The following is a 72,089-nucleotide window of genomic DNA, read 5'->3' as shown; positions in this document are numbered from 1 at the left end:
CGTGTACCACTAGTAAAGAGGTGATTCAATTATTAGATTTAGAATTGTATATTGACAATGGAACTATAGAGACAAGATCTTTCAGAAAAATAACATCAGGGAATTCCATCTTACACGCGAGCAGCTTTCATCCAAGCAAACTCATTGATAGCATCCCTTACGGAGAATGCTTGAGAATGAAACGAAATTGTAGCTCAGTTACTAGCTTTAATCAAGCAAAGAAAGGACTCTTTAATAGACTCAGTAACAGAGGGTACAATATACAGATCTTACAAAAGGCAGAGAGTAAATGTGCCAAAATTCAGAGAGCAGAGCTACTAAAACCAGATAGAAAAACATCAACTTTGACACAAGATTCTCAAATAAACACACCACCCAGACTCATCACCGGCTATAACCTCTACCACAACAACTTAAGAAAAATACTAATCAGGCATTGGCCGTTAGTGCGCAGTGATCCGGTAATAGGGGAGATATGCAAGAAACCCCCGCAAATTACATTCAGACGTGCTAAATCCATGCGTCAGGAACTTGTATGTAACTCCCCTCGATCAAATGCAAAAACAGAATGGCTGAAACCGCTAAATGGATTTTTTAAATGTGCTAAATGTAAGGCATGCAAGTATGGTACCAACACCCGCAGCCTTACTTTACCATTTAGAGATACCCCTTTTGAAATCCGCAGTAATTTTTCATGCAAAACAGATTTTGCGGTCTATGTCTTAAGGTGTACCTGCAATAAATTTTATGTAGGTAGTACCTTCCACCAGGTACACGTAAGAATTTTGCAGCACCTTCGTGCCATCAGCAACGATGATCCAGCATACCCCGTGGCACGACATATAAACACCGCACATAGTGGTAGAAGTGAAGATCTTTCATTTTTCGTAATAGACAGTGTCCCAAAGAATATCAGGGGAGGAAACAGACAACTGTCTCTACGAAAACTTGAATCCAGATACATAATGTTACTAGACAGTAAAATCCCAAAAGGATTAAATGCTGATGAAGCCCTAAGTGTGCATCTGCAATGAATATTGTATATTTAATATTGTATTCTTCATATTTCACAGGTTTTCCACTTTAGTTTTTAGCCCACTCCATAAACACAGGTAGAGCCACCAGGTATGCACAACAAAGTTTGGTTTTGTTTCTCCCAATCTGTAAGAATGGTTCTAACAATTTATTAGTCACATGCAATCACAACCCACTAGGGTATAGATTTATATCTAAATGCTGTTCTCTATTCAGTTAACGGCGAGTTAATTCATGACAACATTGATGTTTGAATTTCAAGTTTAAATATGTGAGGAAACATTAATAGTATTTGATTTTGTTTTTTCCTATTCTTTCATGTGTAAATATGACCCTTTCTATCTCCATGAAAAAATGATTGGGTAGTCATGACAACGTTGTATTTAAACATGGCAATGGCTTCTTACCTGTGTTCAGTGACCAAGGCGGCAAGACCGTCGAAACGCGTTTGGCCTTTAAGTTGTGAATAAAGATTTTTCTTTGACGGAATCTCCCACGGCGTCAGCGCCTCTTCAATCATTGTTTGAACTGGATTGTCGAATTTACAGAGAATGGCCGGAATCTCCCACGCTGACCCTCCTTGTTCAGGAGCTCTTCGTTACCGGTGAAACAAGTGGTGTTTCTTTGAAGACAAGGAAGTCGTAGAGCCCCCGACGAGCCAACAACACAGGAACCAAGCGGATTCGGAACACTTTCACGGAATCAGGCAAGCCGAGCCCCGAGGTCGCTGGAGGGCAATCTGGGATCTCAGGTAAGCCTGTGAGTGATTGGTGTATTCGTAACGCGATCCTTAATTAGTGGCTTGTGGGAAAGGTAGTTCGCAAACTTTCATTGCGAGCAGTGGGCGTCAAGGACAAACGTACAATTCACAACCATGGCAGAGGAGTGGGTAAAAAAATGCGAAGAAGAAGCCCTGAATATTTTCAGCGATGCAGATACTGGCGGAACTTCAGCTACTGCCAGCAATTTAATGAAAGACACACAACCTGTCAGTGATGTTAAAAGGCGTACATATGAACTAGAGAAATTAAGGAAGTTCGAAGTCTCGAAGTGGTGGGAGTGCAAATCCTTGCAGAGGTATTTAGTCGTCGGGCGCATTCCTAGGGGCTTGAGAATTTTAATCGCTCCAACGTATGAGAACCCGGATCCAGCCACGTTACAAATGTGGGCGGAAAATAGTGCGCAGTCATCAAGAAATATGCTGCAAATTCTGATCAAGTTTGCGACAAGTGACCGTGTAAAAATCATGGATAAAATAAATCAAATCCCTAAACAATTGCAAGAATTGGACAATCAGGATGAAGTCACCAAACACCTAACGGAAATTGAAAATAAAGTATCAAAACATGAACAGATCATTAAAGAAAGGAAAGCTATGAAGTTTCAAAGAGACAGAAACGACTACCTCCAAGGCAGAATTTATACATTTTCAAAGAAAATTGATAATATTAGGAGACAACAATTATCATCATCAGCTGACAACATCCCCAGAGTCAGTGATCCGAGCGAGTCAGAACTAAGCTCAGAACTGGAATCAGATCCTGAAGGCGCAATTCCAAGGGAATCAATTTGCAGTGCCCCCACACCCATCCAGGAGTGTGGTTTTTTACGTTTAGAAAGGATAATGAGTCTCAGACCGCGAACGTCAAGACCAGACCCAAAGCAAATAAACCAACAAAAAGAAGGTGTAGGAAAAACAGGAGGTGGGGCAAACGCACAGCAAAAGACCGGCAAACCAACATACAGAAAGAACAAGCGCAAATGAACATAAGTGACGAAGTAGATAACACAGTGATTAATCTAACAAAAATGGAGATAACAGATAATGAAAAAAAGATTTTATCATTGGGACTCTCTTTTTGTACGGTCACCAATTTCGACTACACTCAGACCAGGATAGATCTATTCCATTACATCCGGAAGTTAAAATTGTGTAAACACTTCTACAATGTCAACAAAAAGCAGACACTAATGCCATTAACTGACAGTACAAATACTACTACAAGCACTCTAAAAGTAGCAGATATGTCTCTCCTACAGAATTTAGAAGAATTGAATCAAAAAGTAAGCCAAATGTCTCCCATAGACGCAGCCATCAGTTCGGAGATAAACATATTTCAAAAAACACAAAGCCCTTTCAAACCCAAATCCATCTTACTACCAGTGATGCCGAGAGATGGCATAGCTACATTTTCAGAAAATGTTATCAAAGATCTCAAGGAATTAGCCATCACAAGCAGTAAGCATTTCATCACAAGTCAAAATAACAGAATCTTTGAATACAATAATTTAATGAGAAAAATCAAATCAAGGAATGACTTTGTGGTCAGATGGTCTGATAAGGGGGGCAACATTGTCCTGTGGCCGACGGACAAGTATCATAAAGAAGCAATGGCACAACTCCAGGACATTAATTGTTATTGCCGTATCAGCTCCACACACTCTATAGGAGTGAAAGAACGATTTCATACAGCTTTGTATGAATGGAAAAGAACTGGACTATTATCCAAAGAAGAGATGGAATTTTTGAAGAATGATTATCCCGTCACACCACAATTATACCTCATTCCAAAAATTCATAAAAATCCTCTATGCCCCCCCGGAAGACCAATCATCTCAGCAATTGGGGGTCTCTTCGAGAACACCAGCAGGTACATTGATTTTTTTCTTCAACCCTTTGTTCGGAGTTTGCCATCATACATCGGAGACACTGGAGACTTTTTGAGAAAAATTCAAAACCATGAATGGAACGACAACCATGTTTTTTTGACACTTGATGTACAGAGTCTATACACAAGTATCAAACACAAAGACGGTTTGAATGCCATGACTTTTTTCCTAAGTAAGAGAGCATTGGAATTTTACCAACATACAGCCATGCTATTGGACATGGCAAAATGGTGTTTGAATAACAATTTCTTTCTGTTTGACAGGCTGTACTACCAACAAATCCAAGGAACAGCCATGGGTACTTGCTTCGCCCCCAGCTATGCTAATTTGCATATGGGCTGGTGGGAGGAGCAGGTACTCATGGCCGAATATCCATTACAAATGTCAGAAAACATTAAACTATACACAAGATATATTGACGATATCTTTATCCTGTGGCAAGGCACAGAGGAAACTGCCATTAAATTTGCTCATGATCTAAACAATAATGATCTAAATTTAAAATTCATGTGTACCACTAGTAAAGAGGTGATTCAATTCTTAGATTTAGAATTGTATATTGACAATGGAACTATAGAGACAAGATCTTTCAGAAAAATAACATCAGGGAATTCCATCTTACACGCAAGCAGCTTTCATCCAAGCAAACTCATTGATAGCATCCCTTACGGAGAATGCTTGAGAATGAAACGAAATTGTAGCTCAGTTACTAGCTTTAATCAAGCAAAGAAAGGACTCTTTAATAGACTCAGTAACAGAGGGTACAATATACAGATCTTACAAAAGTCAGAGAGTAAATGTGCCAAAATCCAGAGAGCAGAGCTACTAAAACCAGATAGAAAAACATCAACTTTGACACAAGATTCTCAAATAAACACACCACCCAGACTCATCACCGGCTATAACCTCTACCACAACAACTTAAGAAAAATACTAATCAGGCATTGGCCGTTAGTGCGCAGTGATCCGGTAATAGGGGAGATATGCAAGAAACCCCCTCAAATTACATTCAGACATGCTAAATCCACGCGTCAGGAACTTGTATGTAACTCCCCTCGATCAAATGCAAAAACAGAATGGCTGAAACCGCGAAATGGATTTTTTAAATGTGCTAAATGTAAGGCATGCAAGTATGGTACCAACACCCGCAGCCTTACTTTACCATTTAGAGATACCCCTTTTGAAATCTGCAGTAATTTTTCATGCAAAACAGATTTTGCGGTCTATGTCTTAAGGGGTACCTGCAATAAATTTTATGTAGGTAGTACCATCCACCAGGTACACGTAAGAATTTGGCAGCACCTTCGTGCCATCAGCAACGATGATCCAGCATACCCCGTGGCACGACATATAAACACCGCACATAGTGGTAGAAGTGAGGATCTTTCATTTTTCGTAATAGACAGTGTCCCAAAGAATATCAGGGGAGGAAACAGACAACTGTCTCTATGAAAACTTGAATCCAGATACATAATGTTACTAGACAGTAAAATCCCAAAAGGATTAAATGCTGATGAAGCCCTAAGTGTGCATCTGCAATGAATATTGTATATTTAATATTGTATTCTTCATATTTCACAGGTTTTCCACTTTAGTTTTTAGCCCACTCCATAAACACAGGTAGAGCCACCAGGTATGCACAACAAAGTTTGGTTTTGTTTCTCCCAATCTGTAAGAATGGTTCTAACAATTTATTAGTCACATGCAATCACAACCCACTAGGGTATAGATTTATATCTAAATGCTGTTCTCTATTCAGTTAACGGTGAGTTAATTCATGACAACATTGATGTTTGAATTTCAAGTTTAAATATGTGAGGAAACATTAATAGTATTTGATTTTGTTTTTTCCTATTCTTTCATGTGTAAATGTGACCCTTTCTATCTCCATGAAAAAATGATTGGGTAGTCATGACAACGTTGTATTTAAACATGGCAATGGCTTCTTACCTGTGTTCAGTGACCAAGGCGGCAAGACCGTCGAAACGCGTTTGGCCTTTAAGTTGTGAATAAAGATTTTTCTTTGACGGAATCTCCCACGGCGTCAGCGCCTCTTCAATCATTGTTTGAACTGGATTGTCGAATATATATATATGTATATAGAACCTTTGGTCTGAACATTCTACTGTGTCAGTTGGAGAGGGTATATGATGGCAGTGGTATGAGGTGCCACTTGATGCTTTATCCTGAATAAAAGACATCCCACCTGAAGTTTCATCTTCATTATGACACTAATAAGAATCATCCACATCTTGAAAGCATCAAGGTAATGCCAGAGATTATGTCTGTTGGTGACTCTGCTTTGTCTCTTCAAACTGTCCACTGGAATCCCCCCATATAGTCCAGTAGAGACTCCTTTGTCCTGCGACCCATTCGTATCCCCAGGTATGACCTGAAGAAGGTTGCTAAGCCCCACTTTGCCTGTATGACAGCCTATATTGCTCATTCATTTTTTAGCCGAAAAAGAACTTTAGGTCTCCTGCTTTCACTATTGACCCCTGGTTTGGGACTTGGGTTGTGTACCACTGGAATTATCCACCTATGACGTACAGTTGCCGAGTTAAAGTGGTTAAAGATCTGGTAGCACACTAGGCCTGTGCTAGGGTGCTGCTTGTTCTCAGTAGATGTTAACCAGCCATCATCTGTCCCCACCTAATGAGAATAATGGCCACAAACAGCCTTTCTCGTGATATTGGCCCATACATTTTTAATATCCTCAAGTGCCAATCACAAAGCCCCACCCCATTTTCCAAACCCCCTTGCCACCCTGAACCCTGTTATAATTCATTGGAGCCAAAACTGATCCCATGATCTGTTATAAGTTACCTACTGTGACAGCGTCAAAGTCTTAAGACCTGGGCATACTTGACACCCTAAAGACTAGAGATCTAGAGAGACTCTGTATTACCCAGTAATGCCTTTCCAGCTTAGTTTGAAACCAAGCTCCTTTTCCAGTAGTGGGTTTTGTCGTGTTTGGCGCAATCACAAAAGTAATGGCTCAGGCCCTATGAAGCTGGGCTCTGCAGGGCAGACTGGTCACTGCCCTGTTGGATTCTGGCTCTTATACTCAATAGACTGACACAGTGGTAACCACTGCATAAAAAATCTGATCAGACATAGGTGATGCCAGCATTGCTGAGTCTTCCCAACCCCTTTCCATAATCTGACATTTTTAACACACCATTCCCCATGTTAAATTAATCCTAGCACCTAGATATGTAAGTGCTAGTGCAATAGAGACCAACCAGAGTGCTCAAAATAACAATTTTTTCATGCGAGAGACCAAGACTATAATGTATGATGATATGGTGCATTGTTAGATATTGGTTGATACCTGTGTTATTGTATTATGTTTTCAACCCAGAATGTGCATGTGGTGATGGGGACTAATGATTTTATCGGATATATCCTACAGATGAAATGTGTATGTCTAATGTCGCTCAGATATTCTGTTCTGCTATTATAAAAGTCAATAAACTTTGTTCCCAAAAAAACACATTTATTTTTGGTGAAGCTGTGACCCTTTACGTGACCATTTACATAGCAAACAAACGATTAACCCTCATTCCTACATGCAGTGAGCAAGCACAAATGAAACAAGTATTGGTAAAAGCATTAGGTGCACCTATGTGATTAAGAATAAGCAGTTTTTTGTTGTAAGGTGTAGCTTGCTCAGTAGTTAACCAATATATGTTACAGAAAGTCTGTTAAAGTGTTATGACTTGTTTATGTACAAAAAGGCAATATATTGTGCTGTTACTAGTGGTATAGTGCGGGACAGTAATGGCAAAAGTCTGAAAAATGTAATGAAAGAGAGAAATAATAGAATGAATTGATGTAATATCAATATTATGTGTTTAGAGGAGTTCTGACAACTTTTGGGCACATTGCCACTGCACCTGCTGCACCATTCAAATCATGCCCCTAGTGCCTGCAAGATAACTGCATTTGTGACTGCCTGTTTAGTAGTAAAATATTGCAATATTTGGTGTTCAGAGGGGTTCCTAGAGATTTGGGCCCTGGAGTCACTGCACCTGCTGCACTATTGAAATCATGACCCTAGTGCCTGCAAGGTAACTGCACTTGTGATTGCTTATAATGTTTTTTAGATATAGCAATATTTGGTGTTTAGTGGGGTTCCTAGAGCTTCTGGCACTAGTGTCACTGCACCTGCTGCACCATTTAAACCAAGCCCCTTTTAACTACAAGATAACTGCAATTTTGACTGTCTGTTTAGTAGTCAAATATAGCATTATTATCTGTATAGAGGAGTTCTGACATCTTTTTTGCCTGGATAACTGCACTTGCGAATGCCTGTTTAGTGCTAAAATGTAGCAATTTAAGGTGTTTAGTGGTTGCCTAGAGCTTTTGGTCATAGTGTCACTGAACCTGCTGCACCTTGAAATCATGACCCTGTTGTCTGCAAGGTAATTGCATTTGTGATTGCCAGTATAGTTTTAAATTTTAGCAATAATCTGGGTTTAGTGGAGTCCCTAGAGCTTTTGGCCCCCAGTGCCACTGCACCTGCTGCACCATTCAAATCAAGTCCCTTTTAACTGCAAGGTAAGTGCAATTGTGATTGCCTGTTTAGTAGTAAAATATAGCACAGCTCTAGTATATTATCTTTATTTTTAACGTGCAATGCTTATTACAACATTTAGAAAAAATCAATCCCATAATGCCTGCAAAGTGCAAAGAAAGATACTAAGGCATGAATAGGAAATGCCACAAATGCTTTACACAACTAAGTAAGAAAAAAGCAAGCATTCCAGCCTACTGTTAGAAGCTGTCTGCCTTTTCCATAGGAAGATATCTTATCTTGACAGTGAATGGGGCGTAAACAGTGTGAACAGCTTTAGCAGAAGTATTGTAAATCCGTGCAGCCAGGGACAGTTAACAAAACAAAGTTTCACACAAAAGTGAATGAACACAGTAATTCAGTTCTGGGACTGATAAGAGCCTACTTTAATATATATTAAATTCAAGATATTTCACAAGCACAGCGCAGGCGCTGTGCAGGCGAAATCTAAAAATGAAGAGGCTGTTTTAAGAATCTATGAACTTATGTTGTTACTCCAGGAGCACATTAAAACATGTATGACATCATGTATGAGTTTTATACCTATGTTGTACGTTCACTGGTGCTCTGAAGCAGCATCCTGAGTGCTTGAGTGCCATATCAGTGGTGGGCTGGCCTTTTGGGCATTCTGGCGCTGACAGATGGGACAGCTAAAAGGACCAGTGTGCATGGACTGGGCTTTTTTGTCCCAATTTGTGAACCTCTGATTGCTTGTGCACTTGTATATACTGGTATATTCCAGTTTTCAAACTTATATCTTGTGTCAGGTGCTGTGGAGGTATATCCTCTGACCCTGGGGATCCATCCAAGTGATATAGAACCACGTCCCCACTCTGGGATTGTGCTTCCTCCTATTGCACTGCTATTCAGGCACCAGTGGTCTCCTTAGGGTAAACAGATAATCATCGCAAACATAATTTCTCCTAGTCATAAATCATCTTCTTTACTGATCAGATTAGATAGTTCTTTATTATTATTTAAAGTGATCTTTGACCATGAATCCCATGTATTGATAAATGCAAATTTATTCCCAAATGCATTTTGGGCCAACCCAACCCTTTGTTAAGAGATGGTCCAGTGGTGGAGGAGCCGCCACTGGATAGTCCCTGCTTCCATGTTAGAACAGTGCTCATATGCCTCTACTTCATGTCCATGGGTGTTCTCGTATGTGTCTACTTTGTGTTCATGGGTGTCCTCGTATGTGTCTACTTTGTGGTCATGGGTGTCCTCGTATGTGTCTACTTCATGGTCATGGGTGTCCTCGTATATGTGTACTTTGTGCTCATGGGTGTACTCATATGTGTCTACATCATGTCCATGGGTGTCCTCGTATGTGTCTACTTCATGGGTGTACTCGTATATGTCTACTTTGTGTTCATGGGTGTTATGTACACCCATGGACACATAGTAGACGCACACCAGCACCATGCCTGCCAACTTACAAATTAAAGCCACCGTGTGAGGAGGGGGCGGGTCTAATGCCAAGAGCTACCTCAGAGGCACTCTGCCCCTCACCAAGCTCCGCCCCCGCATCTCCCAGTAAAATATAAACAAGCATTTACAATGCAATCGGTCTCTCAATTGTGAAAGTTAGAGCTATTGGCGTTGTTAATGACAATTCTTTTTACTTATGTTGTCCGATGTTACCATTCTTTCTCAGATTAACACATTTAATAATTCAAACAGTGCAGTAATGGCCAAATTTTCCTTTTAAATTGAGATTTTGCTAAATAAATTGGGCAAAGTATTATTGGTTTTTAGGCACATGTGAAACGACAGGGAAAGCTTCAATGTTAACGTCACATAAACTCACTGCCCAACACACTGCGTATGTAAACCATGTAACATGGACCTGTGTCTGGAAGAGGTCCGCTCTCTATGGTACATCGCATGCATCTCATATTGACAATAGCTACTACTTAGCTGCATTTATTTAGCCCATTTGATCTTTAAATTATTTCCCGAAAACTTTCTTGGTTTTATTTGGCAGGATTTTTATGTATATTACCATGCTTTTAAATGAATTGCTGTATTATATTCCAAATGCTACAACTATTGCGCGAAGGATATTTACATATGACTTTCAGAAAGGTGCATCTGCTTAAGGGCAGGAATAATATTGTTTACATGCTCGCATTGCATTATGAATTGGAGGGTAGCTGATTTCTGGGCCAGGTGAGCAAATAAAGGATGGAAAAGTCAACCACGCAAGCTTGTCTGTAGCAGAAATATTGACCATGTGCACGCTTGTTTCTTTGTGTGTGAGAATGTGTGTGGTGGGTTGCGGAAGCCCAGCTTCTCCTCCCTAACAAAATAATGTATGTGGAAACTGAGTGGGACTGGATTTAGGTTTGCAGTAAAGGATGCATTTTTTGTTGCGAGACATTGGGTAGATTGTTTTGCTGTGGCAGACGTGTATGCATGAGTGCGACCATGTGGTGGTGCGCCCGTGTTGAGTCTGTGTGTGCCACGCGGGTTCTCTCTTCACGATTTATCTGTTTTTTAGCTTTTGAGTGTAGCCATGTTTTGAAGAAGCCCGTCATACGGAACAAATTGCAGTTTTTCAGTTTAGTGAGACCAGCTTTGCTGCTGGGTGCTGGATACAGCAGGGGCGGCTCTAGGCTCATGGTGGCCCTGTGCAGGGAGCGCAGGTAGGGGGCCCTGGAAGAGGGGGTCCGGGCGGGGCAGGGCGGAGCTCAGGAAGGTGTTTTAATAAAACGTCCAGAAAAGTAACATGGTAACAGAAAAACGACGTTTACTTTTTGAGTGCTCATCACTTGGATACTTTGTTTTAGAATCTGGGTCTCTGGAGGGACCCCTTTCAACAAGAAAAACACGTTGCGCGTCCGTAAGAGAGTTCGGCCACAAAGTAGGATCCCTCCAATCACATCAATCATATTCAGAACACGGGTCTGTAACATGGCCTTGCTCTTTGGCTTCCTTTTCAATACCAGCATCATCCGTCTGTAAACTCTGAACCTCCTTCAGAATGCCAGATGTTGATGGACCGATGAATGATGTTTGAGTTTCTCTGTCTGAGGGTCTTTTGTAATAATCCTCATCCTGAGTTGGTAATTGCTGCATGTTTGTATTAATTTCAGAGTCACCTTGTTCCTTTTCATTGGTCTGCTCATGAGTATCATTCTGCTCATGGATATCATCATTTTTTTGTTCTTCTTTATGGTCGTCAGCGCCTGTTTTACCTAGTGCATCAGCAGTACTCTGGCCAGAGCATTCTCCATCTTTAGGTTTCCCTTGGGTGATAAAGTTCAGGATTGCTCCTTCCTGTGACACTACGAAAGCCTGCTGAGCCACCTTTCTCTTTCGTTTCGAATAACCAGATTTGTGTATTCGAATTCTCTTCATTTTGCTTGCAATGCAGCGGGCGAGGCTAGCAGTGGGTAGGGAAAAAAAGAAGACAATCAGCAGTGGCGGCTGCTGAAAGATTTTGATATGTCATTTTTATTTTCTTGCAAAAACAACAGTTGATGGACAGAATGTAGAACAATGTCATACATTCACCCCAGTACAGAGATCTGGGCCTAAATCCATCGTTTTTTTGCTCACCACACCACCCCAGTTCAGACATGGCCATATGCAAATCAGCCTTGACCCTGTGCCTCATGGGAACAGTCCAGCCCGAACTGCCAAGCCATGTCTTCCCTGGACTACACAATGAAGGACCAGCATACCTTAATGAACGAATGAATTTCCACCAACCTACCAGGAAAATATGTTCCAGAACCATCTCCCTAGCAGCCACCCAATGCAGCCACTGATAAAACAGTGGAGGCCGCTACTTCTCCCACCTGGCAGTGAAGACCTGAAATCCCTCCCCCTGTACCTCAGAGCCTCACCATCGCTCCAGCAGTTCAGGAAGGACCACAAGACCTCGCTGTTCAACCAACAAGCAGCATGATCCAGCAGCATGAATCCCACACCGCCTCGAGACCCTTATGTGTGAAGCAGCTGAGCTTTACAAACCCTGACTGATTGATAGTAATTACCCTTCCCACTACATGTATGACACATTATGAGGACTAGCCACATATGGAAGGTTTATTTGAAGAGTGTTATAAAACTATAGGGTAGATCATGTGACTTGGCATACAAGGTCTGTTTTCTCAGTCCACTGAGAACAGTAGAGCCTGGAGAATAGTTCATGATCTATTTGGGAAGTGACCTTAGCAGGAAGAGAGTAAGCTACCTTGAAATCATGGCACACAGAGACCTGTCTCAGTACGTCACTAACTGATCCTGAAGACAGCCTACAGGTAACCAAAGACGCGTCCACTTTACCACATTGTCAAAAGACAAAATACAATATATTTAATTAAGGTTTCTTATATAGTGCCATATTCCAGCAACCAGTTCTGCTCGCTTTCAGAGCACCTATTAAACAAGGATTAATTACAGTGAGTCCTAAAGCTATGAAAAGGCACTAGAGGTTCACTGAAGCAAAATTAATGTGCAAGGAACATCCAGTCAGGAGACTACTTTCAAGCAGACGTACGAATCACTAGCGCAGCGTACCAACGACCCCATGGGCCGTGGCATAAGCAAGGAAAATGGCCCCTTTGGCTGCTGCTCAGGAAGTAAAATATAGCAATTATCAGGGTTCAATGGGCCCCTGAGAGTTTTGGGTCTCAGTACCACTGTACTTGCTGAACCAATGGTAACTATGCCCCTAGTATGGACAGAGAAGGCTGCTTCACCAATTGAAAACTGAGGACTAGTTAAACTAGTTTTCTCTGCTAGTCACATGACAAGCACTGGAATGTAATTAAAGGAATGATCAAGAAGCCAGTCTCCTACCAAGGTCTCTGCAAAAGGGCATTAGACTGAGTTAACATTCTATTCCAGGCGTCCATCCATAGGTGCTTGCATTTCATGTCTGCTTCAACACCATATAAACAGACATAACCAAATGCCAAGTACATTCAAACACTCGATGTTTTAAAAGATTTGTGCAGGCAGATCCACTCATTAGATCACAAGTATCAGCTTCATACTCTGTTTTCATCATTGTTGATAAGTAATTGTAATCATTTTAATGAATCCTTAACATTACGTCTAACACCTCGTACCCTGCTCTCCTCTTCCCCCCAATACGACCGTGCCTCCCAAGTTACACCTCCAAAAGTCACCATGCCTCCCTTCAGCCACAAGTAAACACCGCCCCTGCACTCCTGACTCACTCTTCCCTCAACATACAGCGCCGATCTGTACCACTCCCTACCCCTGGCGCACGGTGACCACCTCTCCGACCCGCGCCCTCTCAGAGATGAATCGTGAGAGAGAGTCTCTCTCTCAAGATTCATCATGCCCTCCCTTCCCATGACCACCAGAATACCTCCAGCTCGCCACCTCACATGGCTTACCTCCACCCAGACCCAAAGCACACACCATCTACGATAACATCCTCACCCAACCTTCCCCACACCCCGGGCTCCTCACCCCCACGGGCTGGGATACATTCCTACGCCTGATTTGCCCTCCTCCCCAGGGCTCCCCACACCCTCGTCCAATGGCTCACCTTCCCTCGGGTTCACTCTGCAGTGGCACACACTGACCTCCTCACTCCCCCTCCACATGCACTGACCCTCGGGCTGCTCACCTCGCAGCTGGCACCAAAGGTTGCACACTGGCATGCTATCCTCTGCAAGGCGGCCTATCTTGCCCAGGGTCTCTAGGCGCGCCGGTGCATGGCCTCGGCCGGTCTCGGTGCTGCTCGCTGCACGCCGGGCACGGGTGCTGCCACCCCTCCTGCCGCCAGTGATGCGTGGTGCTTCTGTAACCCCTTTGCTGCAGGACTCGCGGGCACTGCGCATGCGCGCGCATGCGAGCCTCCGGAGGTGCCAGATCTGGACTATTAAAACAAGCTCGATTCTCCTGGAAAAAAGTTCTAAACAAGCACAAGACCTACCAGAAGAGCCCGAAACAAGGCCGACCCCACACAAAGACGAGACTGGGTTAGAAAGGAAAAGAGTATAAGAACAACCATTCAGCGTGCATCACATTGGATTTAGCACGCCTCAGTCGTTCATGCGCCAAATCCCTGCCAGGGGCCGCCACGAATATGTATTGTATCCGATTCCTCGTGGTGGCCCCTGGGGTTTGGTGGCCCTGTGCAGGTGCACAGCTTGCACATGCCTAAGGCCGCCCCTGGATACAGGTGCTTGGGGGGCCTAGGAGGCCAGTGACAGGTTTAACTCCATAGACTGTGAGCACCTTCCTGCACAGTCTGCTCCCTGGGATAATGGGATCAGCGTCGCCCGGATGGACTGCTGCTTTGTGCACAGAAGAAATGTTCAATGCATAATGGGGAGCAAACCCCACAGCATTTGTGCGTACACTTGAGAGATGCAGTACCTAAAGAGCCTAGACGACAGTGCAGCATCTAGATCACCAGCCGTAGTGTGCAGAGCAGAGGGGGGCAATACACAGAAGGTTGCAGGACCTAGGGAGTCGCAGTGCACTGTAGGGTGCATCGAAAGCCTGGATGGGTAGCCACTGTGTGTACGGCAGTAGGATGCAGAGCCGAGATGTTCATTTGCGTGTGTAGAAGGGCAGAGTCCGTGCCCACAGGGGTAGGTGCTCTGTTTTACAGTACCCAGATGGACAGCCTGTATGTGTGCAAAAGAGGGGTGTAGTGCCCAAGCGGATAATAGAGGTGTGCAGTGCCCAAGCGGACATCTGATGTGTGTATTACAGCTGGGTCAAAGACAACCACTTGAGCAGACGCTCTGCGTAAAAAAGATTAGGGTTTGATTTGTGTACACGAGCGGGCTTTGTGACTGAGCAAGGGGTCACCTGTGCACATGAAAAGTGAAAAACAGAGAGTGCCATATCAGATCCGCCGAGCCGGTCTCTCACCGCACCGGCTCGTTATGTAATTCGTGGCGGGCGCCAGGATCCCAGCTGTACTTGAAGGCAGATGCGGCCGTTCTCTCCCCCGTTCTTAATTATCCTATTTGTCCTGTTACCTTTAGCTCCTCCCTCCCAATGCTGTCTGCTTCCCTCACCCCCCGTTTCATGGAATCTACGGAATGACACCTGTGGTTGCAACTATACTCTAAACAAAATTGCATATGCCATATCTGCCCTAACACCAGATCCTTATATTTTACTGGGTACAATCTCCTGTGTTGCGATATACATTTCTTTGTGTTAGGCTTGCATTCAGTGAACCTTAAGCCACGCCCCTATTCATGAGCTGGCTGTTGAACCAGAGGTGTGTGACAGGCATGCTGCAGGAAAACAAGCATGGCAGCACTAGGCAGCAAGAGGTGAGAAAGTGCAGGCACGAGCTGATGAGTGACGCGAGGTCCATGAGGAAACATGCAGGAGGAGAAAGCTACATAGTTATATCAATATGGCTAGACGCAGGGCTTTAAGTGGGATGAAAAAACTGAGGGGTCTCTCAAAGGGGCGTGGCCAATGTAATTAAGGGCATGGCTTAAAAACACATAAACTAAAAATCTGTGCTTAGCATAGTGTGCCGCCTGACTTGAATTTGGTGTTTCTGTCATTACATCCAGATCTATGATACAAGTAACATCACACCTACAACAGGTCACGACTATTGGCTTTATCAATGGTTGTTAGTTGCATAGGATAAATAGGCAGCAACTATGGCTTGTATATAATATTGAAAAAGCTTCCACTTACAGCCCTGGTGACACCACGACAATGTTGCTGCTCTTGGGTCTCAAAAAGGAAAGGGAAATCCAGAGAGAAAATGAATGACTCTCTCTAAAGGATTTCCCTTCCCCTAACGCTCACCTAGCATGTAACTTCTCCACAACTGAGTAGTGAGCAGTGTGAGCACACGCACATCGATGTGCCTGCTGTCACTGCAGTCCGGAAACCAGGGCAAACATGAAGGTGAATTTTTCTTTTTTAAGTAACATGCCTGTTCGCTGTTTTCACCTTCATCATTTAACAGAGGCAAAACATTAGTGCAGTTCGGGAGGAAAAACTTTGAAGAAAGCGTTGTGCTTATGAAAGAGAAGGTGCTCTACTGCTGCCATGCCCTCAGAGAATGGTCCCAACATGCACTGGTGCAAAATCTGCAAACATGGTGCAAATTAATTCACGCCGTTTTTGCACCAGTGCACATCATGTTATATAATCTGCCCTAGGTTGCCACTTGCATTCAGTAATCTGCTACATTTGTTCTGTCATCTGCCCGGGCAGCCTCCCCTGCTGTAATCTGCCCCGGACTGCCCTGTCCGCCCCTAGACACCTGTGTGAAGCGTGTCCGAATGAAGAGCAGATAATGTCTGCCCTGGGATCGCACCATTTTTCTTCATGAAAAGGGGGGTTTGTGGTTGTGTCGGCAGCGTAAGGTTATACATTCGAATTATTTTTTCGCGGACTGGTCTCTTCGTTTTTTTTTCCAACCATGAACTGAGGTCTTTTTAACCCATGTCATGGAAAGTACTCAAGTTCCATTTTCCTGTTTCGAGCGAGCATTTCCCTTCTGGGTTAGAGAAACCACTTCCTGCCCTGCACCGGTGGAACATTGTACCCTCGAGTAGTATTTCTGCAAGTATTGCATTTAAGTGTCCGTGCATACCCGCGTGATGTAATATTTATTTTTATCTAGCTCTTGTATAATTATGGGCTCCATAAAGTGGATACCATTAGTTATGTTTACACATGCAGTCCTGGTGGCAAGAGAGACACAGCGAGACGACGTGCGCGTGCACATGTCCTGTCCAGGCGCGCACATGTCCTGTCCTCCTTCGGCCAAGAAACCGACAACAATAGATCTCGCCAAGACGAGCTGCACGCATGCGCTGCGTCGCTAAGCGAGACTTTAAAAACAGAGCAATACAAGGATGGACTTTTGGACAGTCCCTTTATTGGTGGGCCTCTTTACATTTGACTGGCCAGCAGGTGTGTCATTCTATCCCACAGAGTTTTCTTATCTGCCTCGGCACTGCATTAATCAACAGGAGAGAGGGACCTCACTAGCTCAGATGTTTCTGAGGCCCAATCAAACGGAGTTCTACCTTTCGGGGTGCAGACACTATGCATTGGACATGAGTGTCAACAACAGCATAAATTATGTATTTTAAATGAGTGCTTCCATCCGCAGGAGTAACATTTACGCACTTGGGTAAGCAATGTGGCACACTTGTGCAATTGTTGGGTAAGCAATGTGGTACACTTGTGCAATTATTGGGTAAGCAATGTGGAACACTTGTGCACTTCCTTCTGAGTGACTGTTTAAAACTCTGGAATGATAAACCACACTAAACATTAGTGATGCAAAAATTAACCTTCTTACATAGTTTAAATAAATACTGCATTTAATAGTGATGCAGCCGCTCTCAACACTAAACATTCCTACTGACTAAAATGAGAGGATCTGTAAAATAACTACAGCATCTATAGTTATAATTAGGGCCACTGGAATTATGTGTCAGGAGAGGGCCAAAGTATGCGGCATAGATGAGTAAATTATGTGGCATGAAAAGGCACATTATGCAGCATAGCGTGGCATATTTTGTAACAGTATTACTTCATTATTTCGTCATTTTTAAACTTGGTAACTCAGTCTGGGCATTAGTTGCACCACATTAGTGCCAGTTTATCACCCAAATGTAGCAATAAGCAACATAAAGTTCACCAGTCCAGCTTTGCAATTGACCTTCCACTGAGCAGCAACACGTGTCGCTGCATTTCTAGTAACTTTTGAACTTTTTGAGGTAGAAACAATTGTTTTTTTGTTAAAATCTGCAGATTATGTGGCAAGTGGGGCAAATCTATAATATCTGAAAATCATCGGTCCGCACAATCGCATAATTCCTGTGGCCCAGGTTATAATAAATACACTAGCTTAATATCTACAATGCGTAAATAAATAAATAACAGATTACTGCACTTATTTACAATTTAAAACAACCTTCAAGTGTATTTAGCTTGAGAACAGAATACATGTATTGTTTGTGAAAACAAGTGTCAGGTAAGGACTGCGTGCTATTTCTTCCAAATTGAGTTAAAGTGAAATTATGAATGCTGTTCCAATGCAACTTTAAAATAGAGAAGAATCATTAGGTTTTTTGTTGGTGTGCACATTACACTTTCTCTTTATTTTCTTTCATAAAGCAAGAAAGCATTCAATCAGTCATAACCTGCTTCTCAGAATAACACGCTGCCTTACAGCACCATTACTCCTTCAGGAATCACATCTGAATGAGTATACACCTGACCTCCTTCCATCCCTTCTAGCAGAGTTTCAGCTTTTCCTTTTAGAACAACATTTTTTTTAAAAATACGAATTTATCCCGGGAGGGTCTGTTGACAGAAACAATCTTGTAAACTTTTAATCAGCTTTCACAATAAACCTTCATTTTCTTATTGTGAAAGTCACCCGCCTTCCGTTGCCTGGAACGTGAGTCCAATATCTGTGAAGTGTGCCTCTGGATTCTTCATTTTCATTTGTTAGGACTTTTATGGAGAGATCTTCGTAATCCATGTCAGCAGCTACCACCCGCTCCTTCAGCTGTCCATCCTTTCTACAACCGTCTCCTTGACAACCAGCGCCTCCCCCCCATACCCACACAGGGCCTGCGTCATCAGACATCCATTTCAGAGCAGGCCACACAGTAAGGCTTAGGTGTTCTAATTAAGGCTGTTCGGCCTTCTCATATGAATGTATAGGAACGCACTGTCCTAATGTTACAAATATAAAAACGTATCTCATCCCAGAAGAGAAGGAACCAAAAAGGGAAGAAGAAGAAAAAAAAGTGAAAAAAGAAGGAAGAGGAAAATTAAAAAAACAAAAGAGCCATATTTATTCCTGCTGAACTTTCCAAAATGGAGTTCATGACCTTTTGGACAGTTTAACACTATCCGCGGTGGATAGAATGGGGTCTCCATCACCTGCATCATTCTCCAGTACATGTGATCTAATCACTAAGTCATTGTCATCGCTTGTTCTGGAACCATGCGGGAGCGACATTGGCAACTCAAGATCTGCGTAAAAAGAATGATCATTATCTGCAACATCATTCTCCTGTTCGGGGTCCACATTTATTTAGACATTGCATCCCTTCTGATGCTCCAACACCTGAAATCCTGAGTTATTACACTTCCCTTGTTGAGTTTTACTACCCTTATGGGCTTGGAAAATGTAGATGTTCCTTTTTCCCCTCTCACAGGTAATTTGATGCATACCACATCACCCACAGAAATACCACGTGATTTGACTTTGTGGGAAGCATCGTACTTTGCTTGGCCAATGCCTGCCTGCTTCCCACACTGACTCCGACTCAACAACTTTTAAGCAATGACCAGGGACATACATGGAGCAAAAGGCAGTCTCCCTCTTAGTAGCTGGCAAGTACTCATTCCAGTAGTGTAGGATAATGCAGTAAATCCATAATCTTTCCCTGATGAGATTTTGAACATATGTCTTGTTCTGCAAGGCCACGTGTGTGCTATCCATAAGTTAACGGTTAAATCTCTCGACCAGTTCATTTGTTTGAGGGTCATACACCGCACTCAATGTGTGTTTGATATCATGCAACTCAAGGAAAGTTGTCATTTCTCGCGATAACAATGGTTTCAGGGAATCTCTCCCTACTAAATATCTCCTTTATGAAATTTATGACTGTTTCTGCTTAGGTGCAGGCCAATCTGAGTAAGTGTATTCCTTAGCCTTGCCTAAAGTATTGTCTTTTGCATCTTCATAGAACCACATCTCCTCCGTTAATGGCGCATTTTGTAAGGCACAGATTTGACTTAAAATCGCAACCACATCACATTCACCCTCCTCATTCTCACCATCACTAGATAAGGGGACCGTGATGAGAATTATACCCATTTCTTGCTTTTGCTGAGCATATGTAACACAGTAAAGCAATATTCATGTACCTTTGAACTTAATCTGGCAATATGTTGTAGAATTGAGCTCACCCCTTGGGGATAATATGTGAACGAGGGGTATGTGGTCTATCAGCAACTTGAATTTACTGCCCCAAAAGAAATGTCTGAAATGGCTCACAGCCCAAACACAGACTAGGCTTAATGTCATTGTCAACCCCAGGCACATGCCGGACCTTGAAAGCGATCTGATGCAGGCAACCCAGCACAAAAACACGCAACAACTTCAGCACCTGCGCATCTCTTGCTGACTGTCTGGTCACCACCTGTGTGACAGCCATCATGCCATGCCCGGAACAGCACCCTCCGGTGTGCCAAATCTTCTCCCCGCAAGGGAATCGCGACCACTAATGGGAATAGTTCCAGGAACGCAATGCTTCTCCCTCCTGCCTTCCACTGTGCTAGCCACTCCTCCGCACACCAGTGATCCTGCCAAAACAATACAAAGCCCAAGCATTTGGCTGCATCTGACAACATCTGCATTTCCCAACCAAGTTCGTCCTTACGGGCCAATGGAAATCCATTGAAAGAATTCAAGAAGAACCCCCACATCCGAAAATCATCTTTGACTCCAGTTGATCTGCGTAAGTGATGATGCAGCAGTGTTCACATTGCAAGAACCAGGCCTAGCCTCCTACAGAATGTTCTCCCTGCCCTGATGACCCTACATGCAAAACTGAGGGGCCCAACAGGACCTGCACTTCCCTCACCTTCACTTTTTCTCTGGCCAGCATTTTTGCCAACAACGTCTACATAGCTTCCTGTTTGTTGTGTAGCAGCCTCACATCCATTTTTTCTGCAGCTAGTTCAATCCCCAAGAAGGACTACCGTACTGGGGCCCACTGTCTTTTCAGGGGCCAGAGGAAGGCCCAGGTCACCCATAAGATCCTGGCATCCAGCCAACATTTTCTGTAAGTTCAGTGAGCTTGGTGCCCCCATGTAAAAGAAGTCAGCAATTTAATGAGTCACCAGCCTATGGCCCTTATGCCACGTGAATAGCCACTGCAAAAAGGAACTGAAACACTCGAAAAGCACACATATGAGATAGAACATCCCATCAGCAAAAATCTACATTAAATTTTCCATCGAAGTGTATGCCTAACAGTTGAAAGTCCTCCAGGTGAACCGGAAGCAGCCAAAAAGCTGACTTCACATCGCATTTTGCCAACTGAGCCCCTTCCCTGTTGACACCACCAGTGACATGGCCAGGTTCACTGAAGGGTAGGACACCAAGACCGTTTCTTCAGAAATTAAATCATTTACTTACCCTCCTTCAGGCCATGACATATGCTGAATCGGGTGCAATTGGCCCTATTCCTTAGGCGACACAATGAGGTCCGCCACTGGCCACTCCTCAAATGGGGCTGCCATTCTCCCCTCCCCAACTTCTTTCCCGAGTTTTTCTTGTACTGCACTTCTGTGTTCTTTTGCAGAGTGCAGATTATCTGCCCACCTCCGCATTCGGGGGCCCTCATAGCCCAATCGAAAACCCTTTCTGAAACCCTCCTTCAAGATTCCTGCATCCACTGGCCGTTCATAGAACCCGAGCCAGTATTCCAGCCTGTCCAATTTAACCGTAATACGAGACTTTCGCCCCAGTTCCCTGTGCCTGTCTTCCCCCTCTGTTGCTGAATTGTTGTTGTTGCTGGTATGGCCCTTGCCTGCCTGCAGAAGGCTTCCACTGTCCTGTACTCTGTCACTGGTACCCCCTAGACCTGGGCTGAACTCGTGGAATTCTGTGGAGTTACGGGAAAACTCTGTCAGATTCTACGGGGTTCCAGGAGCGAGCAGAGTATGATATGTAGTATATACCTCATGAATCAGTACCTGCATTAACACACCTGGTAATCCTGGTGTTACTGCAAATGTAGTTTGAAGAGTCGGTAAACATGGCAAAACAGTATTTCTCTATGTGTAAAACTGCAGTGGCGTAGCTAGACCTGCGGCTGGCCATGGCGGCCCCTGAGCTTGCCGCCCTGCAGCGGCCATCTGTAGAGCGGAGGGGGGTAGATGCTGGTGATTTCGCCGGCGGTCGCCCCCGCAAGGCCGCAAGTAAGAGCGGGGGTGGCTTTGGCCGCCGCCCTCAAAACTCATGGCACCAGCGTTTGGAAGATGCAGAAAGCCATGATGATGTTATTAATAATAATATTACCTGTTCAATAATGCACTAATAAGTGAAAGGAAAATTTTGTATGATTGCTAATCCGCAAATAATTTAGGGCCAGATGTATCAAGATTGCATTTCGCAATTACCTAATTGCGAATCACAAGGATTCGCAATTAGGGAATTGCAAAATGCTATGTATGAAGGCGTATAGTACACCTTTTGTGATTCCTAGGGGGTCGCAAATGACCTACCTCATGAATATTAATGAGGTAGGTTGCAATGTGCGACCCCTTAGGAATCGCAAAAATCACAGGGATGGTGGCCTGCTGAGATCAGCAGACCACCATGTCTTTGATTGCTTTTCAATGAAGCAGTCTGTTTATTTGTAAAGCAGCCCGTTTTCATTAAAGGCAAATGAGATGCTTTACAAAACGAAAAATTGAAAGATTTCTTCACATTTTTTTTAACCCTGGGCGTAGTACACGAAGTAGCGCTACGCGTAGCTACGCAAAGTGCACTTCGCACTACGTGAGCTACGCGTAGTACTTCGCGAACTGCGTAGTACCCTGTTCGCACTGTGCAAGATGCCGTTTTCAATGATTGCACAGTGCGGACAAGCGTCCGGCACTGTGCAATCATTGAAAACGGCATCTTGCACAGTGCGAGCTGTAGTTTTCTGCCGCTTGAGTAGATTTTTACTTGAACGGCAGCTTTCTCAACGCGGACTGGTAGTTTCTCATCGCGAGCGGTCGCGAGCATACGCGACCACTCGCAATGAGAAACCTGACGGGAGGTTTATTTTCCACGCTCGCGATTGGCAACTTGATGTTGCTGATCATGAACGAGGAAAAAGTCTCGCCGGGATGTCATTTTGCTTGCTCGCGGTCGCCCACTTGACGTTGAGGACCACGAACAAGCAAAAAATGGACCGCTGCGCTACACTACGCTACGCTACGCTAAGCTACGCGTGTTTGCACTGTGCTACGTGCAATTTGCGTAGTGCGAAGTAGCGCAAACTCCGCAAACTACGCGAGCGTAGCATAGTGCTTTGCCCAGGGTTAATTTTTTTAAAGCAGGCAGTGGTCCGTGGGACCATTGCCTTCTCTTAAAAATAGTTTTACAAACTTTCACAAAGGGGAAGGGGTCCCTTGGGGACCCCTTCCCATTTGCAAATGGGTTACCACCTACTTGAAGTAGGTGGTAAAATGCAAATGTTTTACGACCGCAATTGTGGTCCCAAAACATTCATACATAACAATGCGATTTGGTATTAGGAAGAGACGCCCTAAACACGCCCCTTCCTAATACCGAATCGCAAACCCATTTTGCGATTTGGTAATAGGTTACCGAATTGTCAAATTAGGTTTGCTGCATTGGAAAAGCAATTTTGCCATTCTTAAACTGCGAATCTGCCCGTTTGCGAACGCAAAAATGCTTGATGCATCTGCCCCTTAATGTTTTGAATGCAGGCCTTCCCTTCATATTATCCAAGGGACTGGTTCTGAGTTTAGCACAGAAAATGTTGCCACTGTGGAGCTAAAAAGCACTTTTGCACCGAGGGGAGCCAGTAACGGCAAAGGATTTATCTGAATACAGAATAACCAGATTGGAACCCCAGCAGATAAAATGCATTGTCTCATGCTATGCTGCACAAATGCACTATTTTAAATAAGCTTGGCAAAGCCCATGGTTTGGAAGTTTGGTTTTTATTTTAAAGTGCTTGTTCGCATTGATAACATAACTGCTTTTGGTCCTCGTCCATCAATTTACAGCCATTTAGAAGAAGCAAAAGCTTTTAGAATTTTGTCTTTCTTAGGGAAAGCTTTTAAAACTGTGCCTTTCTGTAAGGAAAACTGTCAAATGTCACAGGCAGGCGTGTATCAAGAGGCACTTCAGAGTGAGATCCAGAGGCACTTCAGAGTGAGATCCAGAGGCACTTCAGAGTGAGAGGCAAAGCCAGGGGGAAAGAGATGCTACAGGACATGTCGGCTTAGTGCTCTCGATATCAAAGGAAGTGTGAAAAAAGAACGGAGATGAATTTGCAGTCATCTTAAAAATCCATGAAAACAGGGCGAATTGGAAAATGGATCTATTAGTTAACTGAAATCTGAGTGTAAACGCCTGGAGCGGCTTTGGCGAAACGGCTATCTCTCCATTAACAAAGAGAGGTATAGATCTCGCCTCCTAGATTACAAAAATCAGCTGCTGTCGGAAAAAAAGGCCTACTTTTCTAAAAAAATCAATGAAGCCAAATCCTCTGTAAAGGAACTTTTTAAAACCGTCACTACTCTTATCTCCCCCCCTAAATCCATCATACACAGCAGTGACGAACTCTGCAACACTTTAGCGCAATTCTTCCTATCTAAAGTGGATGGTATTTTTTCATCCTTTAACAAACCCACTAGACCTCTTTTGGAGTATCAGTTGTCCTCCAATTGCACATCCATCCTTGATAAGTTTACGCCACTTTCCACTCAGATGGTGGCTAATCTGGTGCGGGGTTGCAGATCCGGCTCTCCGAAAGATCCCTGCCCTGCTTCAATAATTAATCTATCCCTTGACATCATTGCAAATACCCTTACTCCCTTACTCAATCAGATATTGGGCTCAGGACACTACCCTCTGGCCTGGAAAACAGCTTCAATCCTTCCTCTCCTAAAAAAACCCAATCTTGATCCCAAGGACCCCACTAATTACAGGCCTATCTCCCGTCTTCCTTTTCCTGCTAAGATTCTGGAGAAGGCGATGAATACCCAACTCAGCCTGTTTCTTAACACTTACAACTTGTTGGACCACTCACAATATGGGTTTCGAGCTGGGCACAGTACCGAGTCGGCCCTGCTGAAAGCAACAGAAGAGATTAGGGAAACCGTCGATCAGGGTGGCTCAGCCATCCTGATTCTATTAGACTTATCGGCGGCCTTTGATACTGTGCACCATGAGATACTATTGGAACGCCTATCCCAGATCGGGATTCAGGGCTCTGCCCTAACCCTCCTGAGGTCCTTTTTAACCCACAGAACTCAAAATGTGGAAATGGGGACTTTTTCTTCTAAGTCTTTCGTTTTGCCTTGTGGAGTCCCGCAGGGGTCATCGTTGAGCCCTACGCTCTTTAATGTTTATGTGAAGCCCCTTGCCCCTCTGATACGATCTTTTGGCCTTAGGCTAACATCCTACGCCGACGACACCCAGATCGTGATATCCCTAAACAAAGGGACGGAAGCAATTAAAGCGTCCATCTGCCAGAATTGTATGATTGCCATCACTAGCTGGATGGCCAATATTTGTTTGAAACTGAACGCTGGCAAAACGGAGGTTATCCTGTTTGGAAATAAACCCTGTTTTTGGTCTCCCGCCTGGTGGCCTAGTGATCTGGACCCCCCTCCCCCTCCTACTACCAAAGTAAAGGCCCTGGGGGTTATTATTGACAATAGGCTTTCTTTTGAGAATCAGGTAAACAGAGTGACCTCTACCTGCTTCCTAACCATCAGGACGCTGAGAAAAATCAAACCCTATCTATCTACTGATAGTTTTAGATCTGTGGTGTCTGCTCTAGCTCTGTCCCACCTGGACTATTGTAATGGTCTCTACCTTACTGTCCATAACAAACATCTTAGTAGACTCCAGATGGCCCAGAATGCGGCAGCTAGATTGTTGACTAATACACCCAAGTTTGTATCCGTTAGTAAAGGTCTTCAAGACCTCCACTGGCTTCCCATGAAACATCGGGTGCTCTTCAAGGCCCTCTGTATAGCACATAAATCGCTACACGGAGTGGGACCATACGATCTTAGGAAACGTTTCCAGTGGTATCACCCGCAGAGAGCTCTTCGCTCCAGTGAGGCAAAACTGGCAGTCATCACCAGGATAAAAAAGGCCAACTGTGGAGGTAAAAGCTTTGTGCGGAAGGCATCCTATGCTTGGAACGAACTGCCTCCTTCTCTTAGAGCCACTTCTGACCTACTCTCTTTTAGAAGAGGCTTGAAGACCTGGCTGTTCTCTACCAGGCCTTGACATCGCCCCTGGTATTGAGTCTTGTTCATTTCTCCTTCAGACACTCTGCTACAGCGCCAGGACACCTTCGGGTATTAGCGCGCTCTACAAGCTTACATAACATAACATAACATAACATAACTCTGAAAAGATGTTTGATCGGGGGAAGGTTCAATAAGAGGCATGCATTATTAAATGAAAATGTGATGCGTGTGTAGGAGGAACACGGGGATCCAAGACCGCATCTTCAAAGGACACTTTGCCATTCTGGAAGCGCCTGTTCTGAATTTGATGATCGATCAACAATACCTGACCAAGGCCAGGGGTCTTCATGAATTTCGGGGCCACTGCCATAATCCATTTCTTAATAAGCCAACAAAGGAAATGCGCAAAGGTTTAGTGGTAGATGTGCAGGTGGTGGAACCATGAGACGAGAAATCTGTTCTCGGCTACTTAACAAGAATAAAACGAGCGCTCCTGGGCACAACAGTAGATATCCAAGATCTTCAAGTGCATTATTCTGCCAAACTTAGTGATTCAATAGAATTTAAGGGCAGCTCTGTACTCAAACCGATACGCTTGCGCGGGGGAGGTTTGCAGAAAGTTCTGTGGCGCTCTACAGAAGTACACTTGAAAGTTGTCATGAACTTATTTATGTGTGGTGCTTTAAGTTGGAGAGCTCACCCACTCCCCAGTTGGCGACCAAAATCACACTGTTTGTACAAAAAAATTGTTTCCCCAGCACACGCTAATGTCAACATGTATTACATAAATAACAGATATCAACAATTCTTGTCTTTCTTTGTATTTGTTGGGTTTATTCTAATATGTTCCTATTTAGTTCTTTTTTTAGCCTCTTTTTAGCCAACACTTGTTTCGTCGCCCATGACAGGTGGCTGTGACTTCCTCAGGGCTGTTTCATTAATATGGATAGTGTTATCTTTTAACCGGTTGTAACTCCGTCCCTGTTTCCCCAAATAGTTCCTTGTCTTCATTAGTTTTTCTCTCCCAATCGTGTCAGTATTTATCCCTTAATATTTGTTGTTATCCGTTTTACCGCCTTCCGAGTGTTTGCTCGTGCGGCCTTCCGTCATTCCAGCGAGTACGCTTTGACTAAATTACAACCGGTTATTTACCGAATTACATCCGGTTAAAATATAACACTAACAATACGGATGAAACAGCCCTGAAGAAGTTACGGGCACCTACGAAGGGCGATAAAAAACCTGTTAGCTAAAAAGAGGCTAAAAAAAGAGGTAAACAAGACCATATGAGAATAAACCTCTCAAATACAAAGAAAGACAAGAATTGTTGATATCTGTTATTTATGTAATCCATGTTGACATTAGCGTGTGCTGGGGAAACCAATTTTCTGTACTCAAACCGCAAAACTGAGAGTACATACTTCAGGAGCTCCACGCAGAAGAGGCCGCGCCCTTCAGCTTCACCTGGGCTGGCGAACCCTGTAGAACACCAGCATTGATAGCTGCCGCTCTGGGAACATATGTCACTACCCTTCTAGGAGATGTGCACACTGGATTCTGGTGACATCACCTTTCACATCAACATCATTAGGGGCCGGCAAACCCTGCATAATACCAGGCATGGACACAAGGCCCTCTGTGTGCACGTCAGTGTCTGGTGAGCCCTGCACAACACCAGGCACTGACAGCATCCACGCCTTGTACACGTCAGTGCCCTGGGGGAAGATGCAGACAGCTCTCCGTCGGGTGAGTGGGACAACTCAAGACTAGAGTCCGTACACTTTCTGACCCAGAAATAAATGTTGGCGATTGCTCCTCGTGAGTGACGAGGAACTCGGACAGCTCCAGCCTTCCAGACACACCTTGTGGCACCTGTTTTGCAGCTATGGGGTCCAAAGAAGTCATTGCGCCAATGGCAGAGTTTGTTACAGGAGGGGCTATAGTAGTGTGCTGCGCACCTCACCTGCATCTTCTTTACAGCGTATTCATCTGAACTCCTGCATGGTTATATTTGGGGTGCTGCTGCACCCTCCGGATGCCTTCCTCCAGCGCCTATGCCCACCGTACCCCAATTCGTACTCCTCATAGTCCTCTCATGTGCATCAGTTCTTCTCTCAGGATTCCATGATCGGTCAATATTGATTTTCACTCCCTTGCACTACTCCCTTCTCATTCCTATTCTCCCTTCCTTCTACAACATTGTCTTGGCCTCGTCTAGAGCGCATTCCTTTAAGCTATCATTCCATGTCACTCCATCTGTTTTCCTTTCTCATTTCCTTTATTTGTTAGTCTGCTTTTCTCACTCCTGCTCTATTCCTCCTCTTCTGTGTTTTGTGTTTCCCCTTTTCATTTATCGCGTCTACCTCTTGCATTAACAGTTCACCTCCCTGATTCTTTCTCCTTCCTCCCACTAGCCATTGCTGTTCCTATCTGAACTCTTACCTGCCAGAGTAGTTGCCAGGGCAGGTTGAGAGATAAAATGAGTGGGCTCTACACATCACAGGCACAGGCATCTGCACCTTCAATACGTTAGAGCCTCTTTATGGGGAACGTGCGGAAAGGTAAATGCACCTCCCACAGTGCCTCCCCTGTTCCTGTTCTCGGCTTAATCTATGTCCGTATTCCTGTTCTCTGCGTCACAAGCCACGCCCTAGTTGTAAGTCTGTAAAGTGCACCCTTTGCAGATTCACTCATTGCACCAGCATGGCCACAGCTATCATTAAAGAAGACAAGAGGAAAGGAGGGTGCATTTCAACAGGCAGCGCATGCTTCTGAACTAGTCACGGTCCCAATGTGAAGAGTCTAGGTGGATATGAAGCAGTCTGTGCTCACCAGAAAAGGAGTTAGTGCGTATTGTTCCACCTGGTGGTATGATCACAAGTTGCTACGAGCTGTTTAACCAAAGCGTTTCCCACTCAGATAGGGGTGAGCGTGTATCGGTAAACTCCGCTCTGCCGGCGGTTGGCAGAGTTTTACCGAACTCTGTGTTCAAAGCAAAGCGCAGAGTGGTAAAAACTCCGTAAACTCCGCTGGTGGAGTGGAGTTCATCGCTCACCCCTAATACCTACCAGCGTTCCCAAAACACTGGATAATTGTGTCCTGCATGCACCCTTGGAGCACTCATGCTGAAATGTACAGAACACACAAGTACACATGCTCTTTCCTGATCCTCCCTGACTTTAGGTGACTGTCCCACCCCTCCCTGGGTGGGGCACCCCTGAAGGAGCTTGTAAACTATAAGCACGCCACTGGAAGTGAAAATGCTCCTCCCGAACTTAGCGGACCCATAGTATGTTGCCACAGATCTGTATCCAGTTCCCCCAATTTGCCTCAGGATCCGAAGCCAACGCGCCCTGCATTCCTCATCATATTGAGCCCAGGCATACCCCCCTGAAAGTCAGATGGGCCTTGCGTATTACATCAGTGTATTTGAACAGGGCAAAGCAACGTTTGGGAAACTTTTCACAGTAGACACTGGCGCAGATTGAAAACTCTGCGGTTCAATTCTCTATTATCAGGGGAACTCTTGGCCACTTGCCCAGTTCATACTCTTCATCCTTTGACCCCTCTTTGGAGCGCAGCTCCCTGTGAAGGTGCTTAAACATCTTTACATGTTCCCCTTTCCGGATTTTTTCTTTTGTTGTCTATATGAGGTGTACCCCCAAAGTCTTCATCATGCCCATGTATGGAAGTTGATTGACTTTCAGCTGGTTGCTGTCTGGACGGTCCTTCTTGCTGCCCGCGTCCCCCGTGCTTGTGGCACTTGCAACCCTGGCACTCTTATGAGGCTGCCCACACAGGCACGGAGCGACCTCTGGCTCTAGTCCTTACCTGTACTTACTAGTCCCTTCCATGCACGCAGTGTGTGGAAGCCCTGGTTCTCTTTACTAGGCCCTTCCATGCACGCACTATGTGAGACCACTGGCTGTCCTTACTAGGGCCTTCCATGCATGCATTGTTTGGAACCAGGCTCTCCTTACTAGGCCCTTACACACATGCACTGTGTGGAACCACTGGCTGTCCTTACTAGGCCCTTCCATGCATGCACTGTGTGGAACCACTGGCTGTCCTTACTAGGCCCTTCCATGCATGTACTGTGTGGAAGACCTGGTTCTCCTTACTAAGCCCTTCCATGCACGCACTATGCGAGACCACTAGCTGTCCTTACTAGGCCCTTCCATGCATGCACCATGTGAAACCACTGGCTGTCCTTACTAGGCCCTTTCATGCACGCACTGTGTGGAATCCCTGTCTGTCCTTACTAGGTCATTCCATGCATGCACTGTGTCGAACCACTGACTGTCCTTACTAGACACTTCCATACATGCACTATGTGAGACCACTGGCTGTCCTTACTAGGCCCTTCCACGTATGCACTGTGTGGAACCCCTGGCTGTCCTTACTCGACCCTTCCATGCATACACTGTGTGGAACCACTGGCTCTCCTTACTAGGCCCTTCCATGCATGCACTGTGTGGAACCACTGGCTCTCCTTACCAGGTCCTTCCATGCACGCACTGTGTGAGACCACTGGCTGTCCTTACTAGACCCTTCCATGCACTCACTTTGTGGGGACACTGACATCCATTGCCAGTCCCATTGCTTTGATGCTCCTTGACGTCTGCCACCCCACTCAAAGGCCTGGGTTTTTCAGAGTTAAAAGGCCTACCCTGTACATGCCCTGGTTTTATTACGAGAACGCCTCTTACAAAGAGAACGTTCACCTGCTCTAACTGCATGCTGGGTTTTTGAAGCCTCTGCTTATAAGGTTACAGCTGGAACTAAAAGTCCCAGAATGCATTGGGCAGTGTGCTAAAAGACCAAGATTGTCTACCATGTTTTCCACTGTATTCAGAAAGAGAACAGGGGCATTCCACATGACCATTAAGAGAAAAGACTGATTTTGTCAAATGATAAAATGCTGTTTTTTGTCCACCCCCTCGCCCCCCTGAATAGGCTTGGAGAAGATACCCTTGTCATCCTTGGTGGACAGACATTCCTGCCTGCTTTGTCTTTTCTTAGGGGCCATACAGGGGCATCAGTCCAGAAACTTGGCATCATCTTTTACCGGCAGGTTGTATTTACATTAATTGGGGATTCATGAGGCTTTTACCTTTCCACACTGCGGTGTAAACCGTCTTAGAAAACATCCTGTGTAGCTATGTGTTCATGTAACTCTGATCCCCGAGCAACTGAGCCCTATTCACCAAGAAAGTCATAAATCTCTGGATACTTGATTTGTGTCTAAACTTTGCAGTTTTACAACGTGTGCACTGGTTCACAAAAGCAACATACACCTTTACAAGCAGGTCTCATGATTTTTAATAGAATTGTGCTTTAAGTTTGTGTGATTCACATGCATTTATAGTACATCTGTTTTTCCTAACTCTTCTGTGTTTGTTATTCCACATTCCTCTGGCCCTGTTCTGTAACTTCCATATCAGTTTCCTTTTCCCAATGTCATAGCGCCAGGATACCCGAAGGGTTACAGTGCGCTCTATAAATGTTAAAAATACATAAATAAATAAATTATGGATTATACACGAATAGGGTTAGGAAAATATTGAAATACTAAAAATATTTTTTTATTTCTTTTGAATAGAAAATTTGTTTCCATGAAAAGTGCTTTTCCCCCCACACATGCCCTGTGAAAATAAGCAGCTAATGGACTTCTTCGCTCTTTCTGCACCAATAACATACACCTGGATCAATCAGAGGCATGTTTGGTAGAGAGGTTAAGTGTGTGTAAAGCATAACAAATGTTGATGAAAACCCACAACGTTACAACTGTGTGAATTACCGAACTTTTGTTTGATTTGCCAGTTAAGAAGAGGTTTAGGTTAACACTGACCGAAATAATAAAAAACTGTGGGGCATATTAACAAGGGCCACATAGCGTTAGAAATATTATTGCCGGCTATCGCTGAAAATTATCGCCATGATAACGCTATATTAACAATACATAGCGCTATGGCAATAATATTTCAGCGATAGCGGTGTTTACCATGGAACATCGCTGGTTTTCCAGCGATGTTCCATGGAAAACAGCAATAACATTGCTGATACGACCCTGTGGTCGTATCAGCATAATCCACCTAGCATTATTAGTATGCCTCAGTCGGGAATTTAACAGACGTTAAATTCCAGCGTTAAGGCAGAGGTAGCGCGATTTTTTTTATTGCTGCACCTCCTTGTTAACCCGTTCCGTGCTCATGACGGAACCACTCCGTCATGAGCCACGGGCGCCGTGTGCTCATGAGGGAGTGGTTCCGTCATGCTGCGGCCGTTGGCGGCCGCTCCGCCCACGCGGCGCTAATTCCCCGCCTGTGCGGGCGATTAGCGCAGTGGGCGGAGTCGTGACGGAACCACTCCGTCATGACCACAGCTCGCCCGTGACTCATGACGGAGTGGTTCCGTCACGAGCACGGCGGCGCCGCACTGCCCCCAAACCCCCCCAGCGCCACGGCGGATTTCGTGCCACGGCGAAGGGGTTAATATCGAGAAGCTGCCTTCGCGATATTTTCATGTGTTGTTTTCACAGCCACCCCTTCTTTGCATCTCATTAGCGATGCGATGCGAGGCGAGGCTGTGAAAAAACGGGCTCTACATCAAAGAAACACACGCTAGCGTGTCCTTGATGATATTGCAATATAATTATCGCCGATAATCGGCCGAAAACGGACGCTAAAGCATCAATAATTATATTGCCAGCCTTTGCTAATATGCCTGTGTGTTCCTGTATCATTAGCTCTTCAGGAGCTGACCTAAACATTAAGAAGTTCAAAATGATGTGACTAGTTGGAGCCTGTTGACTCTACACTATCTCTTTTGTTGTAGTTAAGTTACTAGATCAAGTTTTCCTTCTTAAACATATGTTGTTTTTTATCTTGATATGCCACTGTGATTCATGGTTAGGACACCCACTTGCATGAGTATTCCTGATTACTTTGTAATTTTAGAGCCAATCCAAGGCATCTGTTATATTTTTACGTTCTCATTATTAAAATACATAAATGGGAACGTGGTTCCATCCTTCATGAGTTCAAGTGTTTCTGATAGTTGAGACGTGTTTCGCTCCTGGTCTGTAAGTCCTTGAGCTTTTTCAAGGCATACAGATCTGCTCGTAGCTGTGACAAAAAACAACTTCAAAGAAAGTCACTTACAGTCTACCGATACAGTCACAGAGAGTCATCAAAAACTTCCATCTGCCACTACTCACCTATTTTATGAAATGTTCCTGACCACTCTGACGTGCTCCTGAGAACACGTGATTGCAAGAAATAAAGAACTCTAGTGCAACATCTGCATAAGTAGATGGAATCTCTATGTGTACACCTCGATGTTTTCTGTCTTTGTAAATAAAGTCCTGGTATTGTATGCAGAAGTTATGATTTGTTTGTATTCTCAAGCATGACAAGAGTTCTTTGAGTCGGGTCCAATGTCTAAACTAATAGGTGCTGCATGTCATGGTGGTCAAGAGACCCCGTGTCATAACAGCGCCTTCCAGTATGTCTTAGTAAGAAGGCATGCTGAGGCTCTCAGGCCCATATCCACAATAGGAAAAGTAACAAGTACCACTCCCAGCATGGGTACCTGTTGACTAAATGTGGTGGAATGAATGAATCACCCCCATGATGTGATGCTGGTTGTGGGAGCCGGCCTCGTGGCGTGGTCCTGTTTCCCCGCGCTAAGCCGCACGAGGTCCCATGCACCTCGGGGCTCCTCCATTTTGGATTATACGTCACTCCACGTGACCACCTGCGTGACCCCGCTTCACCTGGCCTCTGTCCCAGCGAGGCCTGACATCGAGGCGCCAACCCCTGGCCCGGGGGATACCACGTGAACCCTTCCCACACCCGGCGGAGGGCAGTATCGATGGGACCCCCAACCGTCCTTCCACACCTAGGTGCGATCGCCCCACAGCTCTCTGGGGCCTGGCGCCTCTCCTGCTGGGCGTCTGGCCGCTCCCTACCCGGCCTCTCCGCCCCCTCCGGGCGCAAGGGTCCGGACATCAAAGGGCTCCAGTCCTATATCTGGGGCGACCCGACAACAGGACAGTAGTTGTATCCCGGAGTGAAGAGCCCTGCTGATCGGATCGTGGCTGACCCTACGGAAGAAGACTCATCCTGAACCCACACTCTGAGCCCTGCTGACGACGTCGCGGCTCCACCGTGCTTAAAGACCTTCACGAACCTTTGGGGCCCTGCTGACGCTGTCGCGGCCCGACCTTGTTGAACCTTACCATCAGAGCCCAGCTGACCTCGTCGCGGCTCGACCGAAGCGGACCTACCACCGGAGCCCTGCTGACTGTGTCGCGGCTCGACCCAAGCGGAACTACCACCCGAGCCCTGCAGACGCCGTCGCGGCTCCCCACGTCCGAACCGCTCTGAGACCAGCGCTCAAGGTCTGGCGCAGAGCCCTCCCGTACCTGGTTGGTACTCAGACTGTCCCGCTACCCTATTCCTCGAACAGACATTGAGACTCTTACTGGATCCCTCGATCCCACTGTAAATATTGAACGTACTACTTCTGATAAAGAACCAAGTCAAGCAACTGATATTGAGTCCTGTGTGGTGGTGTTACTGGGCCTAGTACGATCATAGGAGAAGGACCTCCCCGAGGGGGCTTCTCAGCGGCGCTCGGCTATACTTTTGCGGTAGGAAGGTACCCCGGAATAGTCTCCCCGACTCCCCGGTGGTCCTCCCTCCAACACTGGTTATTAACTGAGTGTTAGAACTTTGTAAACTGCAGCGCGAGGGTGCAGGGCCACTCAACCGGACATCGCAGAGGAGTTAGAGGGGCCAGACGCTCTCATCCCTGTGCAGGGACGGCTGCAGCTTGTGTCTCCGGCCGCCGCTGCCATTGTTTGTTTGCCGCTACACGTTGGGGAGCACAGGACTACGGCTCCCAGGATCCCTGAAGACTCCGCCCCCACCCGCAGGCACTTCCGCGCCCGGAGGCGCTAAATTCGAACGGCTCCCTCGGGGGAGCGGGAGAACTTTGTAAACTGCAGCGCGAGGGTGCAGGCCACTCACCTGGACATCGCAGAGGAGTTAGAGGGGCCAGACGCTCTCATCCCTGTGCAGGGACGGCTGCAGCTTGTGTCTCCGGCCGCCGCTGCCATTGTTTGTTTGCCGCTACACGTTGGGGAGCACAGGACTACGGCTCCCAGGATCCCTGAAGACTCCGCCCCCACCCGCAGGCACTTCCGCGCCCGGAGGCGCTAAATTCGAACGGCTCACTCCGCGTCGCGGGACGCGCGCGGGTGGCGCCGGGCTAAGCCCGGGAAAAGGGCGGGACCGTCTGTGGCCGTCCGGGGCCGGAGGAGGCCGGGCTGGGCCACCCCCCTTGATCATTGACACCGGTTGCTGTTTGCGGTGGAAGCGGACTGCGACTCAGGGGGCACAGGTAGAACATTGTACTGGTACCAAATCGACTATTACTGTTCCCCAATAGATCATTAAGGGCAGGGTTATTGGGCGCCAGATATATGGCAGGTAAAACGGGGACACGATCAAAAAGGGCAAAGTTGACATCGCCATTTGCCCCCCAGGCACAAAATGCACTTCCCTGCTCACCACTCCCGGTCATTTTGCAGCCCACAGCAATTGATCTTATGCTCAAAAGGGCTCTGGGGGTGGTATCGAGTGAAATCGAGCGCACAGAAAGGCGCCTCTCCACACACCTAGCTCCTGACCAAACCAGAGGCTCCTTTGATGTTGGAAATGAGGTTGTGTTACTTGCCTCCCCCGCACCACTAGAGTCAAGCGAGCAGGATATCCCTTGCGCCCAACTACCCGTCAGTACAACCAGGGAGAATAGAGGCACAGCCAAAAGCGTCACCATACAAAGGAAAAAGAAGGGTGGCCCCAGGAAGCAGAGGCCCAAAAAATCACAGATAGCCCCTCTCACTCTCTGATTCACGCTATGACTAGTAGGAATGCCGGGGTTGATCGAGCAGCACAGACATCCTTTCCCTCAGAGCCCCCAACATGGCTGTCGCAAATTACGCTGGATTTACAATCCCAATTAGAAACCTTTATTGTTAACCAATTAAAACCACTGACAAGCCGTTTGGATAGGATCATGAGTGAACTAAAAAACAGAGAGAAAAATGCCGATATAAGAGGGGACCTAAGGACACTGCCTATCACTCCCACCATGGCTGCTACCAACGTATCCCCATATAGGGAGACAAATAATGGCACTAAAGGGGCTGTTCATACAACAACCGCACAGGTACATAAAGCCCCGGTTTCGCACTTGCAAGGGCAGAAGGCTATAGAACACAGTGAGGGAGGCTCAGATATTACTACCATAATGCAACCAGAACAACACAAAGAAAGGCTTGCAATATCTAACCCCAATGCCGCATTGCCTATAATAAATTTGCCACCAGAGTCATGTCCACTCGTAGTGGTGTTCGCCGGGACTCCGGAATTAAAGCCAGGTCAGAGCGAAACACACCAGGAGCTAAAGAATGGATGGGGAAATTCTATTGGTTAGGAGAGTGAACTGGATAGGACATACACACAAAAACATAGAAGGCAATTGTATCATTGCAAATTTTAAGGACACAGGGGTGGTTGAACACATTACCAGATATGGCCCATCTGATCGCCCGAGCGTCATAAAGCCGCTGCCCCTTAGCTATTTTTACCCAAGACAGCAGGAAACCTCTGAAGGGCATAATGCAATATGGAGAAGAGGGGAGGGCTTATACCACCTCCCAAACAGAGCACCACAGGGTCCCCATGGACTGGCAGGAACCAGAGAAAGATTACAGTTAGGTCGGGCAAATAGATTTAACCCATTAAGATCGGTAGATGAGAACGACTGACTAATGTCCCAGTATACATCATTAAAACAGGACACCACTATCACAGAAACTGATAGGTAGTCCTTGGCTGGCGGAGGTTCAGATAACAGAGGGGGGACATTGACTACTCCCCCTCTGGTGAAAGAGATTAACCAGGTATCCCCAGAGGTGGGCAGGTGTAGGAGTCCAACGCGCACGTCCGAAGCCCCCCATTACATGTTGAGCGGATGCCCACACACACCCACAGGATTACGAGCACCAGCCCCAGATCGAATACAGCAGGGCAAGAACTTGCAGAAGTTACCTTATAGCTCCAAAACTGGGTCACCTACCAATCCTCAAAGGGAGTCTGGGATAGGGCCTACCAAAAGAGTGGAAGAGGGATTGAGAATAATCTCATGGAACATAGCTGGCCTGGCAGGCAAATTTGATAATGTGGATTGGCAGCAATATATCACTCATTTCCACATAATTTGCCTGCAAGAAACCTGGACCACAGATAACTCCCAATTTCACCTGGCAGGATATAAATGTTTCTTCATACCTGCACAAAAAACCCCCTCAGGTCGTGCCAAAGGAGGCCTGTCAATATACGTCGATTTGACTATTGAAGGCGCCTGGTCCAGCGTAGATTGGTTTGATTGGAACATTCAAGCTTTAAGGCTTAGGAATAAAGGGGCAAGGCTAGTGTTGTTTAATGTGTACAACACTGGCTCTTTAGGAAGTAGCAGTACCACTTTGGGCGAACTAGACCATAGATTAAGTCAAGAATTGGCACCTGTTAATGGCGCTGCGACCCCACTAACAATAGTAGTGGGTGATATGAATTGCCATTTATGCCCCTTATTGTTCCCCATTAACGCTAATTGGTCAAATTGCCCAGTGGAAAGAGGCCCCCATTTTAGTCACTCACCGAATGGCGTAGAATTAGGAAAGCTTATTTCCTCTCACGATCTGGAGCATACGATTGATTTAATCTCACTGGGGCAGGATGGCACTTTACCACCCACCTTTAAAGGCAGAGGGTGCTCTTCCTTTATTGATTATATTTTTGTCCCCAGAGGCCTAAAGCACCGTATTACCTCAGTGGGAATTGAATGGAGCCCCTTTAGCGACCATAACCCTTTGGTTATGGAGTTTTTCTATTTGCCTAAACGAAAGTGGATCCCAGTTGAGGGCATCGCCGAGAAAGTAACAGACCAAGGAAGAAGATTAAGGTGGGCGAAATTGGACGGCGAAAGATTTTACAGATCCTTAATGGACAAAGGTCAATCATGTATTGAGAAATGTTTAGATTTGTCAGTTGAGGGGGTTAGTTTAACTCACGCTTTTGGCCAATTAACTAAACTGGTGGATGGATTGTTGCGCACTAAGGCCCCAGCAAAGACTACCCCAAATTTCCCGAGATGGTTTGATGGGGGTTGTACACGAGCCCTGAGGGAATTAAAAAAAACTATCAGCAGTAAACCCAGGGACCCATCAAAAGTCCACTTGTGTAGACTCATTTATAAGAAGGAACTTAAAAGAAGGAAAGCTGCGCTGCAGGGGGAAGCGTGGGCGGCTTTGAGGGAGGCCTCTGAAAATAGGGACATAACGGAATTTTGGAAAATAATAAATACTCCTTGTTTTCAGGACAAAGCATCTCCCTCAGCTGCCACAAATATCCTCCCGGAACAGTGGACAGCGTACTTCGAGGGTTTATATAACCACGGGGAGGGGGACAGTATAGAGGAGAGGTGGGTGGTTATGCAGGGAGAGTCTCTAGAGTTTACCCTCGAAGAAATAGTTTTGGGCATAGAGGGATTAACTAAAAACAAAGCCCCGGGCCCTGATGGGACCCCCCCGGACCTGTTCTTGAGCAACGTGGAATTATGGGCCCCCATTTTAACCAGAGTAATAAATGCTGCTATCAGGGTGGGCTTGCCTAGGTCCTGGTCGTCAGCCATTATAGTACCCATTTTTAAGAAGGGCAACAGAGATAACCCCCAATGCTATCGGCCAATCTCCCTGATAGACATCCCGGCTAAAATTCTAGGAAGAGTCATACTGAACCGACTGATCGATTGGGCTGAGAATAATAATGTTATCTCGGATGTCCAGTATGGCTTTCGGTCAGGTAGGTCCACTACCGATCAATGCTTGAACCTTTATATGTTGGTCGCCAAATACACAAAGGCCAGTAAAGAACCCATTTACTTGGGATTTATGGATTTGGCTGCGGCATTTGACCACGTAAATAGGAACAAGCTCTGGTTAATGCTGAGTCATCTAGGGGTTGACCCGGGTATCATTTGCACCCTGAGGGAATTGCATAGAGAGACCTCTGCCAGAGTGCGCTAAAATATGGATGGGGGGTTGACCGATCCCTTTAAATGTACTAGTGGCGTCAGGCAGGGTTGCATACTGGCCCCTTTTTTATTTTCTATATATATAAATAGTCTGGAACAGTTCTTAATTAATTTAAAAACAGACTGTCCAAGGGTAGGAACACGCAACATCCCGGTGCTATTGTATGCCGACGATGCGGTCCTTTTGGCACGCACCCCCAAAAGTCTACAGAATTTAATTGACGGGTTTGTTGAATTCATGAGTGCGCTAGACCTGTCCGTCAATCTAAAAAAATCCTATGTGATGACAGCAGGTCATAAACCACGGACCAGCTTTGCCTACAAAATTGGGAATCACACGCTAGATAGGGCGCAATCTTTTTCATATCTAGGTGTGCTGTTTGATGAGTCCCTGAAATTTGCCCCACTGGTACAGGAAAGATGCGGCAAATTGGCGGCATCAAGCGGGGCAATAGCAGGATATGGGAGGAGAGTTGGCCGATGGTCCCCGGAACAATCAATGAACCTGTATGGCTCGATGTGTTGCTCCAGAGTCACGTATGGCTCAGAAGTATGGGGTTCCATAAATCTTGACCCGCTGCAGAGGGAAGAAAACAACATTTTTCGCTCTATTTTAAAAGTGCCCAACTGTACACCTGCCTATATAGCACACAGAGAATTGGGAAGACCCTATCTAGAGGATCTGATTAAACTCAGACCAATCCTGGCGTGGTTAAAAATATGGTGTAATCCGGAAGCTGCACTAAGCAGACAGATCTTAACAGATTGCCTAGGGAGGGACAAAAGCCTAAACATCCCATGGCTGAATTATGTGAAATCTAGTCTGAATAGTATGGGTCTAAACGATATGTACCTAAACCCGTTAAGGATTACTCCACAGGACAAGACGACCCTAAAGAGAAATTTCTGGGACCAAAGAGCTCGCGCCAGATCCATTGTGGAAGGGGCTAAACCCTCAGTGATTATTTACAGCAGACTTGAAACCAATGATGGGATTGAACCTTACCTTTGTGTTGTGCACAATGCCCAAGACAGGTTTTTAATGTCACGTTTTAGGCTCAATTTTTTACCATTTCTACTAGCTGAACCAGCTGGTTTTAGTCATTCAATTGAGCAGAAGGGTGCCTGCGGCTGCGACAATAAGTCTCCGCAGGACACCCTTCATTTTGTACTTTTATGTCCCTGGTACGCAACCCCTAGACGCAGATTTTTAAAGGAGATTTAAAAAAAGTCTAGGTTCACCCATGCTAAAGATGCACTGATCTTTCTACAAAGGGCCAGTGACCCGCTAACTTTATGCTCTGTTATTAGTTTCTTGAAATTTGCACTAAGACTTAGGACAACTAGAGGATAGCTCTATTAAAGATTCTCACAGGATTCCTCACTCATCAACTGTGATTAGGTTTTATGATGTTTGTACAGTGATAATGAATTTTATGTTTATAGTTTCATTCAATGTTCTTGTATATTGATTTAATGCCTTTTTAAAAAAAATTGTATAATGTACTCTTTTATGATGGTTTTTAACCACCGAATAAAGAACTATTGAATTGAATTGAGTGTTAGAAAATGTCTTAGAGACCCTAACACAGCTCTGCCCAGCTACAGAAACATGAGCCTCTAATAGTATAAGGAGCCAGGGTTCTAGGACATCAAGGCCCCATAAGATTTCCTGTGACATCTTATTCCGCAGTGTGGATTACTTCATAAAGCCATCTCAGAGTTTAATTAAACTTGAGCGATGAAGATACACTTTTCATAGGATGTGACATTTTCAGTAAAAGCAAACATCACAATTTTCTATGCAGGTGTTTTGAGGCTGAGTAAAACTACCAGTGCCAACATGCTTTTGATTAAAAAGGATCACACTTGAATTGGGCCATGTGGCCGCCGTGATGTACACTATATTGTTGTATGTGGATAAGGTTTTGAGCAAAAATAATGCATGTTACAAGGAAGATAGGCCCCACTCCCCTCACCTCATATAAACATGACTGCATTTAATGCTAATGAGTCAGTGAAATAGGCACACACCCTAGGAGATCAGGCCAGTCATTTGAATGGTGCCTGACTGCCATATTTTCTGTTTAAAAACATAATGTTTTGATACTTTTCAAACTAACAGGACAGAGAAGGAAAACATTCCACTTTTTAGGTTCATATGTTTTCGCTGTGGCTACACGGGAAATAAGCTCGTGGAAATGCACCATAGACCTTGATGTTGAGTCTGTCGGAATGAAGATGACATTAATCAGACATGGTCAGTGGCATAGCTAGGCCTTTGGCCAGCCGTGGCTGTCCTAGCGTTCGCCGGCGGCCATAAGAGCCGGGGGTTTGTTGGCGATTCCTGCATTTGCTGCGACGGCCGCAGGTAAGAGTGGGGGGAGGCCACCGCCCCCAAAACTCATGACCGCCCCCCCCCCCTCCAGGGTACGTTATTTACTGGGTTCGATAAATAGCACCTATTATGAGTTTTTGGGGAACAGCATATAGATCTTTGAGCTTGTCGCATCAAAATCTGCATGGTATGGTTTGACCTGTCAAAATGTAACTTAGGGTGAAATATTTAATGCATCAAGTAGTTACCGCCCAATGCAGATTTACAACTATCCTGCCCAAGCAGGGTTTACACAGGGGCCACAAAATTCCAAACAACTTATAAACAGGGCCTTAGAATGAAGAAGAGAAAAGTATCTGCAAAGAGGCATTGTTTGTGCATTTTTGTAGCAAAGCAGGAGCTCAGCACGAGTCACCCCTCGTTGCGCTATAAGATACCAATAGCAATAAAGTTATATAAGGTACCGGAGCGGGCGGGGTTAGACACATGGACTGGCTGCATCGGGGAGATGCGGAAGGGCTGATTTCCGACTGCCGACCCGATGACAGCATAAGATATACGTGGAAACCTTACATGGCTTGGCATAATAAAGCTTAGTGAACTATTACAGCCATTTAGATTAAAGGTTTGAAACCATTATGGATAGATTGTGAGAGAAATAGGTTAATAGGATATGAGAGTGTGAAATTTGTAACCCTAATTTGCATATTATCTGTTAAATTTATAATAATCAGGATTATTCTGATGAACTGTTTAGGTGGACTGCATAATAAATACCATGTTTTTAAGAAACACCAGTCATGGTGAGTATTGATACGGGGTACACGGGCGGGTATAATCCTCTGCAGATAAGAGACTCTCTGACAGGCCTGTCTGAATCATGAACATCTCCATCTAGCAGAGTGAGAGGCACCTGCTAGTCCCCTTGGCTCCACAAAGGGTATGCTTGCTTTTGGGGCTAGGGGAATCTACTGGGTGTGACCCCAATGATATTGAGGTGAACACAACATTAACTGATGCAGTCTGATAAATGTGTATGTAGAAAGAAAGTCTTACATCAAACGAGTAAGCCATTGCCAGTCAAAAATAGTTTATTTCAGTTAAAATCAACCACAAAAACACATTACATCATTGTGACAAGCATATGAACAGATAACAATGCATAATAAAATTATTAAAATAACACATTTGTCATAACTAATCGCCAGTAATAGATCCTAGCTTTACACCTGTGTTTAGATACTGCTCCATCATACAAGAGATCAGAGACGAAGACAACATCTGGAAAATTGAGAAAGGCCTCCCTGCAATTGCAATTGAATGAGTATCCACTGGTTAAGAAGGGCATCGAACTTCTAACTAATAGATCTTGTAAAATCACAACTAAGGAGAATAGAGGATTTTATTATGTTGTCCTAGCACAGATCTCAGTTGAATCTTACCTTCTGGCAGGTCTGCTTTTACAAACTCCCACAGAATTGCTGTTTTAATTAATGTTTTTTATTCCTATTTATTCTACTAGAAACAACAAATACAATGTAACTTAAAAAATACAATTTTGATGTAATGTCAGCATCAGATTCCATTACTACATAAACTGCATAACACTATGGAAGGGTCACAAAGAGGAAAGAATGTATTGGACGCTTTTAATCTCCAACTTCACCTTCAGTGAATGGCTCAGTTTAAGATATAATATTTCCTTCCATGAATTGCTTCCCTGAGTTCTTCTGAACAGTTATTAGAATGTAGCAGAAGTGTATAGGGTCCTGAAACAGGGTCTAAGCATGCCAGAAGCATATTCGACTCATTATAACTTCCTGGGGGGAGAAAGGACGTGGAACAGGGACATTTAGAGTCAACACGCTGAGAAGCAAGCTCTCCCATGTAGATGCACGAGTACTACAGATGGACTTTCCAATAAAAACAAATTTTCCGTCCATACATCATGCCCGCAGGCCCTCACTGTGTGTCTGACTACAAATAGTAAAACCTGAGCAGAAGGGGTTAAATACATGCAGGGAGATCAAATCTCATGTAGGCATGTTCAATGTATAAATTAATAAATAAATACATTTTTGACTTTCCAGTAACCATGGCCATGCAACAAGGAGCTGGATCAGCAAGGAGATAGGTCGACATAAGTCAGCTAAGATTTCTTATCTTAGAAACTGTACCCACAAAAGAAGGTAGAAACAACTAAAAATACTTTATCCAAAGAGAGGTGCATTGGATTAAACAACTTGATTCCGTCAATCCGAAAGGTCTTAATGATCGTTTGGATTTTAGTTGTTACTTATAAACATGCATATGTGCTTATTATCTCTGCTGCAACTCGTGACATATGAGTTATAGCTATGAATTTATTTTTAGTCTGTATTCATTATTCTACTCTTTTATTATTTGGAGCCTGGCCTTAGTTTGATATTTGTAGATTTATATTTCTATAAATTCTTTTAGTTCTCTTAGGATCATAGAATGGGTTTACTCTTGTTATACTACTTTTCATTCATCGCGTCTGTCTACACTTCTGGTGGAAGTTTCTCAGGAAAGTCTCTTTCTATCTCTTTTCTTCTCTTAATGTTACGAACTGGCTACACTATTCAGCTGCGTGGAACTGGCGTCTCTTATGGCGTACACCGCTCCGATGAAAACCTTTCCGATCATTTAGTTCGGTACGTGATTTTTAAATCTTGACTATTATAATTCTGTGTTATTCTGAGTCACCCTTCTTAACTAGTACGGTTTTTGATCATGGGCTTAGTCTTTCTATATGATCTATAACTGTCCCTTTTACACTTAAATATTCTTGAGGCGATTCTGTCTCAAAAAACCCTGACTAGCTTCGAGCTATTCCGAGGTTTTTCTCCAAGCACGGTATTCAGGGTATGGATTCAGTCTTTTCTTATTATCACGATCGGTAACTGTCACTTTCTTCACATGAGATGAATATCTATCCTTTATCACGGATCCTGTCACTGCTACTGTTATTTTTATGACCGCATGACTTATCCTTTTATTTGTATTTTTATGACACCGGAGGTATTCGTCGTTTCAGCTTATGTAAAATGACAGGCACTGATTTCATTTACTGAGTGATTTCCTTTACTATTCACTGCACATCTTTTGACTTCTTTTTGCCACCTTTCTTGACTATAATATGGATTGCCTATGTGATTGTACCAAGATGCATTTGATTTATTGCAGTCAAAAAGTACTTTATTCGGTAAATTAAAACCATAAAAGCATTCTATACACAGAATTTAAATTGATATACCATTTGTTAGCAGCAAAGATATTACACTAATTATAAACATAGAATAATCAAAAACAAACAATCTAAAATATGACATTAAAAAACCCAGATTTGTTCAAATGAATTAATGTAAACTAGGTCATGGAAATCACTCTCACTTTTTTCCTCCTTATTCTAAATGCTGCAATAAGGAAACTCGCTATGCTAAAAATCTCCTAGACCTTGGACAGCATCTGTAAATACATAAGTGCTGGTTTTACTTGTAGAAATCCTTTGTCCTTTAGAATTGGGAGGATAAAACGCTTCCGAATGTGCAAAAAATGCTCGCAAAAGAAAACAAAGTGCAATGTGTCCTGGGTGGAGAAGTTATCACATGAACATACTCCCAAATCCTTCACCCTTCTCCATCCCGGAGGATCGTCAAGGAGAAAATGTAGCTGGTTCAACCTGAATCTTACCAGAAGAAAGCAATGGTTAGAATTGGTTACCACATTCAAATAAGGTTCAATTGCACAAGACGTTTTTAGCAATTGGTGAGCACGTACCATTGGTTTTGCCAACTCCCTTTCTTCTCTTTCCATAAAAGCCATTTATAGATAAGATTTCTTCACCCACTGCATATCACCCTTTACTAATTTGTCTGGGGAATTAAATAATTTTGGCCGTCCCAGGTTCACTGCCAGCCTTTTGACATGACACAACCAGGGGATACTACTCGCTCGATCTAGAGCCGAACAATCTCTCATGACTTCACAATTCAATTCTAGTTCGGGGTTTAACCAGGTTGAAATCAATTTTAAGAGAGGTGCTATTACAATTAAATCCTCCACAAAGCCTTTCCCAGTCTCTTGATAATTGATTTATTGCATTCTAGGAACCTCCCCCTGAAGAAGGGCTTGTCCCGAAATGCACTGGGCTGTATTGACATGGTTATCTGATGAATAACTATTTAAATAGTGTGGCATATTAAAACTATATGTATTGATGAGATTCATTGACAATCAATGAAGATTGGATGTACCGTTTTATGAAATTGTACTCATTACTAAAGAATCTACATTCATAAATTCTCAGCGGAGTGACTTGTGGGGATGTTTCTCCTACTTAGGTAGGCGCACCTTTTCATGATTTTTACGCCTGTTGATCAGAGGGCGATACTCACTTGCACCCTTCAAAGTTTTACAAGGATTACAATCATTGAGAACTCAGGAGTGCGATTGTCTCTCACCTTTTGTTCCAGAGGGATGTAGGAGACAGGCCTTCAGGATACTGCTGCTCACACATGAATAGCAGCCACAGATTCGTACATTTTAAATTCCTGCACCTACTCTACACCCCAGTGGCTTTTGGCGCCATGGACTTGGAGGTGGACACGAGATGGCCCTGCTGCACTGAGGATCAAGCTCAGCTGACCATGTTCACCTTTCTGACTCTGTCTCCGGTGGCGAAATATTGAAACCAAGTTTTTCAAGTACTTACGACAAATGTGAAGATGTAAATGGTCGGATCACGTCTGATGACCCTGCTACACTATGTCAGGGAAGTGTTCCAAGCAGTCAGAAGGTGCACGGCAATGGCATACTTGTTAACTAAACACATGGCGGAGATGTCCTGGCGGAAAGACCCTGCGCCCAAGACCGAGGACTGGTTAGCGGATTTTACAGTGGTGTATCGTGGGTGGAGGGGCCACAGAGGTTGCCCAGGACGCAAAATTCTCAGGGGCTCAAAATTGGGGGTGCAAATTGCGCTGCACCATACTTGCCCCGGGCACTGGCGACCCACACTACCCCACTGGGATTTGATATACTACAATGAGACATTAGACATATTGTGCTTATACACTTCCCATGAGTTTGAGACCCAAAAAACATCTGTGAGCCATTCAAAACTATCTCAGACGGGATGAAGCCCCAGACACTTCACAATACTGCGGGAGGGTCAGTGCCGGGGTGTTCTCAAGTGTGTAATGGAGGACCCAGCAGCCCCCGTGGTGCAGGGCCAACAGCGTTTTTTGTTTTGGAGGGATGGCGCTGTTCAGGAGTTCCCCATTGAGCTTAAGACTAATGAATATCTATGTGATCTGGGAGGCACTAGGGTCCCTCAAAACATTCTGCAGGGGAGCCCCATTGTTTGTGTTCTCCTTCTTTTAGGTACATGAGGGGGAGTCGGCAGGTGTGATCTCATGCGTGACATCTGACATCATGTGAATATTGAAGCAAACTGTGTTTTTAAACCCAGGGAATCGAAAACTTTCTGCACTTCTTGTTGGACTGACAGAATAAAAACAAAGCTGTGGGGATCTCATTTTAAAATGAACAGCCACCCAATACTTGAATCTGCTATACTATATTTATTTTATTTGTTACTGTGATTTATGCTGAAAATTAAAAAAAAATTTAAAGACAGGTGGGTTCCCCGCAGTGACTGAAAGAGATGGCAGCTTCAAGGGGCCCCCAGAAACCGTGTTGGCCTGTGTTTCTCCTCTGAGATGATGAGCAATGTGGGCCCTCTATGGAGCTGCAAGTGGCCCCTTTATCTAAAAAAAACAGATGCACAGGTCGGGCCACAATAAGGAGAAGACCCAGACAGCCCACTGGAAGAAGAGGAGTGCAGCAGAGACCCGTTTAGAAAGAAGACCAAGGGTTTCAAACAAGGGAAGGGTGTAGATCTGCGACAAGAGATGGTCAGCAGGAGAAGGCCACAGGCACCGGCCCATGAGGAGCAGGCATAGAGCGTGAATCGCAGATGGTGAATATTGCTGAGCTGCCAGCGATCAGCGGCGGACCCTCTATTAGGGCAGAGGGGCATCACCCCCTTGCTGTTAGCACCAAAAAAGGTGAAAAAAATTGTAATGAAATGAATTTATTACCATTTTATTTTTCCCTTTCCCCAGCCAGTGCTTGGGGGTGGGGCCACTACTGACTGGCAGCAGGAGAGGGGTGCTCACGCCACCAGTTTATACTGTGCAGCTCACTTTGGCCAGCCTTCTTGCAATCACCAGCCTGACATGTGCAGTGTAAACCTCTCCACACAGCTGTCTAAGACAGCCAGGTGGAGGGCAAGCAGAGGCCTTCAGTGCCTCAGTGGGCGTGGAGCCAGTCCGCTCCAGCGAATCCTGGTGCTTCTGTCATGCTACATGTGCAGCATGAGAGCAGTGCCTTGATTGGAAGAGGGGAGTTGGAGCCACTGACGAGGAGATGGAGGAGCTGTGAGCACTGAGGGCAGAGGCAAGTGAATATTTTATTTGTTTTAAGCAAGCCTCATACGTTAACGCCTGCCAGTGATGCGTATTGAGAGTTCGTATGTAGTGGACGGCAGGGCACTGCAGACCGGCCAGGGGGGTACGCTACAAGAGGCGAACCGGACAACGGCTGGAGATGGGAGAGCGAGCATGATGAGGGAGGTTGACGACATAGTGGAACTGGAGGTTTCATCTCCGGAGGAGGGGAGAGGGTATGAGGAGGACACAGCATCAGGGGTAGGGAGAGGCAGGCATCGTGGTGAGATGATGGTGGTATGTGTATTGGTAGTGCCAAGTTACTGGCAGCAGGATGCTGATGACTTATCAGGTAGAGGAACAGGAGCGGAAGACAGACATCGAGCGATAGCCTATAGAGGCCAGTGATGGACCAGGTTCGTAAGAAGAGGCAGCAGTCACAAGGCAGGGGGGCAGGGTGGCAGAGAGGTGGTAGGACAGTGAAGAAAAATCAAGGTGGGCCAGATGTTTAAACACAACAGAATGCAAGTATGAAAAAGATTGGTGGGATTTGTGGGTGAAGGTCGAGGAAAGGTTGGGTAATAGTGATAAGGCGATGAACAGAAGAGGCCAGCGAGGTGAACAGGAATAGAGGGATGGATATTAAGGGGTTTCAAAAGACATGGTTGGACTCACAGTCCAAGTTTCTGGAGAGAAGGAGCTCAGTTGTGACCTGAAGAGTTTGACAATAACTAAGTGGGGGGTGAGTTGAAGTGAATGAGATGGTAGGGTGACCAAGGACCAGGCCAAACAATGAGTTTGGTAGAATGAAGGACGAGGTGAGTATGAGTGAAACCAAGGAGGGTGTACCAGGGAAAGAGAAGGGAGCAGATGGTACAGAGAGCGAAGAACTGAATGGAACAGGTACCATGGCAGAGAATAGGCTACTATACATGTTTTTTGCGGCCCTACCTGGATCACTCAACCAGTGGGTGGGTCTCATCTATGGGGAGAGGGGGGCCACGGCACAGAAGTTTTTTTTTTTTTTTTTAAACTTACCAGAAGACGAATATGACGTCCTCTGCACTCAATTTCTTCTTTCTCCCACTGCAGCCCGACCAACAGGAAACTCCCTTGACCAATGCTGGCGCTTCTCTCATGCAGCATGACTGCAGCGCCCTGATTGGAGGGAGCAGTGTCACTCGGTGCTCCACAGTGCTCTGGAGGCCTGCACTTGCTCTAACCCAGCTGTCTTAAGACAGCTGGGTTAGAGATGTTTAAAGTGTGCATGTGTGGCTGGCCGTCACAAGATGGCCCGCCAAAAAGACATGCGCACTTTAAACAGTGCATTCACATCCCTCCCTGCTGATATCACTCAGGAGCTCCCCCCCCCCCCTCCCCCCCCCCCCAGTCCTGAGGCTCTGTTTGGGACGGGCGATGAAAAATAAAATATTAATGAATTACCATTTTATTTTTTTATCTCTGGGAGTAATGTAAGTGGGGAGACGCTCCTCTGCTCCAACAGAGGGGCCCCAGCTGTACTTAACAACTACAAAAGAGAACTTTGGGCCAGCAAGTTTACGGGCTTATTTAAGTTCTTGCATAGAGAGAAAAGATGCAGAGAGGGTTCGAAAATGGAGATAAGGGAGCTGGCAAAGAGACCGCGGGTGCACACTACAATAGATAAGTGAATGGCAGATTTTATTTACTATGCCTGTATATTTTTTGTGAGAAGTTCCTTGAAAATCTCATAGCCCCTTTCAAATACTGGTGTGTAATCAGGATGGAACACATTAGCTTTGGAGAACTTGCTTGGTTAAAGTTTGATGAATAGTTTAGGATGAGCAAAGGACTAGACCCTTCTAAGTTGTGGGGCAGAATGGACAATGAGCTATGGCTGCAGTTAATAACACCGACCAGACCTGTGCTGGGAGTACATTCCATGAGTAATTCATGTAATGATGAGTCAGGAAGACAGGAGATATGTCCAGTAGTGGCATACAGAGAAAACAAGAATGACCCCGCACCCGAGCACAACAGTCTGTATTACGTATAGATGTCCGAGTGCAACATATCTCAGCAAAAACACAATATATCAATGAGCAGCTTCCCAGACGAACAGATGGTCGCAATACTTGATTGTGGTTAGTTTATTCCTGAAATAAATAGATAAAGATACTCCTTTTATTCAGGAGCACTTTATTCCTTTAAAACATCACACAATTGCTTGCCGCGAACGCGTTTCATCCCTCATGGGACTTCTTCAGGGCTTAGTCAGAGTTTTTATCTATGTATGTCATTTGACGGAAGTTCGTGTCACATTTAAAAACAACGATGCTGAGACCATGTATTGATAACACAGTTGGCGTAATCTGTGTTCTTCATGGTATGTCGGCTTGACGTTAAAAACGGGTTCATGGGCATCAATGAAATAAGATTCAACGGTGGCAGAGTAACCGAATTGTATGTATGTCAGGCATTGTCACCGTTGTATCTATATAAGATATGTCCTTCCTAGTAGAGTCCTATCTGTGTAGAGAAATAACACCCAATGATATAGGTTGTGGCCAAGGTATGTAGCCCTCCGTGTACAAACAGCAATCTAGTTCCCTCACGAGGTGTGTGAGTGGCATACAGAGAGTCTGAGAAAAAGAGAAAGCAGATGGGCTGGGCAGCGCTTTTGGACATGAGGATGACAGCAGGGTGACAGAGAGGCAGAAAGTGAGAATGTTTAGAAAATGTTTTCAGGCAGAAGGCTGTCGAACCAATTGTTTAGGGACATATTCCTTTACAATTGGGGCAGCAACAGAAGGGTATTCTTATGTTCGGGGACACCACTCTGAAGAAGTTGAGCCGGTGGAGGTCGAGGTCAATGTAGGGCTACATGAGGCCTTCACAGGGTGAAGCTTGAGTAGGTGACTAATGCAATGTCTTTTAGTAGGTCAAGGACCACTGGGGCTTGGAAGAATGTGATATAGGTATGCGGCCACTGAATGGCCAAATGAATAAGCTTATGTGAGTTGCTGGGTTAGTTGTTGCCCACACCAGGAGAAATGGGCGAGAGTGGTACTAGGCCACACATGACACTGATTCACCTAGGAGAGCATTGACTGGTGCAACTGAAGCTAAAAATGCTGAAAATGATGACGAATTACCTGAAACTGATATAAGAAAAGTGAGAAGAACTTATCTATTTTATAATCAGTTGCTTCCTAGAAGAATGTGGAGCAATGCTAGTAAACTATCGGCCAGTACCAGGGCTCGCAAGGAGGTTATAGGAAATGTATGGGTTTTGCAAGGCTCTTGACGTAGGAGTCTGACATTGGATAGAAATGGCTGATTGTTATTACATAATAGTCTGAACATAACTCTGCTAGGGAATAGAATTCATTTGTTGAAGGTGATGGAAATTCAAGAGGAATGGCGGTGTAAGAGAGCCATGAATGTAAGAACACCTTTGGGGAGGATTTTTGTCTGTAAAAGAGAGTCCAGTTCAAGAAAGGCATGGAAAAGAGGAGAGGTACAGAATATATCAAGGAGTGAAATTAGAGGCAACCTGGGTCTAATGCGGGCAGGTGGAACAAGAAATCAATATTGATTTTACAATAGGAATTTGTTAGATTTGGGGGTCTCTAGTGGCAGAGGTAGGTACCTTTGACCAAATAGGGGCCCTTGCGTCTAGTCAGGGTAAGGGGGTACACGCCTAAAATAACCCCTGCTCACCCCATTGGTAGCTTGACACGAGCAGACAGGCTTAACTCAGAGACAGTGTGTAAAGCATTTGTGAACACATACAGTAATACAGTGACAACACTACAGATGGACACCACACATGTTGTATTATAAAAATAAGTATCTTTATATAGACTTAACACAAGACCACAAACGTAAAAAATCCACAATACTCTACTTTAAAAATGGTAGAAATAGCTTAGTTCTCTTTAGATGGTAAATGCGACACTTAGTGTTCAATGTACCTTTGGATGCATAACGCGATACAAACAAAAGAGTTGCAGGGAAGGTGATGCGTCGGTTCCTTACACGCAAGAACGGTGATGCGTCGGTTCCTTGCTTTGGGGGAGGTGATGCGTCGTTCCCTACTGCTGCGTAGGGGACGTTGATGCGTCGGTTCCTTACCGGTGAGGAGGTGATGCGTCAGTTCTTCACAGCGTGGGGAGGTGATGTGTCAGTTTCTTACTGCGCTTCTGTGGCGATATGACTAGCAACGCAGTGATGCGATGACGACCCAGTGCAATGAACAAAAATGGCATCTTCTTGATGTTGCGACAATGAAGGGGTGATGCGTGCACGGCCGACAGCCGTGCGGCGACTTGGTGAATCTTCTTGAGCCGCGACAGGCCCTGCGACACGTTTCTCTGGTGATGCGACGGCATCTGCTGCGAGGGCGACACTCTTCTCCAGTGATGCGGGGCACTTAGGCGATGTGATGGCAACAGCGGCGGCATGCTTCCTTAGCGATGTGACAACAGCTGCTGCGGCAGCGACACGCTTCTCCGGTTATGCCACGGCATCTGCTGCGACGGCGACACTCTTCTCCGGGGATGCGAGGCGCTTCGGCGATGCGATGGCGACAGTGGCAGCGGCGGCACACTTTCTCGGCGTTGCGATGACAACTGCTGCGGCCGTGACATGCTTCTTCGTCTTGATTTTAAATAAATTTTTATTGTTTTTATTATGAACAAAACAGCAAGACACTTGAGTAGGCATTTTGCTCGTACCTTTTGACAATACAGCACCCCAATGTACAATCCATAAGTAAACACCATATCTACACTGTGTTACATAGCCGGCATCAACATTTCTCACTTCCGCCCCGAGATCCACTTCATCAGTCTGAATCAGAGGTGTCATCATGTGGCATCGGTGGCGGGACACATATTCCTCCCCTGAATTTGTTCCATGCCCCCCATACCTTGTCCCACTTGCGGGGGCAACCCCGCCTGATAAATGCTGAGTGCTCAGCAAACATGGCTGCGTCCATATCCCTCCCCCATGCGGTCAGTGAAGGCACCCCCACCGCCCCCCATTTTTGTGCTATGTTCCTTTTAGCTGTCATTATCCCCAGCGTCGCCCAGCTCTGAGCCTGACGACTGAGATCGTTAGGTTCCCACACGTTCAGTAAACAGCGCCGGGGCTCGGGCACCAACGATACCCCGCACGCCTGCGACATTGTCCGCATCACTCGCCTCCAGAAATCTTGGATTACGGGGCAATCCCAAATGGTATGATAAAAGGTTCCTTCCTCCCCACAACCACGCAGGCAGAAGGGGTGTAATGCTCTACCCATTTTGTGTAACAAATGTCTGGTATAGTACGAACGGTGCAAAATTCGGAGCTGCACCAGCCGCAGCCTTGAAGGTATACCCGCCTCGCGCGGCGAGGCCAACACCTCGTGCCATTCCGGGTCATCAAATTCGCCGACCTCATCGGCCCACTTCTCCCGCAAGGGCCCCATGAGGTCCGGCAGGTTATTGATAAGCTTGCGGTACGTGAAGGACGTGGCCTTCTTAGGCATGTATTCCGTCAGTAACCTGTCTTCCAATGGGGATGCCTCCGGAACCTCCCCGCCGGGAGCCAGCCTTGCAATCAGGGCATGCTTAATCTGAATGTACCGGAACCATTCCGAGGGAGCCAGCTCATATTGCTGTTGTAAGCGTGCGAACGGGACGACTGCCTCCTTTTGCCACATATCGCCTATCACCGAAATTCCGATGTTGTCCCAACCATCGAAGCCTTTGCTATCCCTCAACCGTCCCAACTGCTTTGCATCCCAGAGAGGTGTGAGTTGGGTCAAAAACCCCCGCCACCCCAGTTTGGCCTGGGCCGCATGCCAGATGGACACAGTCTGTCTCAGAGGGCCGATCAACTTCGGGGCCAGTCTACCATCGTATAAAGGCGACAGTATACCCCTCTCGCCCAATATATCTCTGTCCGCCTTAAATGCTGGGTCAGACTGTGGCGCGTGGAGCCATTGATTAATTACCTTCAGCTGCGCCGCCCAATAGTAGATTTGGATATCAGGGAGCGCAATTCCCTCATCATACCACCCACGAACTATTTTAGACTGCGCAATTCGTGCCGGCCCGTTGCCCCATAGGAGGCTAGAGACTTGCGCCGCTATCGCACGGAAGTAGGCCGGGGGCACCGGATACGGCGTGTTCTCCAGCACATATAAGAACCTTGGCAAAGCCATCATTTTGAACAGCGCCGCTCTCCCCAACAGGGTCAGTGGCAGCGCTCCCCAGTGATGCACATCCCGCTTGAGGCGGTCCATTGGGGGGCACAGATTTCGCCGGAAAAACTCCGTCTGATCCAACGTGATGTATACACCTAGATATTTGAAAGATCCTTCTGCCACGCGGAGCGGACAGCCCGCCGGCAGCTGCGGGGGAAGGCCATGCAGTACGAACAGGACCGACTTTGACCAGTTAATCGTATAGCTGGACGCTCTGCCAAAGACCTCACAGATGTTAAGTAGTGCTAGTATAGAATGTCTAGGGGAGGACAGATACAGCAACACGTCATCTGCGTACAGGGAGACGCGGTCCTCCCAGCCGTCAGACCACTTGAGGCCCGTATCATGGGCTCCCAGCGTATCCAAGCCGGAAGTGGTTCAAGCACCATGGCAAAGAGCAGTGGCGACAAAGGACAGCCCTGGCGCGTGCCACGCATCAGGGGGAAGTCCTCCGACATATGTCCATTGGCCGTGACATGGGCCACTGGATTAGTGTATAGGAGTCAGATCCAGGCACAGAATTTGGGCCCGAAGCCCAGATGCAACAATACTGCAAAAAGAAAGGACCATTCAACCATATCGAACGCCAGTCGCGCGTCCAGAGAGAGAAGCACCGCCGGTTCCCTCAACCGTTCTGTCCGGGCCAGCATCCCGTGCAGTCGCCTCAAGTTATGGGATGTACCTCTGCCGGGCATAAAGCCTGACTGATCTGGGTGCACAATTTCGGACAAGTGCGGCGTCAGCCTGCTGGCCAGCAACTTCGCGAGGATCTTGGCCTCCGCGTTAAGCAGCGATATGGGACGATAGGAGGTACATTGATCGGCAGGTTTACCTAATTTTGGAATCACCACGATGGTGGCCGTGCATTGGTCTAATGGGAGCTCGCCCGTCTGCAAGCTATGAGTAAACATATTTAATAAATGTGGGGCAAGCGTCCCGGACAGCCTCTTATAGAGCTCAACCGGTATGCCGTTGGGCCCCAAGGCCTTACCGGGCTGCAATGCGCCAATAGCCGCCTGTACCTCCTCCACCGTGGGCTCAGCTTCCAGGGTCTCCCGAGCCTCAAGGGAGAGTTTGGGAATCTTGAGGTCTCTGATGTATGTCAGCGCCTCCGCCACTGTCATAGAGGAAGCGGAAGAGTAGACCCCCCGAAAGTGCCCTGCCAGGGCACGCACTATTGCGCGCGGGTCGGACATCCTCTGCCCCTCATCCGTGCTAAGTTGCGCAATCCACCTATCGCCACTGTCACATCTATCAAGCCACACCAGCAACTTTCTAGTTTTATCACCCACGTCATAAACTGTGTGCTTCGAGGCTTCCAGGCGTTGTCTGGTGGGCTCTGCGAGGTGCTCCCTGTATTTCGTCTGCACCAATCGCAGATTATGGGAGGCTGTGGGAGATGGGTCTTGGGCCTGGTGAGCCTCCGCCGCATGAAGCTCAAGCTCTAGTGACTGCAGCTCGGAATGTTTTCCACGCTTGTACTCCGCAATGGAGGCCATAGCCTGCCCCCTAATGACCGTTTTGTATGCCTCCCAAAGAACAGTGGGGGAATCAACCGAGGCGGAATTTTCCTGGAAGTAAAGGCTCGTCACCTTTGCTATTGATTTACGAATATCAGGGAGCCGTAGGCAGCTGGGATGCATCTGGTAGATGCGGCGACGCATCAAGTGATAGCGAGTGCATTGCAAGAGTATCGGGGAGTGATCAGATATACCTCTGGGTCTAATTTCTATACTATCAATATTTTGGAGGCAACCAGACGAACCCAGGAAGTAGTCTATGGGAGTTAAACTATTGTGTACCCCAGAGTGGTACATGAATTGTTGCGTCGCCGGGTGATGCAACCGCCATAGATCCGTTAGCCCGATTGCTTCCGTAAAGCTCTCAAGGTGCGATAATCCCCCACCCCTCGTCCGTGGAGGACACCGGTCATTGAGGTCGTTCATAACAGCATTGAAGTCTCCGCCCAGTCTCACCTCCCCCTCCGGTAGAGCCAGCAGAAACTCGCTGAGCGCCGGGAACGCCGTGGCATGCAGTGCAGGTGGAATATAAACAGACACTATGTTGAGGGGCCGCCCCTCCCATTGGGTGTGGACCGCCGCAAATCGTCCCGTTTTAACGTTGTGCACTATTAAGTGGGACTGTCGGCGCACCATTATGCCCACCCCCCGAGATCCGGAGGTAAATTCAGAGTGTGTCACCATCCTTTACCCCCATCTATCCATCGCTCTACTAGCGGTGCCAGTAAGGTGGGTCTCTTGGAGCAAGACCACCGCCAGGGAGCACCTCTTAATACTCTGCAGGACCAGGCCCCTTTTGATTTTGTCTCCCAAGCCCTGCACATTCCACGTGAGTAGAGAGAGAGGCCGCACCGGGGTCAGATTGGTCTCAGTTGGTGTTTTGTGCGCTAAACCGGACATTACGGTAGTTGGGGCAAAAGGCAGTGAACATTGTGGATATACCGGTGTAGGACATGTGTAATGTAATGAAGGCGTGCATTGTTTGATTCAAGTGTCATTGCCACCAGGAACCCAAACATTGGAAAAAAACAGTGAAACAATCCCCAACCCCCAAACCCCCTCCCTGCCTCCCTGCCATACGGACCTAGAACTGCCCGCCACCCCAACTCAGCAGAGTGCTCAGACCCCTTAACCCCGAACAGTAATTGCGTGCAAAGGAGCGGGAGGTCCGAGGAAGACCAAAACATCCCCTGTCCCAAGGTCCCATAGTTCGTGCAATAAAGCAACGTGAAGTAGGCCACTCCGGCGGTAGTGGGTCTCTGAGTTCGCTACATATCATCGTGTCTGGAGAGGCTTCCGTCAGGACTCTATCCGGCGGATCCCTCCTCCGCTTCCTCCGTCCGCCGGTTTCGACCACCAGGATCCTCAGATCCCCCAGGCTGTCTCCCCCTCCAGTCCGAGCGCCCAGCACCTTTAGCCTGTTGCCATCCCTCAAGCCAGTCATGAGCCTCCTCCGGCGTGTCAAAGAACCTCGTTTTCCCATCAGCCACCACCCGCAGCCGCTCCGGGAAGAGCATAGCATAGGGAAGCTCACGGGCTCTAAGCTTCTTTTTGACTTCCAGGAAGCTCCTCCGCTACGCCGCCACTGCCGCCATGTAGTTCGGGAAGAAGGATACCGTGGAGTTCTGGAGACGGAGGGGCGGTGGCACCCGTGCCGCCTGGAGAATGGCGTCTCTGTCGCGGAAGTTGAACATGCGAGCCAGGACCGGTCTAGGGGGCGCACCAACCTTCGGCCAGCCACCAGGTACTCTGTGGGCGCGCTCCACCGAGAAAAAGGCCGAGAGACCCCTGGGCTGCAGCTTGGACTTTATCAGATCCTCAACATATAAGTCCATGGCAGGATGCCCCTCACTTTCGGGAATCCCAGTTATGCGCACGTTGTTGCGACGGGAGCGCCCCTCCTGATCATCCAACCTGGCCGCCATGTGCTTGTTCTCCGCCTCCAACTGCGACACTTTTTGTAGGAGATAGCTAGAATCTTTTGTTAAGGCAGCTGTCACTTGCTCCACATCTGTGACCCTGGCTGACATTTTCTGAAAGTCCGCACGGAGGAGGGACACGTCCGAGAAAATCGATCCCACGGTGGATTGTACTTGCGTCAGGGCAGCCATGATGTCCTCCAGCGTCACTTTAGGCGTCTCCGTTTCTGCTGCTACCTTCTCTGCGCGTCCGCCGCGGTCCGGCATGGAGCAAGAATCTTTATTATATGCGAACTTCTCCAACTTGCTTTGCTGGCTCGCCCGGGCTCCTTTCCCACTCATGGTCGCGTCGGGAGATGCCGCCAAAAATATCCCCTATCCACCGCCAGCTAGTCGTCGGAGCGGAAAGCCCCGACCGGGGAATACCGCCGGTATTCCCAGGTCAGCGCAGGAGTTGTCCACCACAGCGGGCCACACCCTCAGATGCAGCACGGGTAGTCAGGCGTAACACCCAAAGCAGCACAGGGCCCAGCACCGATCACACCTGCAGCCTGCAGCCCACCCCATCGGTCTCGTCAGAAGGAGGGAGCGCCGGGGGTCCCCAGCACCGTCAGTCGGCAGCACCACCAGCCGCTCCTCAGCCGCCTCACGATGGGTTAGAGGCAGCACTGGCGACCGGAACTCCCCCGGAGCACACCTCAACTGTTACCTGCCAATCGTATCGTCCGGTAGGGGAGGGCCGCGGCCACCGGGCCCGACCACGAGTCCTCTGCGGGACCGTCTTCCCCCGTGCCACCCAGGCCCCGCCTCCTCCCGGCTCCGCCGATGTATTATGCACACAGGGATGACCCAAGTGGGGCGCGATCAGCACGCACCACTGCCAGGCCCGCAGTGAGCCGCCAACTCCCCTGGAGCGCTCTTCCTCGCGGCACCCGGGACACTCCGCCAACTCGAGGTCCCGGTCTCAGTCACCGATGTAGGCCGCAACCTTCCGGGCAGCGCCAATAACGTTCTGGGCCACGGAGAGACCCGGGAATGGAAGCAGGCGGGGTAGCTTCGCCTCAACTCCCCGTTCAGGGACCTTGGGGCTAGAATTAGGCACGGATGATCAGGCGGATGTATGGGGAGTCAGCCTCACCCTCGGAGCTCGGTTAAGCTGCGGCCATCTTGCTTGGCAGCTAGCCACGCCCCCTGCGTCTTCTTCTTGAGTCGCGCTTCCAGCTCCCAGCGACACACAATCTCTCAGAAGGCCCAGCTCAACAGCAGGCACTTCAGATTCCCAGCAAGGGAACTCAGGGGAGTTGGTTGGTGAGGTCTTGTATCCCTGAGACTTCAGGCAGGAGGCAAGCTCTAGTTCAAGCCCTTGGGGATCTTCTTACAATCAGGTAACCACTGCAGGCCAATCCTCAAACAGCACACAGCATAGGGATAGTCTCCTCCTGCAGTCTCTCTCTCTGGTTCCTCTCCTCAGCAAAGGTTCTTCTTGTTTCCCAGAAGTGATCTAAAGTCTTGGGGTCTGGGCCCCAGTATTTATACTCATATTTTCTTTGATCTCTGAAGGCAGAGAGGCCTGGGCTTAGTCCAAACCAGTTCTGGTCAGTCTTGGAGCACTTGTTTACAGGACTCCTTCTTTCCTTTGACAGTGTGGGCCAGGGCCATCAGACGCACCACAGGAGGTGGAGCCAGCATTGTGGGGGGCAGGCACAGCCCTATTCAGTCCCAGGTGCAACTCCTCCCACCACTCATGCGGATGGGTCTATTCAGCCCTGTGCTGATTCCCCCTGTCTCCTGGAATCCCCCAGACCGTGTCACTCAAACTCCAGACAAGGAATACACAACCTAGCAGAGGCACGCTTGGATAGTTAGGCAAGAAAATACCTACTTTCTAAAAGTCATATTTTGAAACACAGAATGTTAAAACCAACTTCACTAAAAGATGTGTTTTATCATTCTGAGTTCAGGCATACTAAACTCGAATTTCTACCATGTTCCCTGGGTCAATTAGGATTATAAGGTGTTATAATCAAACTGCCCATTCTGGCCTATGGGGAACAGGTAGCCTTGCAATAGTGAAAAACGAAAATGGCTGTAATTCACTATTAGGACATGCCACACACACCAGGGCATGTCCTACCTTATACTTACAATGCACCCTGCCCTTGGGCTTACCTTAGGGGTGTCTGATATGAAGAAAAGGGAAGGTTTAGGGACTGGCAAGTGGGTGCACTTGCCCAGTCAACATGGCAGTCACATACTGCACACAGGCTCTGCAATGGCAGGCCTGAGACACACTTTACAAGCTGCTTCTGTGGGTGGCACAACCAGTGCTGCAAGCCCACCAGCAGCATTTGATTTACAAGCCCTGGGCACACGCAGTGCACTGTACTTGGGTCTCACAAGTAAACCAAATAATCCAATCATGGAGTCACTAATCCATACATCAATTTACCATAGGGAGCACTTGCACTGTGGCACTGATTGGCAGTGGCACAGTCCCCAAAGCATCTATAACCAGCAAAGACATCAGAGGCAACATCAAAAAAATGGAAGGGAGACCCACGCCAATGGTGCCAGGTCTAACAGAATTGAAAACAAGGAGATAGTCAGAAAATTACAATAGCCCCCACTTTGAACAAAACCTCTTATGGGACCCACTAAGCGAAGGAAGTAATTGCAGCCCTTCATAGAAGAGTTCATCCAAGCACCTATCTATTGCTCCTTTCATCTTTCTATCTACCCACTGATAACCACCATTTCACCTTTGCATTCTGTCATCCATTCATTGTTTCATCCATCATTCAGTCTGTCCCCATTCTGTCCTCCAAAACAGAACTCACATTACACCATACCTTAAGGCATCCGATACACAAATGACTATAATTACCAACCCCCACCACCTTTTTAGGGGCGCGCCAGGGACCACGAAGGGGCCGGAACAGAGGGGCCTACAACGTTCATTTGTCCACACTGGAAGTCGAAACCCCTCGAGTGTCAACCAGGAGCATGACCAGCAGTACGCCACCGCTACCATCAACCAGCCGGAAGTGAGTTTGGTGGTGAATCTAACCAACCTGACATTAACATCATCTCATAATAGGGTCCTAGAAAAAGGACTGGGTTTCGTACCTACGAATCGTTTTGACAAATTCAAAGCCTGCACAGAAATGACCGAATTCATTCGAAAATTGAAACTGAAGGCATTCTTCAAGTACCAACCAATAGAGATGGATAATAACACAGGCTTACGCAACAAGACCACCTTCGTCCCTCCTGACTCTTCACTCCCAGTTGAACTCCTAGCTTTTGAGAAGGCAGTGATGGGAGAAATCCAGGGTTTTTCAGCACATAAAGGTGCAACCTTCCAGAATACATCAAGGGAAGAGAAAGAGGCAATACACCAACTGTCTATGAACCAAGATATCGTAATTAAACCTGCGGATAAGGGAGGAGCCATTGTACTTCAAACAGCAGATGATTACGACAATGAATGCAGAAAACTCCTTGAAGACCGTAGGAACTATGGCATTCTGCATGATGACCCCACAGAATCCATCAGGGTGAGAATTACATCAATGGTGGAAGAGGCAGTGGCCCACAACTGGGTCTCTAAAAAAGAGGCTGAATTCCTTGTCAATAAATGTCCGAGGGTCCCCTATTTTTACACCATACCTAAGATCCATAAAAACCTTGATCATCCCCCAGGACGACCAATAGTTTCCGGGATAAATTCTATCTTGGAACCTTTATCCAAATTTGTGGACGCATTCCTTCGTCCTTTGGTGCAGACGACCAATACCTATTTGCGCGATACCAAGGCAGTGTTGCAACTACTGAAGGATATCGAGTTTGACCCCACAAAGAACCTCCTCATGGGACTCGATGTGGAAAGTCTGTACACCAGTCTCCCTCATGATGAAACCATGGCCATCATTGAGGAAGTTCTGTTCACTATGAGTTGGGACTATCAGACACCCCGCAGTGTAGTGTTGGAATGTATCTCATTGGCGCTTACCAAAAATGTCTTTGTGTACGCCAATACATTTTATGAACAAAGACACGGTACCAGCATGGGGAGTACATTTGCTCCAAGTCTGGCAGGCCTTTATGTCCACCACCTGGAAGCAAACAACATTTTGAATAACATCAACCCTTTCCTTCATCACATCAAAGTCTGGAAAAGGTACATCGATGATGTCCTTGTGATATGGGAAGGTGATAGTGATTCAGCTGAATCCTTCTTGGTATGGCTCAACCAACAGAATGCTTTTCTCAAATTCACACACACAATATCATGTGAGAACTTGGTGTTTCTGGATCTTAACATCTACCCGGAGGAAGGTACACTGAAGACAACTACACATTTTAAGGTAACGGCCAAAAACTGTCTTCTACTATTTAACAGCTTTCACCCTCGACACTTGAGAGAGAATCTACCCTACGGACAATTCCTCCGCCTCCGGAGGAACTGTACCGAACTACGAGAATTCAGGCAACAGGCCATTGATCTACGTAGTAAATTGATACAACACAAATACCGTGAAAAAAAAAATTGACAAAGCAATGGTGAACAAACACTGGCGCCTCCTGAACAGCTGAAATCTCAACTTCGCGAAACCAATATTCGCGCACAGGAGGGGTAAAATTTTGAAAGATATGCTCGTCCGGACAAGACCAAGGCTAATACCAAGGAGTATACCTGAAAGGATACTACCCCCTGTACAGGGACATTACCCATGCGGGAATTGCAGTACATGCCATCTTACAAACAGGAGTACACATATCAAGTTCAGAAATGGCAACGAATGGGACCAGAGGACCTTCACCAACTGCAACAGCAAGAATGTAGTATACCTAATCACCTGCCCTTGTGGATTGGAATACGTAGGTATGACTACTAGACCAGTGAAAATACGCATTGGGGAACACAGAAGTAACATCAGGTGTGGGAGAAGCACAACGAAGATGTCCAACCACCACCTAACCACAACACACAGAGTGGAAGACCTGCAATGGACAGTAATTGAGCGACTGGAAGGCGAAAACGGCCTTTTTGAAAAGGAACAGCGTTGGGTATTCCGTCTGGAAACACACATCCAGGGACTTAACGATGAGATCCCATGGAACCAGTTCCACCGATGAATAAGAAATACACTTGGGTTGCTGGAACGATACTACTTTATTCAGCTTGGCATCTATTCTGTATGGATGGCTGACCTCCAGTGTGGATAGTGAGGATAAGGGCTCACAGGTTCCAATCAATTCCTCCAGTGTTGAATCATCCACAGACTATGCCTTAGGGAATATGTGTACCAGTCACCAGAGAATAACTACCCACGCCAGCAAGTTTGGCACATTTTGGGAACACTAGCAATCCCATTAAATTGAGAGCCTCATTCAGCCTGCCATCTATGTTGAATGTATGGCTGACCGTCTGTGTGGATAGTGTATTTTTGAGTTCATATGTTCCATTTTATTCCTCCAGTGTTGAATCATCCACAGACTATAGTTTAGGGAATATATGTACCGATTACCTGAGAAAGACTAACCATGTGAGTAAATCTTGGCTCCACATACAATTGAGAGCAAGTTAATCTTTCTTTTTCCCTTAATACAAAGAAACGGCCAACATCGGGCCGTTTTATCCCGTACGTGTGTCTAGACATGGAGAAATATACAACGATTATCATATGGTTCTGGCGCTTCTAAACGACTTTCTCCTCCCCTTATGGGCGGGACCACGGAATAAATGAACTCATGAATATTGATGTAACTGAGGCTTCTGCTTCCTCCCCAGGATACTATCTGCGCACCCCCCCACCACTCCATCTACCTATCTGAATTTTCATCGGGATTTGTCTATTTATTCACATAAGACTCCCCGATCGCACATTTCTTAAAACCGGAACACTCCCGGTTTTGGGCTCATGACGGCAGTATTAACAGCCGATTATGTTACAATCAGATTGATTTAGATTCTACTCTGCATTTCCTACTTCGAAGTGCCATACAGATAATTATGGCTTTTTCGTAAGGGGTTATTCCTGTATGTTTCTTTATCTACACGGACCCGGACACTTCCGGTTCCGGGTCACTCATGGCGGAGCTAGCGGAGCCTTACCTATACGCTCCTCTTACTTGTTTCGCGCCACCACCATTTAGCAATACCGGTCAAATCCGGTATTTAAACCGACCCCCACCATGGACTCAGTTGTCCTACGGAACCACACGGGGAGGTTGCATTCAGGAGGGCAGCGATCCCGGGAGTCGTAAGTATGGCACAGCCGAAATATGAAAACCTCCCGTTTTCATTTAAGAAGACCTTGTTGCCATTTTGTGACCAACCCTTGTTGGAAGTACTTCGGTTTTATTTTGTCTCTCTATAGATAGCCTCTCAGGCACTCCAACCACCCGTGCACAAGGCTCATGACGCTTTATATCTTACAGAAATCAAGTATGTTCATCTTTGTTGCCCTACCACCAAATAACGGCAGCATATAGATATTGGACATGAACAATTATTGGTGTGATGTTCTATTTTTTAGAGTGTGTGCTTTATGTTTTATCTGTGTTGTGTTCCTTGTCAGTGTACTTTCGTTTGTCCTACGTCGCACTGAGACACGTCACACTACCTGATTAATGATAAAAGCAGACTATTTTATCACTTTTTTTCAGGTCACTGAATGCTCACGATGGATTGTACATCTAGCAGAGAATATATGTCTTTATCTCCCCTTTATGTTTTCTTTTCAGGTATTTTGGCCATAAAGACCCATTGAGGCACCATATACTTAACACTTTCAGGAACAGTTTTCCTTTCACACGTAAAAAAACCTTTTTTTTCACTATTAACTTTTCACGTTATTACACACCACTGTGAGTTTAGGGAGGGAACCTTATGGTCCTGAAGAAGAAGCCTGGGGAGCTTCGAAACATGTCGGCAGACATAGGAGGCACAGCTCATTGAGGCATATACACCTCCTCCCCCCACCTTTTATTAATACCAGCTCACAGGTATATTAAAGTCTTCTAGACCAACGAGCCAGGTATTTTTTATCACACTTTGTCCATTCACTCCAGACCCTTCCTCTCCCACCCCTACAATACACATAGTTGTCTCATAACAACAGTGCTCCCACGCACACGTAGGTCGTAGCACGCCCCGTCCCGTAGAGGGGCGGGAAGACCCCTATGATGAAGCATGACACCAAGGGCCCTTTTGGTGTGTGAGGGGTATTTTAACAACTAGTGTGTATTCTCCACCATTGTGGGGACCTACACCCTGTTCTGGGATATTCTGACATACACATATGCCTGTGGGTGGATCACTATGTTTATTGATTGAATCTTGGGAGGACGTATCCACCCCCACCACTCAGGTAGAGTGGTACCTCTCTACTCCCCTCTTTGTTTTCCTTAAGTCACATACTGCGCACAGGCTCTGCAATGGCAGGCCTGAGACACACTTTACAAGCTGCTTCTGTGGGTGGCACAACCAGTGCTGCAAGCCCACCAGCAGCATTTGATTTACAAGCCCTGGGCACACGCAGTGCACTGTACTTGGGTCTCACAAGTAAACCAAATAATCCAATCATGGAGTCACTAATCCATACATCAATTTACCATAGGGAGCACTTGCACTGTGGCACTGATTGGCAGTGGCACAGTCCCCAAAGCATCTATAACCAGCAAAGGCATCAGAGGCAACATCAAAAAAATGGAAGGGAGACCCACGCCAATGGTGCCAGGTCTAACAGAATTGAAAACAAGGAGATAGTCAGAAAATTACAATAGCCCCCACTTTGAACAAAACCTCTTATGGGACCCACTAAGCGAAGGAAGTAATTGCAGCCCTTCATAGAAGAGTTCATCCAAGCACCTATCTATTGCTCCTTTCATCTTTCTATCTACCCACTGATAACCACCATTTCACCTTTGCATTCTGTCATCCATTCATTGTTTCATCCATCATTCAGTCTGTCACCATTCTGTCCTCCCACACAGAACTCACATTACACCATACCTTAAGGCATCCGATACACAAATGTGCTCATTTCAAACTCCTACCACACATTGAAGACACTACATAACTCAGACCCCACCTACTTGAACAGTTGCATCTCCTTCAACTACCCGGACCTCTGCTCCTCAGGACTCCTGCTCACACACATCCCACACATACACAGAACCAGATTAGGAGGATGAGCGTTCTCCTACATCGCTCCTAAAGCGTGGAACAACCTGACACTCCACATAAGAGCCTCCTCTTCTCTTCTTGAACCCTGCAAGAAGCTCATGACCTGGCTTTTCAATTAACTAACCTACCAAGCAGGGGAAGGCACACACACCTGCTCGGCGCCAGCACACCCTCGCGGGTGATAGTGCGCTTTACAAATACACATAACATAACAAAGTACACTTCTGTAGTCTAAAGGCCTGAGCTCTGTTCACAAAGCCATTTGTGCATATAAGTTGAATTTACATATGCACAAGGAATGATTTGCTTGTACAAATTCACTTTTAAAATTCACAATGTGTGAATTTGCACTAGTAACCGGACTTAGGCACGCCTAGTACTATTGGCAGAGGAGCCGCCACTGCCCGGACGGACCGTCACACAAGCACTCAACACCAGCAGGAGGGACTACGGCAACACTCTCAATGCCGAAACCACCAAACAACTCCTACACAGACTCCAGACCATCCAGAATGAAGCCGCAAGATGCATACTCTGCCTCCCAGCTGCAGCCACATCACACCGCTCCTGAGGAAGCTTCACTGCTCCACTTTTCACAAGCGCCGCCACTTCAAACGTCTCACGCACACATACAAAGCCCCACTTCCACAAGACCAGGACACCTGAACAGCCGCACACACTTTCACTATCCCACCAGACACCTACGCTCCGCCTCGCTCTCACTCGCACACATGCCCTGCACCCCCAAAAGCAAAACTGGAGGTCGCTTATTCTCCCACACCGCACCCAAGACATGGAACGACCTCCATCAACCTATCAGAGCCTCCGCCTCACTTATTGAGCTCCGCAAGAAGCTGAAGACCTGACTCTTCAGCATCTTGGGGACACACCTACACACTTTTGCCCAAATGCCTAGATACCCTCTTGGGTGAATAGTGTGCAACACAAATCAAACCCTGACATTAAATAACATAAGACAGGAGTCTTCCCATCTGAATGCCAGAAACAGAACTGAATAAAAACACTAAACAAAATGAATACGCAAAATATACACTTAAAAAACAACAGCAAAGAGCGAGCACTTAGTGAAACGGCAATCATTAAAAATATGAGTCCAGACTTGCTAGCTATCCATTTAGAGACGTCACATCCTGTAAGCTTGCCTCTCCTCAATTGTTTCTATAGCGCCCCTTAAGGCATAGCCATGGGGTGTTTGGCTGTGAAACTTGGATGGAAATATCTGTAATATAACAATAGTGTTGCCAACAGAAGTCTTTTTAATGGAGCCGATCGCTGCGAGGACACTGACACGCTGTGTGACCGCAGGCACACAGCTCGTGCCTCGGCTGTCGCTGTTCAACAGGCTTCTGGCGCTCTCATTGTCACGCGGGAGGAGCGCGTTCAGCTTCATCCAGAATATTGTGGAACCTCTGAGCTAATTTACCACCGTAGAACAATGGGTTATTCATTGATAAGAGCCCAGAAAGGGCAGGCGCGTCACAGCCCTCTGCTGCCTGAGAGCGTGGCGCAGTTCTCCTAACAATGGTACTTGGATTGTTCCGAGGGCGTCAAGGAAGCATCTGCCCAGTATGAGTCGGTCCTAGTTCTTAACCAAACATTTACTCAGAGAGGACACACGCGCCAGGGTAAATATGGGATTACAGAGCGCGTGCATCCCCTGGATGAGACGGAAGAGGCGGGGCCCGGAGGGGAGGCCTGGCATTTGGAACCGGTGTTGATGTCTGCTTTGGCACTATTACTCTCTGGTAAGCGCCAAATGTTTTTCTTCAGAACAGATCTGTCTCTCTTTACTTTGTTTTCAATTTATCTTGTTTACATTTTTTTATTTAATTAAAAATGTACATGTTTTCAGTCTAACTTGTTTACGTTCCTTCTTATTAAAAATGCCAATGTCATGGTGTCCAAGACTGATTCGCCCATGCCTGGCCGCCGGAGCGGCATGGTGGGTGGAGGAACGCGGCCCAGAGCATTCGTCAGTAGCCGAAAATAATTCGAGCATTCCATCCCTCACACTGTGGATTGTTGCAGGAGGCAGTTTAAGAGCAACAGATATTCGTGGGGCGGGTGTTCCCTGACGTGCCTGCGATCACTGTGCCAAGGACTCCAGCTACACCTCGCTACAGAGGCCTAAGTGGGCCAAAACTGGTCTGGGGTTTGCTTGTGATTCCATCTGCAGGGGATCTCGCGCATCAGTTGGGACTAGACAGTTCCTATTGGAGCAGGGCCAATCCTGATTTGCATATGTCTATTTTGGCATAGCGGGTGAACAAAAGAAAGGTCTTCAGTGCTCCTCCTGCAATCACCAGGGGCTGAGATTAATTCAAGCATTCCTTTCATTCGCATGCTTGTTGCTGGTTGCTGTTCGGAAACTTCTCGATAACTAGAGAACGTTGTAAACTGGTAACCAGCATTTATTTACTGCTCCAAGAGGCAGCCAAAGTCTTACCTGGGTGAGACAGTTACATTCGGCCCAGACGCGCCTCTGCATTCCAAAATATCTCACTGACTAGGCTATTTCAACAAATATAATGGGCATCATGAATTAGAATGTTATTGTACAAAAGCTTTAAGTTGTGGCTGGCGCTTTCAATAAGCATGAGAAGGTGGCACCTTGTGGTGGCTCCAAATGACTGACCCAAAGGGCCAATATTACTTTCTTCGTATAGGGAGTGCGTCAGGTGGGAAAATGAATTTTTGCTGAGAGCGCTGAAACTCCTTGTGGAAGGGGAGAGAGTAAACTCCAAATGCTGAGAAGTCAGTGGTACAGGTGCTCCGGCCCATTTTAGTATCTCACAATTATCTACTAGAACCCACTCTGGTCGGATGGAACTTTTTACTTGCCCAATAGCGTAGAGGGAATAAACACAATTATCAAAATTACTGTCACCATTTGCCATAATCAAGGACGCAAAACTTAATCTCTTGGCTCTCTGGCTTTTATTATCAGCATAAAGATTTGAAGATACAGAGTCCTCAATACGAGGCACAACAAGTACATAGGCACTAACACAAATGCTACTCTACAAAGAATCCGCATACGGCTAAAAATAACTAAAAGCACAATTTCTAAAAGCATGAGGTAGAAAACTACCAAGCCAATGTCGATATTAGGGACACTGGACCATACCATCTCTGTCCCTACTCTGTACTAGATGACATCCCTACTTAGCAATCCCCAAGACCCTCAATCGAGTAAAAGGTGTCAGAGTGAAGCTTCCTAAGAAGTCTTCACTTAGAGAGCTTGATCTAAGTTGCCCCCTCTATCTCTTCGCCTAGCCTTCCTCTGCTCAGGGCCGCTCTGATCTGCCTCCACCCTCGGAGCGCTTTCCCTAATACAGAACCCCAAATCTCAGAACACGCCCTTTGCGCCTCCTCTTCTGCGGGGTCGACTTTCAGTAATTTTCCACAGAGCGCTGTCCAGTTCCATCGTCCATCGCTTGGCCTTGAATCCCAGACGCCATCCGCACTAGGAGTTACGATTGGCACATTCCAATGCACTCCCATGTCTGGCTTTTTCTACATAAGTCAATTTGTGAACAAAGAGCTTCTCTACTAACGAGCAACTGTCCTTGCACCTGGGGTGAGATCATGCAAGGCAGACATACTTCACATCTTTTAACTTGCAATTTACTACAGCCTAAAACCTCTACTGGAATAAATCCTTTTTGGCCTATTGCCCTTGGCTAACATAAGAAAATACCAGGCCTTTCGCCTCAACGATATATGCGAATTCTGGCCACTACTTCGGTTACACAAGCAGGTCTAAATCACAGTATTGACATTTACGTCTTTCTTTCATGTGTGGTCAAACTAAACAGTCTACAGACACGAATTCTAATCTACACGTTTTAACATCACATTGTTCAAAGGACTAAGCTCTATGCATTGCTTCAATATATACATAAGATGCTTGTACATAGCTAACACTTCTATTGAAATCAACATAGGTTATACAATTTTTAATACATTTCACACAAAATACCTGAGTACACATTTGATTATATGCGGGTGCCGACTAACAGTGAATATAACGCACCCCTACGATTTTCAACCTTCTAAGCGCTACATCAGTTCCCCCCTTTGATGACATCTGTCATCACACCACTACAATCCCCTTTTTCTGAACTGATTTAAACCGTACTAGTCATGGCTCCGCCATGTCGAATTCCCTCCATTCTTTTAAGACTCTCATATTGCTGCTCCTGGAGCTTCGCCATCCTCTTCTCGTTTGCCCTAAGAGCTCTCTCAACCTTGCCTCCTTGATACCACTTCCATGCTTTCACGCATCCCCACAAACAAATCACGCAAACTACAGCAATGATAATTGGCTTCAGCACTGATCCAAGAAATCCTCTTCCCAAATTCGCAAACCACGTTCCCACTCTTCCAAATCCTTTTCCAATCTTCTCCCATACATTCTCCTCCGTCAAGTCCATAATCTCCTTGTGAATAGTTGTGATGTTATCTATGTACTTCCCTATCTCCTTCGTGTTGTCTGGAATATATGTGCAGCATTCTTGAACCTTCAATAATTTGCAGACTCCGCCTTCTTTGGCTAATAACACGTCTAACGCAAGGCGATTCTGCATAACCATATTTCGTATCGACAACATCTCTCCAGCCACCAACAACAAGGACCTCGCCGTGTTCATAGACAACTCATCAACTACAGTCGCCAACCTCCTGATCTTCACGTCATTCAACACCACACCCATACTAGGTATCATTGCTCCGTATATGTCCCCAATCACTGCACCTGCGTTTGCAGCCCTCCGTCTTCTAGAATGTCGCTTCGTCTCTAACAACTCCAAGTCCTCTGTGTGATAAATCTTCGGGAATATGATAGCCAAATAGCATATGCCATACCAATTCGCGGGTAGCCTGACATAAGCATTCTTCCCACAGACATAATACACTGTCGGAATCACTTCTACTGGACCTTGCATAAAACCCTTAACAGAAGCGTCCAGAGTGAAAGTCTGAGAACAGGTGCTATGTCCTACCGCAACCTTCTCTGTGGCCGATTGAGGCCGCCCAATGCATAAATTCCCTCTCTGCACTTCATCTAACGCTATTGGTCCATAACTTCCCTTTGACCTGTGAGCCCTCTCCTCTTCTGTCCAATCTACTGGACTATCTCCTGTGTCTCGTGTCTGGGTCAACTTTCTATACCTGTCTTCTACCTGATCAATGAATTTTTTCTCCGTCTCAGATAACGCACATGTCAGGTTATTCCTACTGTTGGAGGGGTAAATGGTCTAACTTAGTTCTGTACGTTTTTGTTCCCCAGAAAGCTTTGGTCCTGATGAGAATCCCCGGTGAAGGGATTCGAAACGCGTTGACCTATTTTGACTTGTCTTCGTCTTCAGCCAAATAACGGGATAAAAAAACTTTCAAAAATAGGTGTTTTTTCAAATAGTGCAAGTGTTATTCACTGATGGTCTGTCTTTTGTATATATAAGTGTAAATTGTTAATTGAATGTTGTCTATTGTCTGAATGTTTGAGGTACGCTAGCTGTGTGGTTATTCATATGTGTTTATGTAATGTAAATATTTGAAATGTATCCTTGTGTTTATTCCTTTTGATTATCAATTTTTGTGTATATTGTTGAATTATTCTAAATACAACCGTGCAAAGTAATAAGAAAAATTGCATAAAAATATTTTTGATTAAAATCACCCAAAACAATGGATAAAATGGATTTGTTTAAATCAGTTCATTTGTTAAAATTTCTTTGAAAGTTCAGTGCAGCACTGGCACCTTCTTCTGTTTTATTAGGTTATTCCTGTGAGCATGCGCCGTATCCAACTTCACAGTCGGTCTAAAATACTTCAGGAGCCTGTCCTCTTTCTTATAGTAGTCATACTTATTCAAATGCTTGATTGCTGGAACTTCAGGAAGTACCGTATCAAAATTCGAAAAGAAGTACTCGAACTGTCTCCTGTCGTAAAATAA

The sequence above is a fragment of the Triturus cristatus genome, chromosome 6 (assembly GCF_964204655.1).
Source record: "Triturus cristatus chromosome 6, aTriCri1.1, whole genome shotgun sequence".
In the NCBI taxonomy this organism is placed as follows: Eukaryota; Metazoa; Chordata; class Amphibia; order Caudata; family Salamandridae; genus Triturus; species Triturus cristatus.
The sequence above is the reverse complement of the archived record's forward strand: the minus strand, read 5'-3'. Positions refer to the sequence as shown.